Genomic DNA, 72,089 nt, shown 5'->3' on the forward strand with positions numbered 1-72,089 from the left:
TTCGCGCTCCTGGCCTCCATGAGTCTTCTGTCCCGTTTCCAGCGCAGGCAGTGTGACATACACTGACTGCGCCAGGGAAGCTTAGCCGAGCTTCTCATCGGCCAAGCTCGGAGACACTCGGCTGCCGGGAGAGCTTTTGGAGAATGACAGAGGCTCCGGAAGTACCCAAAGCCTCTGTCACTCTTCCGAAGCTCTCCCAGCAGCCGAGCATCTGTGAGCTTCGCCGATGAGACGCTCGGCTGCTCAGGAGAGCTTCGGGGATCCCCAGCGCAGTCAGTGTACGTCACACTGCCTGCTACGGGAACCGGACAGAAGATGCGCTGAGGCTGGGAACGGGCCCCAGGTGAGTTAACTGGGGGGATGCGGCCATTTTTGGACACCCCCCCACCCCCACCGACCATACCCAGCGTATAAGACGATTCTTCTAAGAAGAATTTTCGGGGTCAAAAAGTAGTCTCATACGCCAGAAAATACGGTATGTTTTTTTTTTGGTTTTTTTTTTACATAAGGGATTGCCTACTTGGGGGGAAGGGAGGCCTCATTGAGTTTTATACTATGGGGCCCCATGAATCCTTGCTACGCCCCTGTGTAATACCATTGTTTTTTTGCAGTCGTATTACCACCAAATGTCCTAGCCTGACCATGAGTCTCATAACCTGAACTGACATCCACATCCCTTACCATCAGACCCTCAGTCAGGCCAGAATTGCATCAGCATTAAAGACACAAAAACAGGTATAATACGGATGGTGGAGGTCACAGATCATTATGGCAATATAAAGAATAAAAAAGACAACACGAAACACTTTGTATAAATAAGATTTAATGACCAATCTCACATTTGTTTCTCCAAAAGAAAGATTACACAGAATATTTATTAACTTTAAATATAGAATTCCGTATATAAAAAAGATGTCATTGTAAATGATACAGGTCACATAGGTATAAGCATCAGCTTTATCTGCAACACAACTTGTGCAAATTAGATTTAGTTTTTTTTAATGAGTTTGGAATTCTTTAAAAAATCATATAAAAAAGACTCAAAGATCATCTTACCTTGTATGATCTGTAACCCTTGTAAGGACTCATGCACATGACAGTATTGATCGAACCATGGGGCTCTCTGTTTAGATGCACAAACTGCTCCACTGAAGTTTTATTATATTTTTGACTGTACGGTTCCATATAGTGTCCATATGATCTTATATGGTGTCCAATACTAATAAGTTTGTATAACTTCCAATATTATCCTTGTCAATGGTCTAGAGCAGTGCTTCTCAATTCCAGTCCTCATGGCCACCAACAGGTTATTGTTTGAGGATATGCCATACAAAGAACACCTGTGATAATTATACTAGAGTATAATAACATCACCTGTGAAATACAAAGGAAATCCTCAAAACATGACCTGTTGGTGACCATGAGGACTAGAATGGAGAAGCATTGGTCTGGAAGAAAAAGCATACCCATACAGGGAATTTTATGAATATTACTGTATAGCCACAGTATATTACTGCATATATTACTGCGTACGCCACAAAAAGAGTCAGATTCGCCCCCCCTTCCATGGCGATTGCCTGCCATATCTCCCGTTCACCTGGTGTGCGGGCGACATGGCGGGGAGGAGGCACAGCCTTCCCCCCGCTCCTGATTAATGAAGGTTTACGCCTGGAAACAGGCATAAACCAGGCATAAATCTACACTGTCTTTGAAGCAATGTCTGTGCCGGGCACAGGGCCAGCCGGCTGTACTAAGAGACGTACCCCTCTCAGTAAATCAAGCTTGGGACAGGAAAGGGGGCGGAGCTTTACTTAAGACTGGCGTACTGGTACACCAGTCTTGATAAATTTCCCCTAATTTGTTTAGATTCTGATACAATGAGCATGTGCAAAAACATCCCCATCCAAACCCGCAACTTGGCTCCATACATATCAAAATGAGCACAAAGCTGTAATAGAGTCAAGTGCATGATCCCTTAATCTATAGAACCAACCCAAACAGTGAATGCATTAAAACAATACTTTCTTATAAAATATAAATATATATTTAAGCATTTACAGAAATAGACATGAAAGGTGGAACCATTTTGTGCCAGCAAAACAGGCCTGATTCCCCATAACATACTTCCTCTTACAAAAGTTTCTCAAGTCCTTTAGTCATTTCTTATGTATTTGACTTACTATTTTAATCATATAGTCATTTATTGCCTACTTCTACCACCTACTTAGAATTTCCAAAACAAAAACATTATAAAAGTCATTTTATTACGAAATATCCATTGTATTGCTATGTTTTGTTGAAAATATTCCCAAGATGTACTGTTTAAAGGCAATGCTCCTGTATATAGGGTGATCTGGTGATAGAGTTATTGACTAGAGATGAGCGCAACTTGACCATGCCCGAGTCCGATTATTCAACATTTGAGTCCCGGTGGCTGGAGACGTTGGAGGCAGCCATGGGAGTCCTGGAAAACCTGGATATAGCCATAGACCATGGAAAACCTATATAAAGCCATAGACCATGTTTTCCTGGCATCCCTAGGGCTGCATCAAACTTCTCAAATGCTGAACGATCAAACTCGAGCATGCTGCGCTCATCTCTATTATCGACCAAAAAACATTTGACGAACATCTATTGAATTTAGATGGGCACCTTGAAAGTGGCCTTAAGGCTAAATAGGCAGATATCGTTCTGTCTAATAGGAAAGAAAGAGGAAGTAGACAATGGTTTGTTCGATCAGCAATGGGGGTACAAACTGTGGAAATAAAATCTGACCAAACATGGTCAGGTCTACTAAAGTATAGCTACTCTATGATGAAACCCATAAGATTGACAAGTTAGTCCCTTTGTCATGAGCAATCTGGTTGATTCTACCCCGAACACAGTCCAGCGAAACCAATATCATTGTGCCACTTTTAACATGAAACGAAGATCGTAGAGCCACACTAGTCCATTGACTTCCTTCGGGCATCTGCCCACCGATTTGCTGGGAGACCACAGTTGGTTGCGCTTGGTCATTTATCCGGGTACTTATTGTTACTTTAACAACATTGCACGAATGGATCAATTTCAGGTTGAAAGAGACACTGACGCCGCCATTTTCTGCAATCTTGAAATATTTGTGGGCAAACTGGCCGGATGAAAGGAGCTGAATTATTTTATCACCGGGCAAATCCAGGTTGAAACTCAAAGGTTTATTTCTTACAGCTCCTGTGGGTAATCCAGAGCCGGATACCGAGGCTGTGATAGCGGTGGAGATTGCCGTCGGAATCCAGAGAAGACTCAACATGCTGATTCCAGAATTCTCTCCAAAATATCTCACGTTGCACTGAGCCGGCGAAAGAACCTCGAAACTTATTATGTCTCCAGAGTTAACTTTGGCCGCTCCGGATCCCGAGATGGATGTGTCTCTGTAGTTTACCCCAGACTTGAATACTTGCATTAATTCGGAATTTGTGCCATTTCGGTTTATGTAAAAAACTAGGTTAAAACCTTCACGCACACAGGTTGGACCCATCGAGTACAAGGCTTGTTGAAAGACAAATTTGACTACCCCAGACTCAGTTAATTTAATGCTTCTTCCATCGTGAGACAGACTGACCATGTAAGGATCAGACACAGAAATGATCTTAAAGGTGGGCCGATAGTTGGTTTGGTAATGCATTGCCGTGGACATCTGGGCACTCATGGCCACCGCTCCTGTGTCATGAGATAGCCAAAACAAGCTCAGTGGCGTGTTCAGATCATACACGTGTAAGTCTTTACTCTGGTTACAGAACTGGTTGGGGCTTTTTAGGACCACAGATATGGTTTGGCTCGGCTCAACCTCTACGGCACAACTTACGCTGGTGCTCTGGAAGTATTTTCCTTCTGGTTGTTCTATTCGGGAACCACTTATCTCATAACCTTCTTCGCTGTTGTTAAGTTTTAAGGAGAGCTGAAGAAAATTCCTGCAGTTATGTTTTACAGCAAAATTCAGGTCCGCCCATAACAAGCCGTGCTGTTTGAAGACCACGTGATTTTCTTCAGGAGACAAGATTTCGCAATGATCTTTCTCTTTGATCTTTAAGCTGAGGCCGAGGTAGATCTGGGAGTTAGGGATTTTAGATGGAGGCAGAGAAAGGCTGGCTGACCAGGATTCCGATAATTTGCTTTCACCGGTTGGGTCTGTTGTGCAGACGGTATCACTGTCGGCAGTACATGAAAAGGCTACAACCCCTTCTTCACATTCGGAGCAGGCTTGGCACTCCTGAAGTTCCTTATTAAAGAAGTATTGATCACCACAAATCCCTAAAGCTGCATCTTTTTCAGCAACCCCAAGACACCGGAAACCACCTAATAAAATAATAACATGTTTAGTAGTAAGCAAAGACCTCGCATGCAATAACTTTAGTTATTTAAGTTTCCCCTTAAGCTATTTTAAAAGAGAACTCCAGCCATACCCTTTTTTTTTTTTTTTTTTTTTTTTAATGGCCAGGAGGGGGGTGAAAAAAAATTTATATCCACTTACCTCCCCGGCTCCACACTGCCTCCTGCATACCGCCACCCCGGTCTCCAGTGCCCAGCAGTTTTTGTTTTGTTTTTAAAGTGTCTTCCATTTTATATCATTTTAAATGCATACTTCAGTAGAGTACATAAAGACATGAAAAAATAGAAACATCCATGAATACAAAAATTGAGCGGCACTCACCAAGTCCTATAATGTCCCGTTATTGTGGAAAAACTCATGGAACAGGTGCAGAAGACAACAGGGCAGCCATGTTGTCTTCTGCACCTGTACTATGTGTTTTTCACAATAAACTGAACATTTTCAGGCTTGGTGAGTGTCTCTCTATTTTTAGATTTATGGATGTCTCCATATAGACTGATCTTTTCAGAGTACCATCAAGTCCTGAAGACGTTTGCTTAATGACATGTGTTAGGGACTGTCGGGTTGCCTGTGAATAGTGTATTCTATACTATTCTATACTATTTGGAGGTAAATATGAAAACACATGAAAAAAAAAATGGAATGGGGCAGAAGCAACTGCAGTAGCTCTGCTAATGTGGGTGTGAGGCTGGCATGCCTGAATGAGAGTTCTTCCATGTGCTTTGGCTCAAAGCACACAATGCAGCTATGACATCAGGGAGTGTCCATATACTCAGCAAGCACAAGATCAATGAAATTTAAATGGTTACTGTCATAAAAAAAACATCTTTTGACAAAGTTTTGAGCGATCAGTGTCTCACCCCATGAGACCCCCACCAATTAGGAGAATGAGCCAGGAGATGCATGCACTACTGCATTTCACTCCCCCGCTTGCAGCAATCTCCAGCTCCATTATAAGTCTATGCGGCTGCCGTATGACCCTACCCCCCCCCCCCCACATCAAAACTTTTCAGATGCCCCAGTGACATGTCAAAAGTTTTTTGTTTGTTTTATATAAGAGGGGTATACTTTAAAGAAGGTGTGTCAGGTGTGTTTAAAAAAAAAAATCCATATGCAACCATGTAAAATTAGATTAGATTAGTGGTACCGTTGGGCTCCATTGAAGTTTATTGTATACAACTAAAAAGCCATAATACGTTGGTGTGCACAACGCCTAAAACTGATATCTCACAAATTCTAAAAGTTATTCACAATACCCATCCATACTTATGGGATTAAGCCATACCTGGGGTGTTTAAGCACTTAATTCTCTCGCCACAGATACTTGGTGAATCCATGCACTCATCTCTGTCCTAAAATAGACAATGAAATAAAATTATTATTAATATTGGATATATTTTGCTCTTTTTCAGTTTTTTTTTTGGCATTGGAGGAATAAGGTAAGTGCAGTTGTTATTACGCCATTAACCAAAGATCAGTATTTTAGACCAGGATCAGTTGGGATGTCAAACTCGCTGCCCCCCCCCCCCCCCCCCAGCTGTGGCAAAACTACAATTCCCATCATGCCTGGACAGACAAAGCTAAAGCTTTGTCTGTCCAGGCATGATGGGAATTGTAGTTTTGCCACAGCTGGAGGGCCACAAGCTTAACACCTGTGTGATAGAGTTAATGTCCATAATGAGTTTTACAAAGTCTTAACGCTATTCCAGTGGAAGAAACCCATATGGCGGCTTAAGAACAAATGGCGACTATTAGCTAACAGAGTTACCCAATAGCAGGCAGATTTGTCTAGGCTGAGTGTCTGTGCTATTTTAATAGGGGGATAACAATAAGCATGTGGCAGACACCTGGGGAAAAATTCCAACCTGTCTGACCTTCAGTCCTCCAACAGTAGACTGTGCCATATACTGTAGATTGCTGGGCAGGTTCATGGCAGATTACCAGCTCTACCAAGCAGCTGTCTATATCTCACCTTCCTGCAGGGGTCATGGGATGTCATGAGATGAGACAAGATGGTTGTACCCATGCACAGTACTGTCTGTAGATAAATACCCATGAACACCAGTTCTATATTGCGATTACTTCAACGTCATCTCTCTTTATTAGAGATTTGTTGTTCTTACAATATAACATGGTAGATACAGCACACTGTAGAATACTGCTACATATCTGAATTTTAAAGGGGTATTCCGGCAAATGTACATTTTTTTACAATATTTTGTAAAATATTTGTGAGCAACATCCCTTTTTGCAAGCCACACCCATTTGGCCGAAGTGATATTTTGTACCTGTTCTCTGATACACCACGCTGGGGGGAGCGCTCTGACAGCCGTGCGGGGCTGGGGGAAGAGGGCTCTGACATACCAGGTGGGGGGCACTCTTAGGGGGGCGCACTGTGCCAGGACAGGGGGCACTCTGACATGCCAGGCAGGGAATAAGGGGGTGGCGGGGGCACTCTGACACGCTGTGCCGGGGGGGGGGATATCCCAGGATCCCTGCGTCCCTGCACTTAGGACTCCTCTTCCAACCTGTGTAGCGCTCACTGCTCTGATGTGGAGATAAAAGAAATACCGCAAATACCATCCTGGTAAAGTTAAGGCTGGTTAACCAGTGCCAGAGATGGTATTGGTATTTTCACAGTACATCGCCCAGCCCTAATATATATATATATATATATATATATATATATATATATATAATATATTCTTTTAACATGCGTAAGTAGCACTAAGAGGTAATGCAACCACTGGCTGTGTTGGGAACTGCAGGGCTGCTCAAGCCCTGGTCTTGGCACAATTACATTCTCTAGTGCTGTTGCATGCAGATACTGAGCCTTCCCAATGTATATACTAATGAATTCGAATAGACATTACTCATGGTGAAGCAGCATGTTGGCATAGATGTCAATCCCCACTTGCTCTGCTACACTGTGCCGTGGCTGAATCATTAGGGACACATAGCTTTCCATAGTATATGCCAACATGCATTAGAGGAGACTTTAGGGGAGGCTCGGTATCTGTATAACTGTGTATGTAACTGCAGTTCCCAACTCAGCCACTGGTGGTAGCAGAGGGACCATGTCACCCCTCCTTTTTGCTGCCAGTGTAATAAAAAATGTATTCGCCAGAATACCAATTTAAGGTTTTGAAATGACTTGATATTAAGTTAGACTGAAACATCCTCAGAAGACCACTTCTTTATACTGACCAAATACCCTGAATCAAATCTGCTGTTCTTCCATATATCATGCAGACTGGCTATGTTCTTTGAGAAGACCAACTTCCCAGAAGACCACTCTTTATTCCATTTTGAGTAGTCATCTCACTGTAACTCTCTAACTCGATATACATATATTTTTTTACTTACTTGACAAATCCGATCCACATTTTCTGAACAATCGGACAGCTGGAAGAATCCTGCAGGACACAATGTACATTTTGCACAGACGGGAGGTGCCTTCTGAAAGTCACAAAACTCTTCGCTTTCGCAGCTGCCGCATTCGGGTAGAGAATCCTCAACGTCAATCACTTTGGCGTCCACGTCCACCTTATGGACAGAGTACGTCTTCTGGAGATGGTTCCGAACCTGGTTCTGCATCCCTTGGAGATGAGCCTCGAAATACTGCTGTATGTCCTCCTGTAGACTCTGGAAGGACATCTGCTTCACGGTGTCGAATAGGATGCTGTACTGGACTTTGACCATGTCCATCTGCTCATACATTCTCCTCTGCTGCTCTATGATCTCTCGTTGCTGGTTGACCAGTAGGTTCTGCTGCTCGGAGAGTTTTTGCTGTAAATCTGTGATGGTCTTTTGTTGGATTTTCAATGACTCTACAAACTTCTCCTGGCCTTTGGCGAGCTGCAACTGAAGAATCAAAGCGTCTTCCGATGGAACTTCATTCTCTCCTAAAAGATATGGGATTCAGTGAACATTTCATGGAATTGGTGACCATTCTGTAGGTTCTAACTAAGGCTGTCATGTGACATTGTCTGCACAATATTGTTACCAAGAAGAAATGATGAGTAGAAGGAGACAATACGTTGAAGAGTTTATAGTTTGTGTTGACGCAGACCCATAGATCGGCATGGAAGCTGGGTACACAAAACGGTAGGACATTTTTATTTTCCCGCTCCCTCAATTGTGCTGGTAATAGAGGTGGATGGGGTTATATTGTGACTACAAGTGGTTGCACCCATTACTAAGATGGATTTTTTGGCCGTGGTTGCAGCCACTTGCAGGTCGTAACATGACCCCATTCAGTTACATTAGCCACATTGTAGCATGACTCAGGGAGCGCGACACATTGATCTTTGGCTGCGTAACCTGTGTCATCGTGTAACCTTACCCTTCGCCTACGAGGCCCCCTTCAATCTTCATCCTTCTTACATTCTTTGCTTTTACTTCAGACTTTCTCGACTTACAAATTACTTATAGCCTGTAGACTAAATAACATCTCTCAATGCCAATAAGCTGCGTGTAAGGCTTCTTTCACATTGCATTAAATCTCTTCATTTAAATGCATTCCTGGGAAACCCTTCCTACGTAGGGATTTCATAGATTCCTTTGACATCTACCATACAGCGGCATCTATACCATAGGCACGCGTTAGAAAAATAAAGTGATCTTTTCCCTGCCTTGTTTTATTCCATAGTGTATATTACAAGCCAGGAAGTATATATATTCTTCATCGACAAATAGCAATGCCTTTAAAAGAAAAAAAAATGCAAACTTTTTTTACAATTTTGGCTTGGAGTAGTGTTGAGCGGACTTGCGGAAACTGTCCAGGTTCGGTGAGTTCTATGAAACGGAAGGCTTGGCAGTGAAATCCCGATGACAGGAGAAGTTGGATGCCGCCCTATGGCAGTATCCATGTTTTCCTGGCATCCAATTTTTTCCAGATGCCAGTAATCAAAGGCCAAGCTTTCCAGTTTGGAGAAGTTGCCGGACCCGGACTGTTTCCTCGAGTCCACTCGAATCTATAAATTTTTCCAATTTTTTGTTTAAACAAGCAAGATAACAATTGAGTAGCCTACGGGTCCTATTCCACAAAGCAATTTTTCAACAATTAAAGATAAAAGATGTCAAAAGATCTCTATGGCGAATTGTTCACCCAATTAAGCGGAACGATGAACGTTAATTTTGATCGTTCTTGCGGTCGTCCTGTCGCCGCTACTGCCTTTGTCTCTACTGCGAATGACTGAACGACGTCTTGTTGCACCAAACGCTGCGTTAACAATTTGCAGAGCAGGAGAGGTTTTCTATGGGGAGTTGCTGCTGCTCTGGACAGTTCCTGACATGGACAGAGGTGGCAGCAGAGAGCACTGTGTCAAACTGGAAAGAATACACCACTTCCTGCAGGACATACAGCAGCTGATAGGTACTGGAAGGGTTGAAGTTTTTTTTTGTTTTTTTTAAAGAGAAGTAATTTACAAATCTATATAACTTTCTGACATCAGTTTATTAAGAAAAAAATCCCTGGAGTATCTCTTTAAGCAATAGTACTGTTTCCAATTGACAATCTCTACCAGACAGCTCGTCTCATTACTACTACTCTTGAAGAAAGGGGACACAGGACTGATTGGATCCCCATCTATTATGAATTATAAGCCTATTCCCTTCTGAAATAACAGGTCCAACCAGTGGAACCCCAACCATACTCAAGAAGAAAAGGAAATTGCCCAGCAATGTTTCAGTGCCCATAGAGAAAGAATGGAGTGTTCCCCTCATACATATATACTGGACTCCAATCTGAGGTGCAATTTCCCTTCATTTTAAGGATCAGTGGGGGTCCCAGTGGTCAAACCTCCACCGTTAGGGTATCCCCTTGAGAATAACTTGAGAAGATACAAAAATGAGGAAAGGGGGGAGGGTATAGCCCTCAGCCAGTTGTGCAAACAGCCACCATTTACGCTCAAGTGGGGAGAATTATCCAACATGGTGTAAAGTGAAACTGGCTCAGTTGCCCCTAGCAACCAATCAGATTCCACCTTTCATTCCTCACAGACTCTTTGGAAAATGAAAGGTGGAATCTGATTGGTTGCTAGGGGCAACTGAGCCAGTTTCACTTTACACCATGTTGGATAAATCTCCCCCAAGTTGTGTAAAGTGAACGCACTAATTCATATTCCGCTCTCCGTACAGTGTAATCTCCAGCTCCCTAAAATGTAATCCTAGCAGTAAGTGACCATCTAATTGAAAGTTAAATAGATGGGAAACATCTGTGTGCACATGTACGCCCTGCGGCTATTAGGAACATATGCTCCTAAGAAACCGCTGCTTATAGCGAACAGACCGGCCTCCCATCATATCAGTGACCGGTCAGGCTCATGAACGGATCTATGATACCCGGGATCGCAGACAAATGCCCCCAAACACTTTAATCACTGCCAAAACAAGTATGGCTGGACTATATGAATGGCACGCCATGTCATGGGGAACAGTTCTCAGACTTTTTTTATTCAATTTGAAAAATTTTAGTGCAAATTTTTACACAACAAATCTATGAATTGGGGCCATTTCAATTTTGCCCAACAAGACTTCCATGATGTCTGTAGTTGCACAGGACCAATATTGGGGATAATGGATGGACCATGAATCAGATATTACTAGGAATATTGTGCCCCGATCTTTCGTTCTTCTTGACTCAGGTTTGCAGGAGAGTAATTTGTGTTATAGGAATAGAGGGATTTTTGTCCTTTGAAGTTTCTTGGTAATTTCTCAGACTGATGAAAATCTTATCTACACTCCCGACACGCCCACCCCCCAACGCCAAACCCCACCCCCACCCCCAAAATCAGCTGCGAAAGAAGATGTTGGCTCCTATATTAAAAGTATTTTCTCTGCTGTTGTGTTTCCGTGGGGGAAGGAAGCCGATAGGAGGGCATCATTTGTCAGAACTGTCCCAGAGACTATTATTTCTTTTGCCCATAGGAACAAGGATATAACTGCTGGGGGTGCACAGGCTGCAGTCATTGTACCGTTATTATATGTAGTATTCCTTTACTGTAACATTATCACTGTTATATGATGTCACTACATGTACGTGCATTTCTCCTATACTGTGACATCACTGTCCTGTACTGTGACATCACTGTGTGTATTAACCCTGTACTGTGACATCACTGTGTATTATCCCAGTACTGTGACATCACTGTGTATTATCCCTGTACTGTGACATCACTGTGTGTATTATCCCTGTACTGTGACATCACTGTGTGTATTATACCTGTACTGTGACATCACTGTGTGTATTATCCCTGTACTGTGACATCGCTGTGTGTATTATCCCTGTGCTGTGACATCACTGTGTATTATCCCTGTACTGTGACATCACTATGTGTATTATCCCTGTACTGTGACATCACTGTGTGTATTATCCCTGTACTGTGACATCACTGTGTGTATTATCCCTACACTGTGACATCACTGTGTGTATTATCTCTGTACTGTGACATAACTGTGTGTATTATTCCTGTACTGTGACATCACTGTGTGTATTATCCCTGTACTGTGACATCGCTGTGTGTATTATCCCTGTGCTGTGACATCACTGTGTATTATCCCTGTACTGTGACATCTCTGTGTGTATTATCCCTGTACTGTGACATTACTGTGTATTATCCCTGTACTGTGATATCACTGTGTGTATTATCTCTGTACTGTGACATCACTGTGTGTATTATCCCTGTACTGTGACATCACTGTGTGTATTATACCTGTACTGTGACATCACTGTGTATTATCCCTGTACTGTGACATCACTGTGTGTATTATCCCTGTCCTGTGACATCACTGTGTATTATCCCGGTACTGTGACATCACTATGTGTATTATCCCTGTACTGTGACATCACTGTGTGTATTATCCCTGTACTGTGACATCACTGTGTGTATTATCTCTGTACTGTGACATCACTGTGTGTATTACCCCTGTACTGTGACATCACTATGTATTATCCCTGTACTGTGACATCGCTGTGTGTATTATCCCTGTACTGTGACATCACTGTGTGTATTATCCCTGTACTGTGTTATCACTGTGTGTATAACCCTTGTTCTGTGACATCACTGTGTGTATTATCCCTGTACTGTGACATCACTGTGTGTATTATCCCTGTACTGTGACATCGCTGTGTGTATTATCCCTGTGCTGTGACATCACTGTGTATTATCCCTGTACTGTGACATCACTATGTGTATTATCCCTGTACTGTGACATCACTGTGTGTATTATCCCTGTACTGTGACATCACTGTGTGTATTATCCCTGTACTGTGACATCACTGTGTGTATTATACCTGTACTGTGACATCACTGTGTGTATTATCCCTGTACTGTGACATCGCTGTGTGTATTATCCCTGTGCTGTGACATCACTGTGTATTATCCCTGTACTGTGACATCACTATGTGTATTATCCCTGTACTGTGACATCACTGTGTGTATTATCCCTACACTGTGACATCACTGTGTGTATTATCTCTGTACTGTGACATCACTGTGTGTATTATCCCTGTCCTGTGACATAACTGTGTGTATTATTCCTGTACTGTGACATCACTGTGTGTATTATCCCTGTACTGTGACATCGCTGTGTGTATTATCCCTGTGCTGTGACATCACTGTGTATTATCCCTGTACTGTGACATCTCTGTGTGTATTATCCCTGTACTGTGACATTACTGTGTATTATCCCTGTACTGTGATATCACTGTGTGTATTATCTCTGTACTGTGACATCACTGTGTGTATTATCCCTGTACTGTGACATCACTGTGTGTATTATACCTGTACTGTGACATCACTGTGTATTATCCCTGTACTGTGACATCACTGTGTGTATTATCCCTGTCCTGTGACATCACTGTGTATTATCCCGGTACTGTGACATCACTATGTGTATTATCCCTGTACTGTGACATCACTGTGTGTATTATCCCTGTACTGTGACATCACTGTGTGTATTATCTCTGTACTGTGACATCACTGTGTGTATTACCCCTGTACTGTGACATCACTATGTATTATCCCTGTACTGTGACATCGCTGTGTGTATTATCCCTGTACTGTGACATCACTGTGTGTATTATCCCTGTACTGTGTTATCACTGTGTGTATAACCCTTGTTCTGTGACATCACTGTGTGTATTATCCCTGTACTGTGACATCACTGTGTGTATTATCCCTGTACTGTGACATCACTGTGTGTATTATCCCTGTACTGTGACATCACTGTGTATTATCCCTGTACTGTGACATCACTGTGTGTATTATCCCTGTACTGTGACATCACTGTGTGTATTATCCCTGCACTGTGGCATTGCTGTGTGTATTATCTCTGTACTGTGACATCACTGTGTATTATCCCTGTACTGTGACATCACTGTGTGTATTATCCCTGTACTGTGACATCGCTGTGTGTATTATCCCTGTACTGTGATATTTAGGGATGTATGTAAATAAGTGTAATGTAACAGAAGCTCAATGGTTCTTCTGCCACCTCTAGTACTATAAACTGAATATAAAATGGGGGGCTCTGTCACAAATGCTGCACCAGCCCTAATAATAAAAAGAAAAAAATTCTAATTGGCCATCCCCCCAGTCCTTTCTGCTCGTATCTGTGTATATCAGCATATAGTAAAGGGAAAGAAAAAAAAAATAAAAAAAAAATATATATATATATACAGTACACACATAAGTCATGCTTCTATATACAGAGATATTTGTACCTAATCCTATTTAGTGTCAGCCACTCAATGTAACAGCGCATAATTAAACAATCACTCAGCACATCAAATGGAAAGGCCCCCGGGGAAAGAAACCCGATGCTCAGCAGCATAAAGCCGCCTTTCAGCAAATTTTACTTCCAGTTGTATAGAGTCCTGAAGACATAATTCAAGATAATGCAGAACAGAGCGAGATGCATAGAAACCCATAGTAAGGAAGTGACAGAAGGAAGGGGCTGTAAGGAAGCAGACAAAATAAACAGGAGGAAAATCCTTCACTGGGAAGTGTTATCTCTATGAATGGAAGGAGACGCTGAGACTGTGTATAAGGGGGCATAGAAATAAAGACATGGACCGCTATGGTTATATGAGGTCAGGTAGACTAATAGGGGGAGATTTATCAAACATGGTGTAAAGTGAAACTGGCTCAGTTGTCCCTAGCAACCAATCAGATCCCACCTTTCATTTTCTAAAGAGTCTGTGAGGAATGAAAGGTGGAATCTGATTGGTTGCTAGGGGCAACTGAGCCAGTTTCACTTTACACCATGTTTGATAAATCTCTCCCTCATAGACTATATGATCTACATAGAAGTTTATTCATGGACAGCTAAGATTATACAAAGCCTCTGGGATGAGACCATTGACATCACTGTACCCTGTGTAGTGACATCATACGTTATAGGATGTTTAGCCAATCATTAAAAGGGGTTATCCACCTAAGAGCTAAAAAAAATTAAATGTTAGCTGGTCTCTCCCTGAGTATTTTGAGCCGTCTCTTGTCTTACTAGCTGCTGCCATTTCTGAGTTACATGTTTTTCTAAAAGCCAATCTATATCCAAGATGGCGCCGGGCAGGAAACTGCATTTCCCATCAGGCATCTCCCTGATTGGGCCATTTGCATACTCAACCCCTTAGCTTTCTTTCCTGCCCACTGCTGTCATTACTATTGCACAGTAAACACAGGACTGTTTTTTTTCACAAATTTTGCATTACATTACCCAAGTACGTATTCCATACTAGCTGATAATGTAGCAGAGCTGATGCCGCATGGTGTAGCTATGTGCTGTATAACAGGCATCTGTTTACCAGGGGGTTGGGGGTGTAGTGTAGGTTTAGATCTCTGCTTGCCGATTGTAAATGAAAACATTCTAGTTCCATCCAGACACTAAGAACATCCATAACACTTAGGCTATGTTCACACTACGTATGAGACCGGCCGTTCCATGACCCCGGCCGGGTCACGGAACGGCTGGTCTCTGGCCGGATCATCTCTGGCCGGATGATCTTTCCGGCAGCAGAACTCTGATGCGGGCGCATCAGCGCGCGCCCGCATCAGAGCTTACCATAGCACACAGTGAAGCGAGCAGCCGGAGCCGCTCGCTTCACTGTGTGAACTGACAGGTCTTTCTGCGGCCGGAATTCACTGACCTGTCAGTTATTTGCAGGGCCGCACAGATCCCGGCCGGAGCGTATACGATGTGTGTACGTTCCGGCCGGGATCCCATTGCACATAAGGCTTTGTTACACACCGCAAAAATACGGCCGTAGTTCTGTGGCAAGAACTACGGCTGTAGTTTTACGTAGTGTGAACATAGCCTTACACTATACAGAGCTGTGACACAAAGACAGGTACATATGCCTGCATTTACTGACAGCAAGCAGAGATAGAACTATAGCTTTTCATATTACAGAAACGTAGGCTCAGGGACACATGTAAGTCTATGGAAGCACAGGTGCATGGAGATGATGCAGATGACGTCTTCAAGTCAACAGATAGCTAACCCAGCCCCCAGAGAGGAGACATGTCCTGTGACTACAAAGGGAGGGGGGGGGGACATGGAGCAGCCTGTTGTCAGAGTGGACACGGAGAAGATGAATTTAGATGTCCAGAGCAGGTAAATATGAGCAAATAAAAAAAGGTGCAAGAGGGTGGTATTTAGAAGGGGGATCATTTAGAATATTGTTTTTGTTACCTGGATAACCCCTTTAATCTAAACAATTCACTTTACTAAAGGCCATATCCATAGGCTGTCTCCATGTTTTCCTGGACTCCCTTGGGCTGCATCCACTTCTTCAGCCACCGGTATTCAAATGCAGCCTTTGTGCACAGATCGATGCTTGGGAGGAGCTATGACAAAGGGTTGGCGTATAGCCCAATTCCAAAATATATACAATCCAGTACAATACTACATAGTCCAATACAATAATATATACAGTACAATCCAGTACAATGCTATATAGTCCAATACAATAATATATACAATCAAGTACAATACTACATAGTCCAATACAATAATATATACAGTACAATCCAGTACAATGCTATATAGTCCAATACAATAATATATACAATCAAGTACAATACTATATAGTCCAATACAATAATATATACAATCCAGTACAATACTATATAGTCTAATACAATAATATATACAATCCAGTACAATACTATATAGTCCAATACAATTATATATACAATCCAGTACAATACTATATAGTCTAATACAATAATATATACAATCCAGAACAATTCTATATAATCCAATACAATAATATATACAATCCAGTACAATACTATATAGTCCAATACAATAATATATACAATCCAGTACAATACTATATAGTCCAAAACAATAATATATACAATCCAGTACAATACTATATAGTCCAATACAATAATATATACAATCCAGTACAATTCTATATAGTCCAATACAATAATATATACAATCTAGTACAATACTACATAGTCCAGTTTTACAGTTTGACTGCTGAAGAAGTTGCTATAGTTCTATATTGCCTGAGGAGTCGTCTACCCATAAGTACCAGCTCTATGTAAGAGTCCGGCCAGTCCCCCCCTAGACTCCATTAATCCTCCTTTCTACCTTTTTGAACATATTATTGCAGCTAAGACGTTTAATCCCGTCCTCCCCGGGGACCTGTCATCCATTTCCTTTTATGAAATCAACATCAATAATCAGAAGAAAGACTGACAGCTCTGCCGAGGACGATGCCCTGAGAACGTGAAGACCCTTCACATAAACCTGCAGGCTCACACTTGTCTAAGAAGGTGCCAGATGATCCACCAGTTGGCCCCAGGCATGTGAACCCTGTCAGGAGTGTAATGATAGCCGAACATGGGACCTACAGGGAGTCACAACTGTTCTCCAGACAACTAGGTGACTACTTTGTAATTACATGGAAAACTGTCTGCTAGATGTTATATGAACTCTTTCCCTTTGACTTAAAGTGGGTGAGTTATGCTGACTTTTTTTTTTAGAGATTTAGATGATTTGTAGAATTCTTTGCAGTATAAATCAAATTTTCCATTTATACTACAGGTTTTTATGTTAAGACCAATATATATATATATATAAATATATATATATATATATATATATATATATATATATATATATATACACACACGTGAACAACTTTGCTCTGCATGTGTGTTTTTAACAGAAAATTTAAAATTCAATTATTATTTTTCGATTTTTTTTCCAAAACTTTAATCATTTTATGTTTTTTTCGGGGTCCCGCCATGGGGTTTGACTACGTCCTCTAATTTCTTTGGCAATGCACCGCAGTGTACTCCTGTATTGCAGTGTATTATTGCCTGATTTGCTGACAAATAACCTATTAGGTCTTGTCTAATAGGCAAATGCACATGGTAGACAAAGGGGCCCTTGCTGAGCACCCTGTTATTGTGTTCGAGAAGGGGGGGGGCAAAGGGGTAATGGCGGGTGCTCCCTCTGTTAAACTCCTTAGCATAGTATTATATGGGCAGACTAATAGTTTAGCAAATTTGTTTTCTTCAGGAGGTAATCTCACTCTCTAGTGCCACCTATTGGAAATTTACCACTCTGTAAGTCACTTCTTAAAGGGTAACTATAATGTTTCGCGGGCAGCAGACTACACAGTGAAAAAAAGCCCAGTGCAGCTGTTTTTTTCATAGCTTAACCTAATGCCCGCGAAACATTATAGTTTCCCGTTAACTCTTGAAGGAGACCTAATGTACAAACTATATTCCAAGGGAGCATTGCCTGGCCTATAAGACTCCCTACATCAGTACCATCCCAGACCCTATGTAATGGTATGCCCAGACAGAGGAGAATCTGCCAATGTCTATATATCCTGCTCATTCGGAGGCGTCCCTTTGTTGCCATTGGGAATATTGTCAGCTAAAAAAAAACAGCATAAAAGAAGTGATACATACACTAGGGGGCGCTATAAGAAGGTTAATTAAGGTTGAATAAGTATTGTTAAGTACTTTGTTCTCATATTGCTTTCATGCACTCTTTGCTCTTACCTGGTTTGATGTCACAGGTGAGTTGAACTCCCAGCGGAGCGCCTCCTAGCTCAGCATTTGAGAACTGAAAATCCGGTACTTCCCCAATAAAGTGAGCTGCCCGGTCTGACAACCGCACGAAACCCTGTTGCCCCTCCACAGGCGGGCATCCTTCCCCAGTACAAGGAACTCTGCCTCGAGATTTCAGCCGGATCCTCAGGGGCAGTTTACATTCAATTCCTTTACAATCCTTGGTGACATTGCTGGGTCCCCCCCATACATCGGGACTACCAGAAAAGTCAGATCTTGCAGAAGCAGATGCCGGCTGGTTAGCTCTTACAGGCTGGTAGAGAGTTTCACCGCTCGCCGTCTGCTGGTAGGAGTGCGAGGTTCTGCTCGCTTTAACCGGGCACCTGGCCCCCACACATGGCCTCGGCTGGTCACTATCTATAGGAGCACTGCTGGCACAGGACTGACCCCCTGGGCATCTCTCAGCTGGAATTCCATAACATACGGACAGGAATAGCAGGCAGCTTATCCATACGCAGGACCGACAACTCAGCATGGTTATCTGCAGAGACAAAAAAACACAAAAACAACCATCACAACAAAAACTTATACTCAACTTTACGAATAGTCCAAAATGGCAAGCAGCATCTAAAGGGGTTACGTTCCACCACATAGAACATGCATTCCTCTAAGCTAACAAAGTAAAAAAAAAACTCTTTAAAGTCCATACATAAAAGCTCATTCAAGCATGTGTTTCCAATTGTCTCAGCTGTAGACTATTTTCTTTAGCCCGGGATGAATCTCGAAAGAGACCAGTATGGCCGGAATACCTTAAAGAGTCCGGTCTTCTGAGCTGCTACCTCCAATTAACGACTTATCATCAGTTCAGAGAACTCCGTCTATCCAAACTAGTGACCTCTGAAAAAGAAAAAAAAACTACTTACAAGCCGGGGAATGTAATGTGCAACATTCCTCGGATTTCATTAGCTTCAAATTTCTTAGAGACCACCCATTAACCCTACGCTCACTAGCCTCGAAGGTTCATCAACGTACCTTAAAATTAAAAATTCTGCTTCTTCTCGTACATCCAGAAATAGGTTTTTCAATGGTGGGTTATGAATCCATGATCCTGCAGAGTCCTTCTTCGACTAATGAAATACGTTCACGCTATACCCCATGCTGTCACCTTGAGGAGGAGGTAAAGAACTCGGTTAAGTGATTGCGACTGGAGTAAATGTAAATCCTAGTTTTAGCCTAATGATGGTAGCCAAGGGCAGGAATGCTTTTCATTGTGTCGTTCAGTCAATCTCCTCTTTCAGACTGAAGCTGCTAAAACTTTTTTTTTTTTTTCCCCCCAACCCTCCGAGGTTCGGCTATAGTCAAGATGTTTAGGAGCTATTGGATTTCAAGACCACTTCCTGCATTTTTGCAGGGATAGATAAATGACTTACCAAAACAAAAACAGAAGCCAAGAATGGGACCATCTGAGACCCCGTTTGCTTACTGTAAATGAAAACATGAAGAGGAACTTTTTTTAAAAAAAAAACATCTTGGTTTGCCTCTAGCTGACTAGGGGAATTTTTTTGGCTGGGTCGTAAAAGTCTTTGGAGGTTTCCAAAATAAATAGAAATTACAGTACTAATGTCATTGGACGGAGATCAGATGGGGTCTGTGATTTGGCCAATGTTTATGGGGTTGGACATGGACCTACAGAGATGTCAACTATAGGTGGCACTAAAGAGGTAGTTTTCTGCTTTCTGGAGCAGGCTATGCCGCATACATTTTCCCAGGAGGCCCTGCCCTATTAGTTTCCCAAGAAGCAATTACATCTTAAGTGTCCTCTATGTGGCTGTCCAGGTGGTGGAACCCTTAGGGCCCTATTACAAAGCCCGATAATAAACAGTAAGCAAGCTATTACACTGGCCGATTATCAGGCAGCAAGGGCGGCACGGACATTGTTAGCTATGTCCGTGCAGCCCTTACATTTAGTGTAAAATAATAAATGTTAACTCACCTTACCGCGTTCCCGGGCGTCCTCTTCTCCGGTCTTTGGTGGCCGAGACAGGTTGTGGACAGTGAATGGCTGAGCGGCCGGTGGCCTGTCATTGCAACGACTGGAGCAGAGGCAGAGCTGCAGGCACGCGGAAGGCCCTTCGAGGACGCCCGGGAACGCATTAAGGTGAGTAAATATTTATTATTTTACACTATAATCATCGGCCGTTGGATGCACATTGCGATGATTTTAGGTCTGAACCTAAACAGTTGATCAGCCAATGATCGTTTCATCGGCTGATCATTCTCTTTATTACACCGAGCGATAATTGGCCGAATCGGCCTGATTTGGCGATTATTGTTCCATGAAATAGGGCACTAAAGTGTCAGAATCAGAAAGATCAGCTGACCTTGTCTTTTGGTATTGACCTAAAGTCCTCGGCCAACCGCGCATTGCTACGTGTAATAGTGATGTGCGGCCGATGGCTGACAATTGTGTTAAAAAAAATAACGATATATTAAAGATGAGCGAACCAGGCCAAGGTTGGGGTTTATATGAACCCGAACCACCGGCATTTGAATCCCTCTGTCTCCCCGTTCGCTGCGGAAGGTAGAGTTTAAGCTGTCTCCCCCTTCCCCAAGGAACGGGAAGACAGTGGGATTCAAATGCCAATGGTTTGGGGCCAGTTAGCTCATCTCTACTGTATATATTACCTCTCTGTGCTCCCAGTGTTCTTCTGCCTTCTGCCCCCTTCCCGGAATCTCCGCTGTAGCTTTAGAGCTCTGGCCTAATAGGCCGCTCAGCAAATGGTCAGTGGTTAGCTGAGCGACCTGTCAGTTCAGCGACCCTCCCTGAAGCTACAGCGGTGGCTCCGGGAAGCGAGCGAAGAGCAGAAGAACACTAGGAGTGTGGAGAGGTAATGTATGCCAGTTTGGGGCATGGGCTGCATGGACACCGCTAACGATATATATGTATAAATATATAACCCTTGCTAAACGATTATCGAGTTGTGTAATAGGCTCAGTAAATGACCGCTGATCTAGCAGATCTGTGATGGTTTACATTATTGACTGGACTATCAGAGGGCCGTCTAATAGGACACTTAATACACGGGCCGATGGGGGCCTGATAATACCTGTAAACGAGCGGCGATTTGCTAGATCGGCGCTCGTTTACTGGGACTATTACACGGCCCGATAATCGTTTAACAAGGGCTGCAGGGACATCGTTACCGATGTCCTTGCAGCCCTTGTTTGAACTATATACTTTACCTATCCACGCTCCAGGGCTGCTGCTGCGGTCCGCTGCTGCGGTCCGCTTCTTTTCCGAGTCCTGCGCGCTCTAGCTTTAGAGTGGCCTGTCAGCTGACAGGCCGCTCAGCCAATCACAGGCCGGGCCCGCCGCAGCTGACAGGCCACTCTGAAGCTAGAGCACGTGGGACTCGGAGAAGAAGACCGCAGGAGCAGCTCTGGAGCATGGATAGGTAAAATATATAATCAGTCGCCGCCTGTGCACCACTATTACACGTAGCGGTGCGCGGTCGGCGCCCGACAAATATAGGTTCTAACCTATATCAACGATCAATGGATGACAACGTACACGGAGCCATAATCGGCCGCATTGGAAGTAGTCCTCTCCATTCTGTGCATGAGCTCAGTAGTCCTGGATATTCATAAACACCAAAATGCTCCACGCACCAGCTGCTGATTGGCAGTTATCTATCCATGCTGTGTATAGGCAGTCAACTGTCATCCAGCAGCTGGATGGTGGGGGGAGGGGTACGGCAAGAATCCTATTCTCCTGCATATTAGGAGAACGGCTGAACAGAATGATGTAAGTAATACACAATATGCTGCCCTCATTTAGGGCACTGTATAACTAGTGACAGATTCTCTTTAAAGACTTGGTACCTTTTGAAAGGCATTGAAACACCTGTATTGTTTCCAGTCTGAAGAGCAGGAGAGGTTTTCTATAGGGATTTGCTACTGCTCTGGACAGTTAGTGACATGGACAGAGGTGGCAGCAGAGAGCACTGTGTCAGACTGGAGAGAATACACCACTTCCTGCAGGACATACAGCTGATAAGTACTGGAAGACTTGAGATTTTTTAATAAAAGTAAAACACAAATCTATATAACTTTCTGAAAGCAGCTGATTTTAAAAAATAAATAAATACACAATTACCCCTTTAAGATGCTCTTCCATCTTTATTAAGCTTGACTTTAGCTCCTTCATAAACTTATTAAATCTGCAGACAAAACTAAGTAAAGTCTTATAGCTATAGGCCAAAAACAATCAGAAGCCAGATCGTGTGGATGATAATTCTACTATATTTGGACACATGCCACCTACAAATTGGTGTTATAGTACGCGGCAGGGATGGCGGGGCGGCTGCCATTCACTATAAGCTCATCCTCACATCTGCTATGGTATAAGGTCTGTGTCAGGTAAAAGGAATGTTTCATGTTTTGACTCTTTGAAGACATCTAGCCTCAAGTATCAAAAGCGACTCACAGCAAATAACCAGCCTGTAATTGTTACTGTTGGAAACATGGTTAGTTGCAATGCAAAGTGTCATTTATAATCCTGGTGTTTTCTCATGTGGCAGAGAGACCTCTAAGCCCTTTAAGTCTCCACAGACCCACCAGCGCACCACCTGCAGCTACACTGCAATCATCCCATCAATCATCTACTACTGACAAGGGAAGTTACATTCATACATTTCCCTACAGTGGCCACTGCTGGTGAAAAGTAGTACTACATCCTACTGATCATGTGATCTGTGAAGAGACTTTGGGGGAGATTTATCAAACATGGTGTAAAGTGAAACTGGCTTAGTTGCCCCTAGCAACCAATCAGATTCCATCTTTCATTTTCCAAAGAGTCTGTGAGGAATGAAAGGTAGAATCTGATTGGTTGCTAGGGGCAACCGAGCCAGTTTCACGTTACATTGCTAGTAATTGCCCCTAGCAACCAATCAGATTCCACCTTTCATTTTCCAAAGAGTCTGTGAGGAATGAAAGGTGGAATCTGATTGGTTGCTAGGGGCAACTGAGCCAGTTTCACTTTACACCATGTTTGATAAATCTCCCCCTTTACTCCTACTTTTTGCAGTTTTACACCTTACGGAATTGCTGAATATATGGGTGTCTTTATGAAACAACCCCTTTTGTACTATATAGCGATAATAATACAAGAAAATCTTTATATATTCCTTTATTAGTCTATCCAGTCATGGGACGCTGTAAAATAGAAAGTAAATAATAGAAATAACAAAGATATATTAAAAGGGTTGTTCTTTCAAATCAACTGATGCTAGAAAGTTCAGGAATTAGTAATTTACTTCTATTAAAAATTCTCCAGTCTTCCAGTACTTATCAGCCGCTGTATGTCCTACAGGAAGTAGTATTATTTTCAGTCTGGAGAGCAGGAGAGGTTTTCTATGAGGATTTGCCACTGCTCTGGACAGTTCCTGACATGGACAGAGGGGGCAGCAGAGAGCATTGGAAAGAATATCACTTCCTGCAGGGCATACAGCAGCTGGTAAGAACTGGAAAACGTTTAATAGAAGTAAATTACAAATCTCTGGCGTTTTCTGGTACCGGTTGATCTGAAAGAAAACCTTTTTTGTGAACTACACCTTTAACAAAAAACAGCAGAAAGCATTCTAACAAGGATGGAAGGACACAATTTCATGGACCAGCTACTTCTCTATACAATACATGAAGCTGAATGAACTATCTACAAATATAAAGGATGCAATGAGTACAACAAGATGGGGAAGAGGCGTCGTGTCTGTGACCGGGTCACTCTGTATGGGGGTCACGAGCTGCAATCACGGTCATAATAAAGCTGTGTGTCCGGATTGGGCCGTCAGGGTTCACTAAGCACTGTGGGTGTTAGAAGCGACAATGGCCGAGGCAAAGGCACGGACGCAGCACAGAAGGTGAGAGTGAGAGAGTGTAATGATAGGGGATGATAGTTGTAGGCCATTAGCCGTGAATAGCGGAAATGGAAAGGGCTCCAGAACACACAGCTTGTTTTGGCTTCTAAAAATGTGTGAAAAACACAGATTATAATGACCAGTATTCACAATGTATCATTTGTTATTAAAAGGGGTACTCCGGTACTCTTTCAGAAAGTTATATAGATTTGTAATTTACTTCTGTTTAAAAATCTTCAGTCTTCCAGTACTTATTAGCTGCTGTATGTCCTGCAGGAAGAGGTGTGTTCTTTCCAGTCTGACACAGTGCTCTCTGCTGCCACCTCTGTCCATGTCAGGAACTGTCCAGAGCAGGAGAGGTTTTCTATGGGGATTTGCTGCTGCTCTGGACAGTTCCTGACATGGACTGAGGTGGCAGCAGAGAGCACTGTGTCAGACTGGAAAGAACACATTACTTCCTGCAAGACATACAGCAGCTGATAAGTACTGGAAGACTTGATATTTTTAGATAGATAATAGAATTAAATTACAAATCTATATAACTTTCTGAAACCAGTTGATCTGAAAAAAAAATATTGTCGCCGGAGTACCCCTTTTAGCGTCATTTTGTATCTATCAATGGCCAAGCAAATGTGATACAGAGAGAAGGCTGCACACAAAAAAACATTGATTAGAAGAAAAAAAAACACAAACTAAAATATTTTATATGTAGTGCTTTTTATTTATATTTTATAATTTGTCAGCTGTATATCAGGCTCAGAGCTGATAGGAGATAATATAAATGATACCTGTCTCTTAGCTGATGGCTGTTTGCAAAGTTATATGTTTAGGTGTCATGGAGGTGGTAGTTACCTTCAGCATGCACACCTCCTCTCTCCCCCACCCCTCCCTGTTTGGCTTCCAGCACTGAGCCCTGTTTATCCATCATGCAGAACATGGAGGGGTGGAGGAGGAAGGAGGCATGCATGCTGCAGCTCAGTATCACCTCTATGGCACCCCAACATTGAAGGAAAAATGTGATTATACACTGGGTTTACACATATGGGGAGATTTATCAAACATGGTTTAAAGTGAAACTGGCTCAGTTGCCCCTAGCAACCAGATTCCACCTTTCATTTTCCAAAGAGTCTGTGAGGAATGAAAGGTGGAATCTGATTGGTTGCTAGGGGCAACTGAGCCAGTTTCACTTTACACCATGTTTGATAAATCTTCCCCATACTGTATATTGTGTTTTTTTACCATTTTAAAGGGAACCTGTCACCCCCCGTGCCGGGGTGAAGGCCGCCCGACCCCCTGCTAGAGCCCCGTATACTCACCCCATCTTGCCAAGTCCCACTCCTGGAGCCGGTCCAGGGACATAGATATCCTTGTCGGAAGCCCGGCGCGCACGCTGCATAGATGAGTCCGACGCCCATATAGAATGAATGGAGCATTATTCTCTATGGGCATCGGACTCATCTCTGCAGCGCGCGCGCTGGGCTTCCGACAAGGATATCTATGTCCAGGGACCGGCTCCAGGAGTGGGACTTGGCGAGATGGGGTGAGTATCCGGGGCTCTAACGGGGGGTCGGGCGGCCTTCACCCCGGCACGGGGGGTGACAGGTTCCCTTTAAGCCTGAGATTGATAACTTATTATAACCTAGGAGCCTGTGTCTATATGCAGTGTCCCAGAACAGAGTAGTTGTTTGTCACTTTGTCTCTGCACCTTTATTATGACCAGTTCTGTTCTGGAAAGCTATGGTCCACTGCAAACTGTGTGTATTGTGTCACCCCTCTCAGTGTTCAGGTCTGCTATTCCATTCATTTCTTGTATGCTTATTCAGTTATCAGTGCCTAAGGGTATTATGTCGCCCCCCAGTGTTCAAGTATGGTACTTCTCATGTATATTTAGTCCTATATGCCTAATGGTGTGATGATGCAATGGCTGGATGTCACGTGACTGTCTCTGCTTCCATGGTAACTCCAATGGCCATCGAGCTTTGGCTGGGGAATACCATGTGACTTCCTCTCTGCCTGGGGTCCTGTCTCCCACCTTCAGGGGGATAGGTTGTGTGTTGCTGCTGCTCCTGTGTCACAAGGCCGCAACCCTGCGGTATCTGCTGCAGCATTACCAGAAGTGTTCCTGGCTGTGTTCTATTCTCAAGTCCTCAAGATTCTCATCTGTTTTCAAGATCTGGGTGCCGTTCTTCAGTCATTCCTCTCATCATCTTCTCTAATCATCAACAGCAAGTATTCATCTCATTCTCATTCCGCCCCAGCATCCTATCATCAGTATCACTACTACTCCCATCATTCAGTACGCTATCATCACAGCCTATTGCAGCATCACCCATTACTCTGCCTTATCCAAGCCTGCCTTATTCCCGGCTGCATCCGGAGAGACTGTTGCTACAAGTTACCACCGTTACAATAAATATACAACTACCGTTGTTTCTGAACCTTGGCATTGGTGTGATAACTGGTGCCCTGACTAAGGACAACGAAGAATCGCATGCCTAGTCTCCCCTCGGTCAGGAGCCCGGTTTCCAGCTGTGAACCCTCGTGCCTAAACCGTGACAACGCTATACCCTGCAGCTGCCCCGGGTCCTGCCCGCAACAACACCTCTCAGCGGAGTGGCCCCTAGGGGCCCGGGCATCACATATATATACAGATGCCATAAAGCTGTAGATCATGTCCGCAGTATGTTGCTTTAAATAAATCCAAGTTCACATTTATGACAATTTCACCTTCCCAGAGGTCTAAGAGCTTAAGAGATGTGAACATGTTTATAGCAGACAGATGTGATGTGTAAAGCGGGATGTTCGGCTGTAAGGAAACATTACTTTCCTTGCTTCATTGATTCTCTTCCTTAATCTCCTTTCAGTTTATTTCTTGTAGAGATCTTCATAAAGCCCGGCATGAGGAGTCTGGGGGGGGGTTCAGAACAAATGTAGATGAAGCTGGAAACAAGCCCTCTGGGGGGGTCTCCAGGGTCTCCAATACAGAGGAATTTTGACAGTATATACAGTCATATCCTGGTCTATGTTCACATCTGAATATAAAGTACATTTATGGTTTATGTTGGCAGAACAGTATGCCGCTGTATAGTGATGTATACCCACATTGGATGTGAATGAACTGAACCCCTTCAGGAACGGGCCAAAAATGGCCTTAAAGGGGTATTCTAAGTTAAAATAACTTGTCCCCTATCCTGTCCTACCTTGGGGCCTTCACTAGCTGATCTGCACTGCATTGTTTGGTATCTGTCTTATGCCCCTATTCCACCGGTCATTAAGAGGAGCAAACGAGCGCTCTCAGCGCTCGTTTGCTCCTCGTTCCCGTTTGCTGCCACCGCTACTCAACGCGGCGGCAGCGAGCTGGTGAGTGCGGGAGGGGCAGCGGGGAGCTGCGGGGGGGGCTGCTCGGAGGATCGCTGATCGTCCGGGCAGCCCATAGGATACAGCAGCGTCTGCTGCCGATGCTCCTATTCAACAGAGCGACGGCAGCAGATCGTTGCTGTATCAGTCGCTTGTTTTTCAACATGTTGAAAAACAAGTGACTGCAACGATGAACGATGTCGGCTGATCGTTGCACTTTATACCACTTCGTAGTGTCCGATATTGTCCGAATACGAACGACATTCGTTCCGTGGAATAGGGCCTTTAGGGCCCTATTCCACAGTAACGATAATCGGCCGGATCGGCCTCATTTGGCCCGATTCGGCCGATTATCGCTCGGTGAAATAGAAAGAACGATCAGCCGATGATCATGTCATCGGCTGATCGTTCATTTAGGGCCAGACCTAAAATCATCGTTCCCCCACCGGGCATCGCTACGGTTGAATAGCGGTGCGCAGCGGGCGACCGACGATTTGAGAAGAAACAGCAGCAGCATCATACATTACCTGGCTGCAGGGCTTCTTCTCTGCGCTGTCTTCATCCCCGGGTCCCGCGCTCTATCTTCTGAATGGCCGGTCAGCTGACGGAGCGCTCAGCCAATCACAGGCCGAGACCGCCGCAGCCTGTGATTGGCTGAGTGTGGCCTGTCAGCTGACCGGCCATTCAGAAGATAGAGGACGGGGGACCCGGGGAGGAGACGGAGCGGAGGACAAGCCCTGCAGCCAGGTAATGTATGATGCTGAACAATCATCGGGCCGTGGAATAGGCCCAGTAAACGAGCGGCGATCTAGCAGATCGCCGCTCGTTTACATCGTTGATCGGGCCCTCCTCGGCCCGTGGAATAGGACCCTTAGGCATAGCTGATCAGACTCTGCCTTAGGGCTAAGCTTAATCAGCTTCCTTAGCTATGACACTGGAGGCCTCCGGTTGTCATAGCTACCATCAGGGCTGTTCAATTGCTTCGCACAGCCCCGATGGTGAACAGAGGGAGAATTCTCCCTCTGTTCTGCCCTATAGATGCTACGATCGCACCGATCTATAGAGTTAACTGCCGGGACCTGACCACTTCTGTATGTTCCTAAATGGCTTGTAGCTCTATTTATTCTCTATGGAGCAGCCGCAATAAGCTGAGTGCTGTACCCGCAGCTGTATTCAAACCAAAGGAGCCAAGGGCCAATCTTGAGATCGCCAGGGGGTATTTGGGTTGGACCCCCCACAATCTCTTGCTTGACCCCCTATTCTGTGGATAGGGGAAAAGTTAGTTTTATGTTGGAAAACCTTTATGGATATTTTGCAACTTCAGGCTATGTTCACAAAATGTAAGTGCAGCAGTAATCACGGCCATTGTTACAACGGCCGTGATTTCTGTGGTACGTTGTGCTGCAGGCTAAGGGAATCCGGCCGGAGTGTATACACATGGTATACACTCCGGCCGGGATCCCTAGCGGCCGGGATCCCTATTCGATGAATACCGGCTGCAGAAAACCCTGTCAGTACTGAAGAAGTTGGATGCAGCCCTAGGGAGTCCTGGAAAACATGCATATGGTCTATGGCCTATGGCTATATCCATGGTTTCCAGAACTCCCTAGGGCTGCATCCAACTTCTTCAGCCACCGGTAATCAAATGCAGAGCGGCTGACGCTACTTCAGTAGGTTTGGCTGAAATAATCCACCCAAAGCAAAGTTTACAGTGAACCCGGGTTTTACAGTTTTATTGGTTCGCTCTTCTCTAGTTATCATTAGAATTGAGCGAACCTGGAGCATGCTCGAGTCCACCTGAACCCAAACAATCGGCATTTGATTAGCGGTGGCTGCTGAACTTGGATAAAGCCCTAAGGCTATGTGGAAATCATGGATATAGTCATTGGCTGTATCCATGTTTTCCAGACAACCTTAGAGCTTTGTCCAAGTTCAGCAGCCCCAGCTAATCAAATACCCAACGTTCGGGTTCGGATGGACTCAAACCCAAACCTGGTTCGCTCATGTCTTGTTATCATGCCTGGGCAAAATGGATTCCAATTGTTTCCAAGATGATAAAATTAGGGGGTTATATCTTGTAGGACTAGTGGATGGGCACTCTGTATCTTACCACTGGTGGTCCAGTCTTGGCTTCTCTTCTCCTGTGGTTCTGCTGTGGTCCATGATGCAGGCGCCACTGGCGTCCTTGCTTCTTCTGGCTTGTGCTTAGAGCTTCTGGCTTTGGCTGCAGTTCTACATCTATCCACTAGAGCACATGAGACCCCACTCTTGAATTTAAAGGGCCAGTGGTTTCGCCCATTCCATTGCTATCTGAAGAAAAGCGCACTTAATCTCCAACCCTCATTTATTTCTTAAAGAGGAAACTTTTCAGCACGTTTAAAGTGTCACTGTCGTGAATTTTTTTTTTGCAGAAATCAATAGTCCAGGCGATTTTAAGAAACTTTGTAATTGGGATTATTATCAGAAAAATGCATTTTTATCATGAAAAAGCAGTTTGAAGCTCTCCCCCCTGTCTTCATTGTTCTCCTATGGAGAGAGCTAAACAAAAGACCAAAACAGGACAACAAAGAGTTAATCTACAAATATCTCACCCGTTATCTTCTTGGACAGTCACCAGTGACCTGTCTGAGCTCGGATTACAGCTGTCACCCAGCTCCGTGCCTGTAATCCTCTGTTATCTGCTTTCTGCTGCCGGCTAACTCCCTCCTTCCTCCTCCCCCCTCCCCTCTCCCTAGAACAGACAGGGGACGTCTCCTGCAACAAGTCACAATTTTCAGATTTTTTGGAGTGGATGAAAAAGAGGAAGGAGGGGGGGACCTGGGAAAAGGCTTTTTACATGCAGATAATGGCAGATTTGGCTAATAAACCCAATTACAAAGTTTCTTAAAATCGCCTGGACTATTGATTTCTGCAAAAAAAAAAAATACGACAGTGACTCTTTAAGGAATCTAACCTGCTGATATGTCCCTATAGCGAGCAGTGTGCTGAGGATGAAGGTAAATTTCACCATTTCCATGACATTAGCATTTTATTCCATATGTTAATTATGCATTTTGGTGCACTGGGGGCCGGTCTACCACCCTGTAGTGCACCGATCCGGCCTTCCAATTCTAATGATTGGCAGGGAAGGCCAGCCGGGGGATGGTAGTGTCGCCCCCAGTGCACCAAGATGCTAATTAGCATATAAAATAACCTAAAAGTATCCCCAAAGAACGGTGCTGAGGATCAAGGGAAAAAAATGATTTTTCTAAGCTGCTTTAAATTATTATTGGCAGGGGGACCGTTTTTCTCTTAATAATTTACCTTCAATTTTCTGCTTATTATTTTGATGCAGAACGTTATTTTATGCTTATTTGCTTTCGAAAAATAAACCGCTATTCACGACAAATTGGAAGAGTCTCTAAGGAATATGACATAACATAACGGAGAGTCTCCTGCAGCAGCTGCTGAACACATGGGGCTCTGGTATCTGTGACTGTCAGAGATTAGCTGGGAGATTACCTAGCTTAGGAGGAATCAGGATCCTACAACCCTGCCATCATCCTGTATATTCAGCCCCTTATTATGGATGTTTTTGTATCTTCCATGCCCTGTATATAAGCTGCAGACATCTGCTATGATGTGTAATGATCTGCTTCTTCGTTGACCCTCATGGTTCATTCCCAGGATAATATTTCACAGGAAGGGGATCAGACCGAGTGATAGAAGCTGGGGGTACAGTAGCTATGGGCAAGGTCAAAAGAAAGGTAAAAAATGTATAAAAAGGTATTGTGGAGAAATCAAATGATATCTTAAAGGTAGACTCTATGAAAACTTAAAAAACAGGGATGGTAGGGGATGGTGGGACCATACCAATCAAGTTATACTTACCTGTCCCAGCACCTCCACAATTGCAGTATCACCACTCACGGCCCTTCCCTGGTCTAATGTATCTCTAATGTTCTTACAGGAACTACCCTCTGAGCCAGTGATGCAGAGGTAAGTAAGCATTTCTGACTGGGATTGTGATGTCACAGAACCAGGAGATTTAGGGGGCCAGCAGGTGCCCGTGAGTGGTGGCACCTGGACAGGTAAGTATAACTTGATTGTTATGTTCCCATCACCCCCCTGCCCTCCCTGTTTTGTTAAAATTTGCCTGCAGTACCCCTATAAAAAAAAAAAAAAAACTATGCCAAAATTCTTTGGGTTGCTCAACAAAGGAATGGCTATTAAAATGTACCTGTCATGGCAGCCACTGTCGATGAATTCCATGATGGAGGCAGAAGTTCGGGTCTCCATGACGACGAATACACATTTTCATTAATAATTAGACAGCTTTTGTTTATCTCCTCCACAGTCTCCCTTGCTGCCTTTCTTGCAGGTCACACTCTTCCACTAACTTGGGTCAAAGGCCATCAACCTTCGTTACTTGTTATCGCTGCAGAGTTCATAGTTTCCACCATCTCTTAAAGGGGTATTCTAGAGGAGGAAAAAAGGTAATTAGTTAGTGTCAGAAAATGACTTCTAGTTAAGAAACTTAAAGGGGTATTCCCCCCCCAAATTATTTTTGCATTAATACGTTGCCCACCCGTAGCTTTCCATCTTTCCAATATAAAGTTATTACGGATTCTGCACAGTTTTGCTGTTATCTAGCTGCATTCACCTCCACGGATTGCAGAGAATCATCAGACCTCAGTCCAACCCGACACGCTCCCTGCTCCTGGCCCCCACCCTCGAGTCGGCATCATGTGTCCTCAGTCCCAGCACAGTGAAGTGACTGAGAACACTGATGGGGTGGCTGCTGTTACAGAGGGAGACAGTGATCAGCGCAGCTGTGACTGCATCCCTCTCTAACAGCAGCCACCCGGCCACCCCCAGCCCAGAGCTCACCCTGTGTCCAGAGCCTCCCGGCAGCACTCACCCGCAGCACACAGCCGCCCGCCCCACAACCAACCGCCCCCCCATCATCCCTCACTCACCCGAGGCATAACCGCTGCACTCACCCGCGGCACACCCCCCCCCCCCCCCGCGGCAAGCTCTGCCCCCCCGCGATCGCCCGTGGCAAGCTCCGCCCCCATCGCCCGCAGCAAGCTCCGCCCCCCCAATAGTCCACGGCTCTGCTACACTGTCCCACCCAACTCAGCTCTGCTACACTGTCCCACCCAACTCAGCTCTGCTACGCCGTCCCACCCAACTCAGCTCTGCTACACCGTCACCGCCAACTCAGCTCTGCTACGCCGTCCTCCCCAGCTCAGCTCTGCTACGCCGTCCCACCCAACTCAGCTCTTCTACACCGTCACCGCCAACTCAGCTCTGCCGTCACCGCCAACTCAGCTCTGCTACGCCGTCACCACCACCTCAGCTCTGCTACACCATCCCTCCCCAACTCAGCTCTACTACGCCGTCACCACCAACTCAGCTCTGCTACGCCGTCCCCCCAACTCAGCTCTGCTACCCTATCCCACCAAACTCAGCTCTGCTACGCCGTCCCACCCAACTCAGCTCTGCTACGCCGCCCCCCCAACTCAGCTCTGCTACGCCGCCCCCCCAACTCAGCTCTGCTACGCCGTCACTGCCAACTCAGCTCTGCTACGCCATCACCACCAACTCAGCTTTGCTACGCCGTCACCGCCAACTCAGCTCTACTACGCCGTCACCACCAACTCAGCTCTGCTACGCCGTCACCCCCAACTCAGCTCTGCTACGCCGTCAACCCCAACTCAGCTCTGCTACGCCGTCATCCCCAACTCAGCTCTGCTACAATGTCACCCCCAACTCAGCTCTGTTACACCGTCCCCCCAACTCAGCTCTGCTACGCCGTCATCCCCAACTCAGCTCTGCTACGCTGTCATCCCCAACTCAACTCTGCTACAATGTCACCCCCAACTCAGCTCTGCTACACCGTCCCCCCAACTCAGTTCTGCTACACCGTCCCCACAACTCAGCTCTGCTACACTGTCATCCCCAACTCAGCTCTGCTACACCGTCACCGCCAACTCAGCTCTGCTACGCCGTCACCGCCAACTCAACTCTGCTACAATGTCACCCCCAACTCAGCTCTGCTACACCGTCCCCCCAACTCGGCTCTGCTACACCGTCCCCCCAACTCGGCTCTGCTACACTGTCATCCCCAACTCAGCTCTGCTACACCGTCCCCCCAACTCAGCTCTGCTACACTGTCATCCCCAACTCAGCTTTGCTACAACGTCTCTTCCAACTCAGCTTTGCTACACCGTCATCATCTCCTTCATTGTCTCAGCTCTGCTACTTCACCATCATCAGGCATAAGCATTGCATGATGGGAAATGTAGTTTCCTATCTTGGATATAGATTGGCTTTTAGAAAAACTTGTAACTCAGGAACGGCAGCAGCTAGAAAGATGGGAGATGGCTCAAAATACTCAGGGGGACTTGGTGAGTAAGGCCAGTGAGGTTTGGGAGCATTTAATTTTTTAGCTCTTGGGGGGAGTACCCCTTTAAGCCTTCCAGTACTTAAAGGGGTACTCCAGTGGGGGGGCACTTTTTTGCTGGGACCGGGGAGGAGGTGGCCGAGGGAAAAGAGGTCCACTCACCTCCCTGGTTCCAGCGGCGGGTCCCACATCACGGTGCTCCGGTGGCCGGTTCCCGGCTGCTTCCGGGTGTCTGACACAGGCCCTCAGTGACAGAGGCGGGATCTGAGCGGACTTGAAACGGATCCCGCCTCCTTCATTGAGTGGCTGAGCGGACCTGACACCCGGAAGCGGCGGGGAACCTGCCGTTTGGACTGGGGAGGTAAGTGGATATCTTTTCCCTCGGACACCTCCTCCCTGGTCCCAGCAAAAAAGTGCCCCCCCCCGCTGGAGTACCCCTTTAACATCTGCTGTATGTCCTGAAGGACTTTTCCTTCTAGTTTGACACAGTGCTGACATCTCAGGAACTGTCCAGAGCAGTAGAAAATCCCCCTAGAAACCTCTCCTGCTCTGGACAGTTCCTGACACAGACAGAGGTGGCAGCAGAGAGCACTGTGTCAGACAAGAGAAAATACACCACTTCCTGTAGGACATACAGCAGCCGATAAGTACTAGAAGGTTTGAGTACTAAAAGAAATGTACAAGTCTGTATAATTTTTTTAACTAGCTGGTTGAAAACTATTCTTTTCTGGAGTACCCCTTTAACATATGGGCAGCCAAAGCTTAGTGACAACTCCCACCTTAAGATACAGACAGGACCCTTTCTGTGGTTGCCATCCACCAGGAAGCTCCTCACAGTTACTAACAACCTGATGTCTTGAAAACGGCAATGCTTGCAGGGAGTTTACCTGTGTTTTATAGGCTCATCGGCTCCTCTTCTAATTGGTGTTGCTATCTTAGCCCTTAAAGGGGTATTCCAGCGACAAAAGTTTTTATTTCAAATCAACTAGTGTCAGAAAGTTACATAGATCTGTAATTTACTTCTATTTAAAAATCTCAATCCTTTCAGTACTTATCAGCTGCTGTATGTCCTGCAGTAAGTGTTGTACTCTTTCAAGTCTGACATAGTGCTCTCTGCTGCCACCTCTGTCCAAGTCAGGAACTGTCTGATGCAGACAAGGTTTTCTATGGGGATACTGCTGCTCTGGACAGAGGTGGCAGCAGAGAGCACTGTGTCAGACTAGAAAGAATACACCACTTCCTGCAGGACATACAGCAGCTGATAAGTACTGGAAGACTTCAGATGTTTAAACAGAAGTAAGTTGCAAATGTGTATATCTTTATGACACTAGTTGATTTGAAAGAAAAACAAATACACTAAGTATGTGGATTTCAAAGAAAAACCGTCGAAAAACCGGCAAAGAGAAGTCCGGCGAAAATTTTTATTAAAGTATTGTATTGCCCCCGAACCCCCCCCCCCCCCCAAAAAAAAAAAAGTTATACAAATCTCCAATATACACTTATTATGGGAAATGCTTATAAAGTGCTTTTTTCCCTGCACTTACTACTGCACCAAGGCTTCACTTACTGGATAACATGGTGATGTCACTTCCTGGATAACATGGTGATGTCACTTCCTGGATAACATGGTGATGTCACTTCCTGGATAACATGGTGATGTCACTTCCTGGATAACATGGTGAAGTCACTTCCTGGATAAAATGGTGATGTCACTTCCTGGATAAAATGGTGATGTCACGACTCCCAGAGCTGTGCGGGCTGTGGCTGCTGGAGAGGATTATGGCAGGGGGACACTGAGGGACACAGGGCACTGGAGGGACACTGAGCATTCCTCTGCCATCATCCTCTCCTGAAACCACAGCCCGCACAGCTCTGGCATCGGGTCGTGACATCATCATGTTATCCAGGAAGTGACATCACCATGTTATCCAGGAAGTGACATCACCATGTTATCCAGGAAGTGAAGCCTTGATGCAGTAGTAAGTTCAGGGAAAAAAGCACTTTATAAGCATTTCCTGTAATAAGTGTATATTGGTGATTTGTATAACTTTTCGGGAACAATACAATAGTTCAATAAAAATTTTCACCAGACTTCTCCTTTAAGTTACTACCAAGCAGCATCAGGACAGGAATTCCCCAACACCATGTTACTAACCACATGCAAAACAAGACTATTGTCAGTATAGAGTCAAGCTCTGTCCCCATCTTCTTACAAAACAGCACAACCTAAGCACATAAATGCACAATATATAGCGCATCAGTCAGTTCCCCGGGCACACCTTACACCTTCATCATATCACTCAGTACGCTTCATGGACGCATCCCTCCAGCAGGTGGTTCCCTTCTTCATTAACAGGTCACCTGTATTCCCATTCACAATACCTGGGATGAATACTAGAAGGGCTGGTGTAGTGATGAAAGGCAGAATAATTGCTGGAGCAATACAAAGAGAAGGAGACGAGGAAATGAGAGACTTAGGGTATGTGCACACTGAGCAATTCTCGAGGAATTGAAGCAGAAAGTTTTGAGGCAGAATTGAAGCAGAATTTAAGCCCCCCATTGACCTCTATAGGATTCCTCTAGCAGATCTACAGCAGAAAATTCTGCTCGGAAATTCTGCAGTGTGAACAACAGAGCAGAAAACCCATTGAACACAATGGGACTTTGCTCTGTACATATTTTATGTGAGGAATTTCAAGCTGAAATTCCTCTTCAATTCCTCATTCCTGGGAGTAGTAGCTGGGTTATGGCTATCACTTGCCTGGTGCCGGGCGCAGGGGGGAGCCGCTCATCACACAGGAGTGCCTATCCCAGGGCTGACTCCCCGCCTGGCCGCCGCTCTCCCCCCACACATACCGGCTCCCGATGCATCCTGGTGTCCACACTGACCCTCCTCTCCAACACGTGCTGGCCAGGAAGCATCAGGAGACGGTATGTGTGGGGGGAGAGCGGCGGCCAGGCGGGGAGTCAGCCCTGGGATAGGGGGGAGGTTCCCGGATCCCGGAAGGAGGAGGAAGGGGGAGTGCTCCTGTGTGAGGAGCGGCTCCCCCCTGCTCCCGGCGGCAGGCAACTGATAGCCATAACCCAGCTACTACTCCCATCACCTGCTCATACTATGAGCAGATGATGGGAGCAGTAGTTCAGTGTATATAGTCCGGATCGGCGGGAGTGTGGCAGATCAGCGGGCGGCGGGAGTGCGGCAGATCGGCGGGCTTACTGTGATAAACATAATGTACTGATTGAATACATTTATCCAATACTTTGGGGAGCAAGGACACTTGCTTCCCAAAGTATTCCATAGATGTATTCATTCAATAAAGCATACTGTACACTACATTACATTACTTTACATAAAAATCCATAGAAACAATAAAGTCCCATAGACTTCTACATATAGAGCGTCCCCTGCTGGACACTCCATAGGAATTACACCTTTCGTCGTGAGGTCACTGTATCTGAGAGAATTCTAACATTTCCTGATCTTCTAAATTAAGGGAAATAGCCCTATATGTGCATTTCCCATAATTAATGTACATAAGAAATTTGTATAACTTTCCATAAGTAATAACATATCAAAAATTAATTTTGGCCAGACTTCTCCTTTAACAGAACAAATCAGCATGGAGTAATTCTGACACCCAAAGGGGTTTTTGCCGCATAAACAGCCAAACCTTTAATTAAAATCCACTTTGAAGTGAGTGGCGGTTCTATTTTTCCAGGTCACAGAGTTGTGAGTATTGTGTCATGTTATTTTCCTACCGCTACGTTGTCCAGGCACGTCTTACAGGCCACTTTATAGAAGCCATAGAGCCTTTCTGGCTGCGATCTGATGCTTAGCAGGAACTCCGTAATTACAGTACAATGTATTCATTAAAAGCAGCGGCTTCTTTTTCCTAGTTTTCCACGGCTTTCTCTGTTCTACATCCTTCAAAGACAACTGGAAAAATCACAGTTCTGGTCTAAGCCCAGGAATAAACAGTCCGATTGCCAATTTATTCCCCTCAGTTTTAGACAATGAGAATAATACAAAGGTGAAATAATAATGGACTATGTAATGTAATAGTAATAACTGGATGTATAGCCATGTAGCTATGTACGAGCTGTGTCTGTGCAGCTGTCAGTGGGGACATTTATGAATGTTCCAGCAGGGGCGTCCGCCAGGGAGAAGAAGCAGATTCACACCTTCTTCCTGGTGTACACCTGGCGTATGGGGGGGGGGGGGGGGGGGGGGGGCAGAATAGAGTGCAGGATAGAGTGTAGATGTACAGGATAGGGGTAGATGTACAGGATAGGGGTAGATGTACAGGATAGAGTGTAGATGTACAGGATAGGGGTAGATGTACAGGATAGAGTGTAGATGTACAGGATGGAGTGTAGATGTAAAATATAGAGTGTAGATGTACAGGATATAGTATAAATGTACAGGATAGAGTGTAGATGTACAGGATATAGTATAGATGTACAGGATAGAGTGTAGATGTACAGGATATAGTATAGATGTACAGGATAGAGTATAGATGTACAGGATAGAGTGTAGATGTACAGGATAGGGGTAGATGTACAGGATAGAGTGTAGATGTACAGGATGGAGTGTAGATGTAAAATATAGAGTGTAGATGTACAGGATATAGTATAAATGTACAGGATAGAGTGTAGATGTACAGGATAGAGTGTAGATGTACAGGATATAGTATAGATGTACAGGATATAGTATAGATGTACAGGATAGAGTGTAGATGTACAGGATATAGTATAGATGTACAGGATAGAGTATAGATGTACAGGATAGAGTGTAGATGTACAGGATATAGTATAGATGTACAGGATAAAGTAGATGCACAGGATATAGTATAGATGTACAGGATAGAGTGAAGATTTACAGGATATAGTATAGATGTACAGGAAAGAGCATATATGTACAGGATGGAGTTTAGATGTACAGAATAAGGGTAGATGTACAGTATAGGGTATAGATGTGCGATGCCCTGGCCCCTGGGGGCCACTTCCGCAGTGCTGGTGTTATGAGCGGGCAATGACCGGGGCAGCTGCAGGGGTTATACTTGTCACGGTATAGGCCTGAGGGCAGCACAGCTGTAGGGCCGGTCTGTGGAATCTGCGGGTGATGATGGGCATGCGATTCTTCGCTGCACTTAGTCAGGGCACCAGTTAGTGGACACCAATGCCAGGGTTCAGTAACAGCGGTTTTATTATAGATGAGGTAACTAGTAGCAACAGTTCTGTCCGGATGCAACCGGGTATATAGCAGGCTTTGACAAATAAAGCAGGAGTGGTGCTGCATAGGCTGTGAGAATACGTGCCGGATGATGGGAGTAGGAGTATGAGAGAAATAGCGTTGCTGGGTGGATTAGCTTGAGAATAATACTTGCTGTGAATCCTTGCAGCGATGAGGAGAGATAACGGAATGACACCCAGATGAGAGAGAAAACTCCGGACACTTGAGCAGGCAGATACAGCCGAAGACTTGAATACAGCAGAGCACCTGATCCACACTTCTAGTGGTGAAGTGGGAGCTGCAGAGAAGAAGCCCAACTCCTCTGAGGTAGGAGAGAGACGACACACGTCCTCCTTGCTTGGAAGCAGGGGGAAGACTGACTTGTCAGGAGGAAGTGGGAGGTCACATGGTTGCTCCTGGCCAGAGCTAGTCGGCCATTGGAGGAACCATGGTTACAGGGCACTGGCACGGTCACGTGATCAACAGCCTTGCATACCACTGTACAATGTAATACTACACAGGAATACATGAGAATGCACATGAGAATGCACATTACCAGAGAATACTAGGGGAAAACCAGCAGCAGTTGCAGTGCAAACACTTACCAGAACAGGCATTGACACAGCAAGAGAAATGGGCATAATAGGAGTAGTAGTCTGCATGTTCTGGGACACTGCAGATGTACAGTATAGAGTGTAGATGTACAAGATAGTGTGTAGAAGTACCAGAAGAGGTGTAGATGTACTGGATAGAGTGTTTCCTAACCTTTTTCACCACTTTAGATTGGACTTCATGTTGGGTCGATGCACAATACTGTAAGTCTGTAAAAGTGGCATAATTCAGGGACCTGGGAGTCTTTAATCTATCCACATGCTGTCCCTCCTGTCCCAGATCCATTTCTGTGGTGTTTTTATGTGCACCAGACACCCTCCCCTCTGACAAATAGGAAACCCCTGAAAAAAAGGCATTGACTTTAATGGGGTTCGTTACTCGAGTCGCGCATTCAAGCATTTTAGTACTTGCTCATCTCTAAGGGCCGTATTAGACGGCCTAATATTTCAGAGCAAGCGAGCACCCACCTGTCAGGTCAGCACCCGCTTGCTCCTCGTTCCCCGCTCGCTGTTGGTGCTATTATACGCACTGACGTGGAGCGGAGAGGAGTGAGGGGAGCAGTGGGAGGAGCTTTAGATTGTCTAGGTAGGCCATAGGAGATAGCAGCGGTCTGCTGCTGCTGCTCCTGTAGCATGGAATTTCAGCAGATGTAGAAGTCTATGACTAATCCTGTACCTTTGTATGCCTCTGATTTTATAAGGAGCTTCTGGATGGTCCATATTGCCAGGGTATTAACCCCTAGAAGTAATGCTTATAATGGGGGCTTCCTTCATCAAATGATGCAATACAGAGGCGCCATATGGTTGCCAACTAGGGCTCCATGGTCTATAGTCATACATCTTTATCCCCATGGTAATTTCCAAAAGCAACAGCTAAAAGATTCAAAAATTTGAAGACAAAGGTTGGCGCTGGCGTAGATCAGTCAATATGATGGACAGCCCAAGGTCAGGGCAGGCAGAGCTCCACCATTAAGTAGGATGGTTAGGAAGTTACCAGATCAGATGTAGCTAGGAAACAAGATGGATCAGGAAGTGAATAATAATTAGAATAAGTCCATGCCATGTCTCTTGGCCTTAAACAGGGACGCAACTACCACCGTAGCAGCCATAGCCACTGCTACAGGGCCCACCACATCAGGGGGTCCATCCCTGCAATACACTGGGCTTGTTGAGCTGTCATCATATTACCAAGGGAGATACCAACCACGGGCGGCACTATGTACTGGGGGATGGGAGTAGGATAGTAGGGAAGATTTGGGGGGACAGTGTGTATCTATGGGGGGATACAGTGGAGTTGCCTACCATGGGGGACACTAGGCTGGATGTCTACTCTTGGGCGGGTGGGCTCTATCTACGGGGGGGAATACCAGGAGCTTAACATATGCTATCTACTGAGCAGAGGGCTAACAAACAGGGGGCTTACGTACAGTAAAATGGGGGGAGGGGGCTCAATCTAAAGTTTGCTATGGGGCCCAGACCCTTTCTAGTTACCCTCCCTGGCCATAACTTCCTCCAGTCCTCTGCCTCTGCTACAGAATAGCTGGTATCCTGATGTCCTGGCCTTCTTATCCACTACACAGGCCATTAGCACTTTTCCCTTGACACTCCCCAGTTGGCAAAAACAGTGTAAACATTTTTTCAGGTGTGATGTTGCTTCCTAAAGCACACCTTTATCGAGACCACACCCCTTTGCTAAAGCCACGCCCTGTTGCCAGATACAGCTTAAAAAAATAAAAAAAAAACATCTAAAACATATAGTAAATGTTGCACAAATCATCGGAGCCTTTTTTTTAAAAAAAAAAAAAAAAAAAAGAAAAAAAGAAAAGAATTTTACTGGTGTTATTTCCTGAAATGTCTGTTTATTGGACAACTTGTTCTCTTCCGAAAAGACAAGTAATAGCCGGTAATTTCTGTCCCGATAGATACAGGAATCATTCCCCTGGAGAAATATAATACACGCTAACCTACAATTACTCTACCTTGTAGTTTCCGCAGGTCTTGATGCAGGTCATAGACTTTTTGTTGGTTTTCAAGAAAGAAGGAAATCTCTAAATAGAAATAAATTAAGAAAATCCTTTGTGATAACAATCACCTGACCACATCACGTACGTGTGTGTGTGTGTGTGTGTGTGTGTGTAGTGTGTATATGTGTGGATGTATGAGCCATGTGAGTTTCAATTGTTGTACTAAATCATACTATATTCTTCATAGAGGACATACATATACATGATTATTGGATACAAATCGGACCCGAATCAACGAGCTAAGGGAGAATGATACCAAACTGCATACAAAAAAAAACTATTTTAGATGCTAAACAGATTTAACTTTATTTAACCCCTTAAAGGGGTTGGCCACTTTATAGTAAAATTGCTCAATGTCCAGTATTAGTAAGTGTACTCACTGTATATACTGACAGCAGCTCCCTGTGTACCCCATAGAGCTAAAATCAGCCTCCCCTCCTCCAGGTTGTGCTGCCCTGCTCTGTGGTGTTTCTGTCCATAAGATGGCCGACATGGAGGAGCATGTGACCATGCCCCGCCGCCCTGTGTCCACCACTGAGCCTGTATATGTCTATGGTTGACTCTGGGGGCGGAGCATGGTCACATGCTCCTCCATGTCAGCCATCTTATGGACAGACTCGCCACAAAGCAGGACAACCCAACCTAGAGGAAGAGAGTCTGTTATTAGCTCTATGAGGTACACAGGGAGCTGCTGTCAGTATATACAGTGAGTACACAGGGAGCTGCTGTCAGTATATACAGTGAGTACACTTACTAATACTGTATACTGAGAAATTTTACTGTAAAGTGGTCAACCCCTTTAAGGACCAGGCTAATTTATGTTTTTGCATCTCTGTTTTGTCCTCCTCGTGTGTAACAGATAGTGTTTGCACCTTTTCACCTACAGTCCTTTTTTCTTGCGACACCAATTGTACTTTGCAAAGACAGACTTTTTCACAAAATACGCAGCGCAACTGGAAAAAAAAATTGCCCTGTGAAATTGAAAAAAAAAAATTCATTTCAGGGAGTTTTCTTCTCAACGCTGTCCTGTGGAAAAACAGATGTTATCTACGTTCCTCACATCAGTACGATTACAGTGGTAGGTAACTTATATAACTATTAATGTAGTTAGTTGTCTGCTTTTAAAAAAATTAAACAAATAAAAAAAAAAAAAAAAGGATTTAAAATTTTTAATCTGAAGGGTCATTTTTTGTGACACGATCTGTACTTTCTATTGGTATCTCGCTTGCGTATGTGTGATTTTTTTAAATCACTTTTTCATTCAAATTTTTCTAAATGTGATGTGCTCAAAAATCTGTGCTTTGTTGGGTTTTTGTGCTTCTACTATTGTCTGTGCGAGATCAGGAATGGCATAATTCAATAGTTCGGCTCATTCCACAAGGGGTGACAGCAAATGTGTGTTTTTTTATTTATTTTTTATTTATAAAATGGAATGGGATAAAAAAAACTTTTTTTTTTTTACAGTAACTTTTAGTGCAGCATGCACACCTCCTTCCCCACTTCTCATTGGCTTACATGACTGATGTACAGGAATCGGATTTCAGCACCGAGGCTTGTATAGCAATTGTGCAGAATAGTGATGAACGAATACTGTTCGATCGAATAGTGAGATATTAGAATATTCGATAATCATACGAATATCCCGCGAATATTCGATAAATATTTGATAAGCGCTCAAATCCCCCCAGCTTCCGGTTTTACCCTCCAAATGGTCAAATAGATGTTTTACACAGATAGAATACTTGTTCCCATAGACTTTAATGGGATTGAATATTCGATCGAATATTCGAATATTCGCGGGATATTCGTACGAATATTGAATATTCGAATATCTCACTATTCACTCTTCACTAGTGCAGAACAGGAAAGGGTGGGGGAGGGAGGAGGTGTGCATGCTGCAGTTCAGCCCACCCTCTATGACTCTTGAGCTTGGAGGGTAGATTTGACTTTATGACTATGAACATATATCATTTGTTGTTTTTTCCTATCGGCTATCATCCCATGTATGCAGCTCTCAGCATGATTACAGATTCCCTTAAAGCAGGAGAGGTTTTCTATGGGGATTTGCTACAGCTCTGGACAGTTCCTGACATGGACAGAGATGGCAGCAGAGAGCGCTGTGTCAGACTGGAAAGAATACACCACTTCCTGTGGGACATACAGTAGCTGATAAGTACTGGAAGACTTGAGATTTTTAAATAGAAGTAAATTACAAATCTATATAACTTTCTGAAACCAGTTGATATAAAGGATAAAAGATTTTCGCCGGAGTATTCCTTTAAAGGTAGGCATAAATAAAAATGGAAAGCCACTAAAGGTCCTTTTTTTTTTTTTTTTTTTTTTTTTTTTTTTTACAATAAAGATTTCTATGACCGCCTTTGAATTTGGATCATTTTGATCATTCAGCATCAAGTCCTATTAATCTCAGATTATTGCACAATCCGCTATTTCTTGCTCCCTAAAGCTAACATTGACACTACCCCTAGCATTGGCAGAGACGTAGCGCCATCTCACGGATAACACTGATGCAGTATCGATTCTAATTCCTCATTGTCCTCGGAGACACAAGGATCTCAGGCAATATGTAAAGGCTGTTATCATTCTGCTCCAGAGCAAACCTTATCTCTGCTCCCTATTCAGGCCCGTCCCATAGGCCGCTGCCTTCCCTTTCCTCCAGGCCTTTATCTCACCCATAGACCAATCATGTAAATTAGAAGGAGAAGCCATGGAGGATAGAAATAGGCTGCAGAATGCTTTGGATTCCGCACCTGATCTCACACAGCCTTGTATTACGCTCAGTCTTCCTGGGCAAAGCCTGTGCTGTCTCTTTGCATTAGCGTGTCCCTTGTACGTCATGGCGGTCGTGATAGGCCAACGTCACGTGTGACTTTTGTCTCCTCTAACACACAGTATATGCGTCGCAGCCTTAAGACACGACAAGCGGATTAAGCGGAACTGACATGGAAAATCTAATATAGAGTTACAGTGTATGAATATATAGAGAGCAGCGTTCGTAGGAGGTCACAGAAACGGCAATGATATAGACAGCAGAGATAGCTTAACCCCTTAAGGACCGGGCCAATTGTGACTTTTGCGTTTTCGTTTTTTCCTCCTCGCCTTCTAAGACCCATAACTCTTTTATTTTTCCACCTACAGGGCCATGTGTTTTTTTCAGGAGCAGGTGTACTTTGTAATGGCATCTTTCAATCTGCCAATAAATGAACGACGGAACCCCCAAAATAGCATTTATGGAGTGAATTTGGGTCAAAAAATGCGATTCTGCAAATTTTGGAGGGGTTCCATGTTTACGTAGTGCACTTTACGGTAAAACTGGCATCTTTTCTTTATTCTATAGGTCGGTCTGAACACGGCAATGTGCAGGTTTACTAGGTTTTCTAATGTTTTATTATTTTTATTAGCAGTAAAACTTTTTTTTTTTTGCAAATAGGTATATTTAAAATGCCCCTATTGTAACTCTTTATTTTTTCACCTTCGGGGTCGTATGGGGCATCTTTTTTTTGCGCCATGATCTCTGGTTTTTAGTCACATATTTTTCTAGATCACACAGATTGATCACTTTTTATAAAAAAAATTAATACATAAAATTAATTTAAAAAAAAATCATCTGTTTTTTTTATTACAGCTTTTTGTTCACATCGTTCACCGTGCGGGAACAATATTCTTTTATTTTAATAGACCGGACGATTACACACGCTACGGTATATTATATGTTAATTAACTTTATAATTTTTTTGTGTTTTATGTATAAAATGGGAAGGGGGGTGATTTTTACTTTTATTGGGGGAGGGGCTTTGGGGCATTTTTTTAAAACTTTTATAAATTTCTTTTTTACACTGTTTATGTGCCCTTAGGGGACTTTTACATACATACATTAGATTTCTCACACTGATCTCTGCTATGCCATAGCATAGCAGGGATCAGTGTAATCTGCGATCTCCTGACAGAGCCTGCCTGTGGCCATAGCATAGCAGGGATCAGTGTAATCTGCGATCTTCTGATAGAGCCTGCCTGTGGCCATAGCATAGCAGGGATCAGTGTAATCTGCGATCTTCTGATAGACCCAGCCTGTGGCCATAGCATAGCAGGGATCAATGTAATCTGCGATCTTCTGATAGAGCCTGCCTGTGGCCATAGCATAGCAGGGATCAGTGTAATCTGCAATCTTCTGATAGAGCCTGCCTGTGGCCATAGCATAGCAGGGATCAGTGTAATCTGCGATCTCCTGACAGAGCCTGCCTGTGGCCATAGCATAGCACGGATCAGTGTAATCTGCAATCTCCTGACAGAGCCTGCCTGTGGCCATAGCATAGCAGGGATCAGTGTAATCTGCGATCTCCTGACAGAGCCTGCCTGTGGCCATAGCATAGCAGGGATCAGTGTAATCTGCAATCTTCTGATAGAGCCTGCCTGTGGCCATAGCTTAGCAGGGATCACTGTAATCTGCGATCTTCTGATAGAGCCTGCCTGTGGCCATACCATAGCAGGGATCAATGTAATCTGCGATCTTCTGATAGAGACTGCCTGTGGCCATAGCATAGCAGGGATCAGTGTAATCTGCAATCTTCTGATAGAGCCTGCCTGTGGCCATAGCATAGCAGGGATCAGTGTAATCTGCAATCTTCTGATAGAGCCTGCCTGTGGCCATAGCATAGCAGGGATCAGTGTAATCTGCGATCTTCTGATAGACCCAGCCTGTGGCCATAGCATAGCAGGGATCAGTGTAATCTGCAATCTTCTGATAGAGCCTGCCTGTGGCCATAGCATAGCAGGGATCAGTGTAATCTGCGATCTTCTGATAGAGCCTGCCTGTGGCCTGTGGCAGACTCTATCAGAACACCAGACTGTACAGAGGAGTATACTCTGGCAGTCATGCCATACAATCGGGACCCCCGTAGACATACTGCGGGGGTCCTGATCGGTTAGTGGCAGGAGATGCTCCTGTCACTTACACTTAAACACCGCACCGCAGCATTTAAGGAGTTAATGGCGGGCAGCAATGCGAGCGCTGCAACCCGTCATTAACGGTGGGGGCCCGGGTGCTGATTGCAGCCGATCCCCACCTGCTAGGAAAAGAGCTCTGCTCCTGAGCTTGCTTCATAGCGCTGCCCCCCTGGCGGGACTTACATTTACGCCCCTTTGCATTAAGGCCCAGCCTGCAGGGGCATAAGTGTACACCCCTGGTCGATAAGGGGTTAAAGGGGTAATTCCAAGATTAATATAAGGCATAGAAGGTAACTATGGGATCACTGAGTGTCCAAACACTGGGATGAGAGATGTAGCAAGGCCTGGCCACAGCCTCTGGCTCATTGGTACAAAGTGGGGTGAAAATAATGGTAACGATTCTTCCCGGAAGAGAGACACAATACTAGTACATCAGACAAACCCAACTAATGCTGCGTTTACACGTAACGATTATCGTGCAAATTTGCGCAATAACAATTGAATTCGAACAATAATTGTACGTGTAAACGCAGCGAACGATCAAACAATGAACGAGAAATCGTTCATTTTGATCTTACATGTTCTCAAATCGTCGTTCGCAAAAAAATCGCAGATCGTTCCGTGTAAACAGTTGTTCACCGATTTAACCTATGTGTGAGTTCGCAAAACAGTCACAAAACGAATTTTCCGTACGATATATCGTACCGTCTAAACGCTGATCGTTATGAAAAAAAAACGTTACTCCGACATTGTTAATCGTACGATCGGGCCAATTATCGTTTCATGTAAACGCAGCATTAGAGATGAGCAAATCTGCCGAAGCGGCCATTGGCTGTGCCCATGTTTTCTAGGCACTCCTTGTGCCTCCGGAATACTGGTGCTGAACTGGCCGGTGGACTCTGGTGTTTTAGGGCGACTTGTCATGGTGGTCAGGAGTGGTAACACCCAGGGGCGTAGCTAGGATTCATGGGGCCCCATAGCAAGAAACTGTATGGGGGCCCCCCTCCCATATATATATATATATATATATATATATATATATATATATATACTCGGTGATGTGGCAAAAAAAAAAAAAATCTCTTGTGGCCAGAGGCAGAATCCTGCGTGCAGCCACAACAGTGACTGACAGAGGAGAAAGCCAATGTCTGCTTGTTCTTTCCATCCACTGTATGTAACTATAACAGCCTATTAGGAGCCTCATGGTTATATACATAGGTGCAGGAGCAGACTACCTTTTGCTTAACCCTTTATTTACTGCAGTGTGTAAGTGACCCTGGTTCTCTTACATGCTGCAACACAAACAAAGGGTTAATGCAGGAGACAATTAGCTATCTCCTTTGCTACTCCTGCACTGATAACCCCTGACCCCTGCAGGAGCTCAGAAGTCAGAGGTTATCAGAGAGCTAATTGTCTTGAGCTTATATTAACCCTTTTTTTGTGTTGCAGCATGTAAGAGAACACTGGGTCACTTACATACTGCAGTACATAAGGGGTTAAGCAAAAGGACACAGGAGGCTCTTATCTTCCCTGGGCCCCCTCCCTCCACAGGCCCCATAGCAACCGCCTTCCCTGCCTCTATGGTAGCTACGCTACTGGTAACACCCACCCATGGACACAGGGGCACCGGACGTTTGGTAGAACTTATGAGAGTGCAGGTGCAGCGACAGTGATTTGGTACTTGAGGGGGGCTACTCCTATAACTCCGATTACCCCAGGGTAAGGCTTTGCAGTGCACGGCTGCTGTAGTCTCTCACACTGTATAACAGGTCTTGTCTTCTCTCTAGCTGGAAGTTGGAACACATTGTGTGTGTAGCAGGCTAAACCTTAGGCTGCATTCCCACGTTCCGTGATCCTAACGGATCACGGACGTGGAATGCATGTACCGGAGTCCCCCTGCGCCCGGACAGCATCTGTAATTAGATGCTGGGAGCGGGGGAGACTGTATTCATAAGCACAGCGCTGTAATGAATCAGCCGGGCGGTGCTGTAACTACAGCGCGGCGCTTATGAATACAGTCTCCCCCGCTCCCAGCATCTAATTAAAGATGCTGTCCGGGCGCAGGGGGACTCCGGTACTGGCATTCCACGTCCGTGATCCGTCAGGATCAAGGAAGGTGGGAATGCAGCCTAACTCCTTCAACTGCAGCTGTGCACAGGGGGAGTGAGACACCTAGTGGCTGAAGTATCACAGAGCAGCTAACTGCACTAACTTTGACATCTAACAGAACTACTTTTACCTGGGTGTGTAAAGATAGAAGAACCCGTAGTGGGACACTACTTTCAGGCTGCATCCAACTTCTCAAGCAAGTTGTGGAGCTTTACTATTTGGCAAGAAAACCGCCTCTTAAAGTGAATTGAACCTAATAATACACATACCACAAAACCTTACCATCAAATGGTATAGCAATGCAAACATTACTATGGCTACCCTGACACATTAACGGGGGAACTTTAATGTGGGTTCAGAAACTTAAACAAAATTTGTAATTTACTTCTATTTAAAAAGCACAGGTCTTCCAGTACTTATCAGCTTCCGTATGTGGTGTATTTTTTTTCAGTCTGACACAGTGCTCTCTGCAGCCACCTCTGTCCATGTCAGGAACTGTCCAGAGTAGGGATGGTCTGAACCTGCCAAGGACTGCCTGGAAAACTGGGATACAGCCTATGGCTATGGCTGTATCCCAGTTTTCCAGGCGGTCCTCCGGCTGTATCCACCCTCTCCACGGAGGTGGAAGACAGCGGGAATCATTGCCGAGAGTTCAGGTTCGTACGAACCCAAACCTCGGCAGGTTCGGACCATCCCTAGTCCAGAGCAAGAGAGGTTTTCTATGGGCATTTGCTCCTGCTCTGGACAGTCCCTGACACTGACAGAGGGGGCAGCAGACAGTACTGCGTCAGATTGGAAGGAATACACAACTTCCTGCAGGACATACAGCAGCTGATAAGTACTGGAAGACTTGAGATTTTTTTTTAATAGAAGTAAATTACAAATCAGCCCAGTTGATTTGAAAGAATAAAAATGTCCAGAGTACCCTTTTAAAAGAGTGTGATTCAAGTAGTACTTCATAGCATGGGCCCTCCAAAGGCCCCCCCAACCAATTGCACATATGTGATAAGGCACATGGTATTGTCATATCATATAAACATATGGTGGTTGCCAGACAAAGCAATGTTGTTGCCCAATCAATGTTCCCCATCTCCGCTCGACACCACGCCTGACCTGACAAAGGCCCCCGGACTATCCGGAGCTGCCAGCTTAAAGGAGAAGTCTGGCAAAAATTTTTATTAAAGTATTGTATTGCCCCTCAAAAGTTACACAAATCCCCAATATACACTTACTATGGGAAATGCTTATAAAGTGCTTTTTCCCTGCACTTACTACTGCATCAAGGCTTCACTTCCTGGATATCATGGTGATGTCACTTCCTGGATAACATGGTGATGTCACTTCCTGTATAACATGGTAATGTCACTTCCTGGATAAAATGGTGATGTCACGACCAAACTCCCAGAGCTGTGCGGGCTGTGGCTGCTGGAGAGAATGATGGCAGAGGGATGCTCAGTGTCCCTCCAGTGCCCTGTGTTCCTCAGTGTCCCCCTGCCATCATCCTCTCCAGCAGCCACAGCCTATACAGCTCTGGGAGTCGGGTCGTGACATCACCATTTTATCCAGGAAGGGACATCACCATGTTATCCAGGAAGTGACATCACCATGTTATCCTGAAAGTGACATCACCATGCTATCCAGGAAGTGACATCACCATGTTATCCAGGAAGTGACATCACCATGTTATCCAGGAAGTGACATCACCATGTTATCCAGGAAGTGACATCACCATGTTATCCAGGAAGCGACATCACCATGTTATCCAGGAAGTGACATCACCATGTTATCCAGGAAGTGACATCACCATGTCATCCAGGAAGTAAAGCCTTGATACAGTAGTAAGTGCCGGGAAAAAAGCACTTTATAAGCATTTCCTGTAATAAGTGTATATTGGTGATTTGTATAACTTTTGGGGGGCAATAGAATACTTAAATAAACATTTTCGCCAGACTTTTCCTTTAAGTGTTTCTGTTGTGCACTATGCACTCACTAAGTTACAGTGATGGTGTGTACCTAGAGTCCAGCTGCACATAACACACTCAGCTCTGCTACATCTATATTTAGATTAGTTTATTACACATGGGCCTGAACGTAAAAAAAAAAAACCTAAATTTCTCTATTGTTCTCTCAGAAAGGAGAAGGAAACATTGCAAACCTTCCTGTTCTCATCATCATGTAAAACTCTTCACCCAAACTCAAAAGGTCATGTAACCAACATAAAAAATAGAATCCAGACACCAATGTAACATCAGATGCGGACGACGTTATCCACCTGTATACTTACACTGATCGGTCATAACATTTATACCGGCCGTCTAATGTGGTGTAGAGCTCCTGAGCCGTGCTCTGTCCGGGTCTAGACACCACAAGACCCCTGATATGCCCAGTGGTATCTGCACCATGATAGATAGATAGATAGATAGATAGATAGATAGATAGATAGATAGATAGATAGATAGATAGACAGACAGACAGACAGACAGACAGACAGACAGATAGATAGATAGATAGGAGATAGATAGATAGATAGATAGATAGGAGATAGATAGATAGATAGATAGATAGATAGATAGATAGATAGATAGGAGATAGATAGATAGGAGATAGATAGATAGATAGATAGATAGATAGATAGGAGATAGATAGATAGATAGATAGATAGATAGATAGATAGGAGATAGATAGATAGATAGATAGATAGATAGATAGATAGATAGATAGATAGGAGATAGATAGATAGGAGATAGATAGGAGATAGATAGATAGATAGATAGATAGATAGATAGGAGATAGATAGATAGATAGATAGATAGATAGATAGATAGATAGATAGATAGATAGATAGGAGATAGATAGATAGATAGGAGATAGATAGATAGATAGATAGATAGATAGATAGATAGGAGATAGATAGATAGATAGATAGATAGATAGATAGATAGATAGATAGATAGGAGATAGATAGATAGATAGATAGATAGATAGATAGGAGATAGATGAGAGATAGTTGAACCTGTAACAATTATTTTCTCCACAAGATGGAGACAGTGAGGAGGGATGCTTTGCACATGTCTCGGTGTATCTTGTACTGTGTATTTTATATTCTCTCTGCTATTTCATCGGTTTTCTCCTGTGTCCGGCCCGTCCCGGATCCACGTAACACATAATGTCATTCTGTGCTGTGCGGCCGCCCTGTTATCGCTGGCAGAAGATCGTGTAGCTTACACTAAGGCCGTACATGGCAGGAATATCAATGTGATGGTAATAGCTGTAGGTGACTGAGCTGACACGACTGGTGCGGCTCTGCTGGATACCTGCCAGCATGGCTGAGCTCCGCCGCTTCTATACAGCCACTCATAGGACATTAAAAGATAAATGCAAAAAAAAAAAAAATAATAATAATAATAATAATAATAACATTACTGATGCACTAAAAATGGGGAAAAAATCCTAGACTGTATCAGTTTTCACCAGTATCATATCCCCAGCTACTATCGAACTACAACACCCATCCTGCTTACAGCCATGCCCTTCTCCTTAGGCTACAGGACAGGATTGCATGTGAAGAGGACTAAGCTGCAATACCAGACACCGCCAAAGAACAAGAGTGGCGCTGTTTCTGGAAAAAAAAACAGTTTTTGTTAGACGTATAAGTAGATTGTGAAAGATAGGGCCCCATAGAGGATCCACCATCCTCCCTCTTTGTTAATTAGATACACCACTTCCTCTGGGTGGGGGAGGGGAGGGGTAGCACATCTAACCTAAAGGAGAAGTTTCACAATGACACATAAATACTGACTTCTAAAAAGTAACGCTCATTTGTTGTAAGCTTTGCCTCATCTGCAGAAGAGAAAGGTTGCAACATATAGACAAGGTAAGGGCTGAAAACGATAGATAGCTTCCATCCTGGTCTATTATCGAAAGAAACTTATATAAGTCACTTTAAGTATCACCTATGTCAATAGATCATCAAACAGGAGGGATGGGATGATATGACGTTGGGGGCCATACTGCAGCTGATCTCTATTCATTTGTATGATATCTTCTTGGAAGGATTCTTTACAGTAAAAGTAATATTCTCATAGAGCGGAACGATTCGATGATAATGTTATGTTTGTTTGTTAGAGTGGAATAAAGAATCTTTAGTTATAATTTGCAATAATATAATGTTGACATGGAGCTTGTCTTGGTTCTGTAGATTATATCATTGTTTTGTACTGAAAGGATTCTTTACATTAAAAGTAATATTCTCATAGAGTGTAATGGTTCAGTGATAAGGTTATGTTTGTTAGAATGGAATAAAGAATCTTTAGATATAGTTTGCAATAATGTTATGTTGACATGGAGCTTGTCTTTGTTCTGTATATTGTATCATTATTATGTTCTGAAAGGATTCTTTACAGTAAAAGTAATATTTTTATAGAGCGGAATGGTTCAGTGATAATGTTATGTTTTTAGAATAGAATAAAAAATCTTTAGATATAGTTTGCAGTAAAATTATGTTGACATGGAGCTTGTCTTTATTCTGTAGATTATATCATTATTTTGTACTGAAAGGATTCTTTGCAGTAAAAGCTGTAAAGCTCTAAAGCTGTCCTTACATTACGGATTTGGGATGGTCATTGGCTGTAGATCTTGCCGTTTACAGTCAGTGTGTGAAGGATGTCGGATATTGGGTGATAAAACTATGAGGTTAAAGGGGTTATGCAGCGCTACAAAAACATGACCACTTTTCCCCCTCTCTTGTCTCCAGATTGGGTGGGGTTTGAAACTCAGTTCCATTGAAGTAAATGGAGCCTAATTGTAAACCCCACCTGAACTGGAGACAAGAGAGGGGGAAAAGTGGCCATGTTTTTGTAGCGCTGGATAACCCCTTTAAGGGTACGTTCACACTTACTGGATCCACAGCTGATTTTCTGCTGCGGATCCGCAGCAGATCCGCAGCAGATTTCATTAAAATAACTGAATACAGCATCAAATCTGCACCATCAAATCTGCTGCGGATCTGCTGCAGATCTGCTGCGGATCCTGTAGGTGTGAACGCACCCTAAGCTCTGGCTGTGATCTGTACCTGCTCTGGTCTGTCATTGATTCAATAGAGATCTATTATTTGGGGATAATTATTGTATACAACTAGCAAAAAAATTTCAACAGAACAGTTTACCTTTTCCATAGCTATCCCCTTTCGCCTGGCATCCGTCCTGCTCATTCATGTCGCGAAAAGTCACCGGCGTTTGGCTAAAAATCTGCAAATCGGCGCTTTTGTCCATTAAAAAATTTCTAATGTACTGTGACTTTAAGGCTATAGACATAAAAGTTTTTTGTTTTTTTTTACTTTAGCAATTTTTTTTTTTATACTTTTCCATGACCATACTATGCCATCCAATCGGCTAACTGCAATTTGGGTAAATGTAAGAAATTGAATGAACATTTAAGAGGTTTGCTCATTGAAATTTACTTGTCCCCTATTCACAAGTAGGAGATTGCTGGGTTGTCTGATCTCCGTGCCCCCCAGGGATTTCTTTATCAGCTCCTTTGTTATGAATCAAGGCACAGGTGGGCACGTGACCCGCAACTCCATTCATTCTCTATGGAGCTGCCAGAAAAAGAAGAGTACAGAGATCAACTCTTTCCGGTGGCTCCAGAGGGAATGAATGGAGCTGCGGGGTCACGTGCCCACTCGTGCCTTGATTTAGAACAAAGGAGCAGGGTCGCCGATCTAGAGATCCCTAAGGGGCACGGAGGTTGGACACCCCCCACCCCCATTTCATACTTGTTCTCTATACTGTGAATAGGGAACAAGTAAATAGAAATCAGCAAATCCCTTTAATAATATTTCAAACTTTATAAGAAATGTTTAAACTTTAAATGACTGCAACTATCAAGCAAATAATAGAACATTTTAGTGACATATAATGTTACCGCTATGCCTCCTGGGAATCGGGGCTGTAAAGAGTTAAATCTATCACGAACCATTCTAAACCTGAATATAACTCATTTTGTTGCATTTTACGCTGTTCTGAGATTGATGAAGAGATAATTATAACCGGCTCATCATATCCTTAATATAATTAACCCTTCACCTGCGTAAAGCAGGAACTGAATGACTATGAAATACGAATACAAATGGAGGAGGAGTGAGGATACGGCTGGCTGTAGAGTGAGGATACGGCTGGCTGCTGACTACATTCACCATTAGATCTGCCAGAAGCTGCGGGGGCTGGAGCCATGGTGCACACTGTTCTGATGAGGGGGGGGGGGGGATGTATTCATCTCGGTTTGGGCCTTCAGGCTGTGATATGTGATGTATATGATCCATATGCATATATATATAAATATATATATATATATATATATATATTAATTAATGATGCTCTACTATATATATATATATATATATATATATATATATATATTTATTATGAAGAGATTTATCAAACATGGTGTAAAGTGAAACTGTCTCAGTTGCCCCTAGCAACCAATGAGATTCTACCTTTCATTTCCAAAAGAATCTGTGAGGAATGAAAGGTGGAATCTGATTGGTTGCTAGGGGCAAGTGGGCCAATTCTACTTTACACCAGTTTGATAACTCTCCCCCTATATGTAGAGTTACTACAGGCAGCTCGTTTTTCATACCATATGACCATATGTGACTGGTACTGTTAACTGATGACCACTCACTTTATATTACATATGTTTCTTACATAAGCGTGCCTATATAGTATATGCATGGACAAGGCACACAGCATATTATTTTACGCTTCATTTTGAAATGTATATCTATATTTAGGCCATGTACACACATCATAAGTTGTGTATTAATCACGGCCGTTGTCGATTTGCAACTATGGCTGTGATTAATACAAAAAGTATACACTCCGGTGGGGATCCCTAGCAGACGCACGAATAACTGACATGTCAGTTTTGTGCGGCCGCTATTCATTGAATAGCGGCCGCACAAGCCTGACAGGTCACACAATGGAGAGTGCGGCTCTGGCTGCACTCTCCGTTGTCGGCTATGGTGAATTGGGATGCGGGTGCAGTACCGGCCGGGATGATCTTCACTGATACCGGCCATTCCGTGAGCCATGGTAAAAATAGAAGTAAACTACAAATCTATATATGTTTCTGAAACCAATTGATTTGAAGGAAAAAGATTTCTTTTTAAAAATCCCTTTAAACAAAAACAAATCTATATATTAGCGGTGATTTTAGATCAAAATGAATGGTCTGATGCTGGTGAAGACCATAAAATAAATATATGAATATTCTTACTGGCAGGCGAAATGTCATACTGACCTTTATGTATTTCCACTTAGTCACCATTAAGATTCAGTACTTACCACACACACAGGGGTTGTCCCCTCTGAAGCACCCCCCACACACACACACTGGTGGTTAGTTGATCAACAAAAATATTACCTGCAGTGACCACTATAGGAGAAACTGTGAATTACATGGCCATGATTTAAAGGAATTATAGGACAATGGTTGTCCTAATGCAATGGACTCCAAGCGATGGTTCTCCAGATGTTGCATTACTACAACTCCCAGCATGCCCAGGCTGCTCTAGGGGCATAATAATAAGATAAGAACATAATAATAAGAACATACGCACAACATGCCAGTTATGTCTACAGGAAAAACAATTGAGGAAATGGGCCCATGTTGCTGTGACTTCACTGCCATCCTAGGTAGAACGTGAACACAGGAAGTGTGCAGTATGATGACAGATAACAGGGGCGATGCATTGTGGTTACACACTACTACAACAACAGCAACAGATGGGCTATGCTGGATCTAACTTGCTAACAAGGCAGCCACATTAAACCCGGTTATGGGAACTCCTCTTTTCAGTTTACAATATTCCACAATTAAAGAGGTACTCCAAAAGTATGTCTATATGCATAAAGTTTTTTATGGTGTTTTTTCCTCAAAAAATTCTATAGAAATCCACAATCTGTTATCATTTTTAGATTGTATTTTTTTTTTTTTTACTTTTTAGTACCTTATTATCAGCGTTATTGCCTAAACTCTTTACCTCTGCTTTGAAAACAACATTCAGTGATGTCCTGTATTGCATATGCATGAACACTGGAGAGGAGTGCAGCACCAGCATGCTCAAGTCTGATCGTTCAGCATTTGATTACCGGTGGCTGAAGAAGTTAGATGCATCCCTAGCCAGTCCTGCCGAACAATCAGACTAGAGGACGCTTCAGTTGCACTCGTCTCTATTGGTGGACCATGCCTGAAGAGGGTAATATTGGTCTGGTACTTCCTCCATTTGTTTACAGTTTTAGGCTATGTTCACACTACATAAAAGTACGGTCGTTGTTACTTTGTACACCTGTGAACAGTGCCTATTGATCTATGGGATCCCCGCCAGAGCGTATACACATCATATACGCTGCGGCCGGGATACCATGCGGCGCCGCAAATAACTGACATGTCAGTTTTCTGCGGCCGCAATTCAATGAATTGCAGCCGTAGGAAACCTTGACAGTTCACACAATGAATCGAGCGGCACATCAGAACCCTGCGGCCAGAAAGATCTGGGCAGAGACCGGCAGGGACCGGCATGATCTGGGCAGAGACCGGCCATTCCGTGACCCGGCAGGGGTCACAGAACGGCCGGTCGTTCACGTAATGTGAACATAGCCTAAGGGTGGGTTCACACTATGGAACCAGAGCAGAGGATTTCCAACGGATTCCGTAGCTCGTACCCGTTCATGACTGCGTGCCTTTCCGCCCGTGCCATAGACACCATTCTAATTGGCACAACAAATCTTTCGGCAGAATGCAGAATCCGCCAGCCAATAGAATGGTGTCTATGGAGCCGGTAGAGAGGCGCGCGGCCTTGAACGGGTACGAGCTACGGAATCCGTTGGAAAATCTCTGGTCGGGTTCAGTAGTGTGAGCCCACCCTCACTGAGAAATGGAGGAATTAAAACTCTTTAGGGTCTGTTCACACCGAGGTATAGGTGAGGAATTTGAAATTCTTCCCGTAAAATATTAACAGAGCAATGTCCCATTGTGTTCAATGGGATTTCCGCTGTGTTGTACACATGGCGGAATTTACGCGGGTAATATTCCACTGCAGATCCGCTTTCTGTCCAAAGAATTGAGTAGTGGATGCAAATGGGATGGAAAATATAAAGGAAGGACTTAGGGTCCTATTACACGGCCTATTAGTAAACGAGCTCTGATCTGCTAGATGGGCGCTCATTTAATGGACCTATTAGACCTATGTCCATGCAGACCCTTGTTCAAACACCTGATACCTTAACTCTCCCCGCTCCCGATCTTCTCTCCTGTGCTCCACAGCTTCCTGGTTCTGGCAGCAGAAGCGTTTGAGCGGCCTGTCGGCGCCCAGCGATTTTAGGTCCAAACCTAAACCAACGATCAGCTGATGATCGTTTCATCGTCAGATCGTTGTCTCCATTACACTGAGTGATAATCGGCCAATTCGGGCCCTTAAAGCGACTCTGTACCCACAATGTGCCCCCCCCAAACCACTTGCGCCTTCGGATAGCTGCTTTTAATCCAAGATCTGTCCTGGGGTCCGTTCGGCAGGGGATGCAGTTAGTGTCCTAAAAACAACTTTTAATCCTGCAGAGCTGTGTCTAATGGCCGGGGCTTACATTTGTATATGCATTAGGCTAGCACCACCTCTCCGTCCTTCCTCCCTCCCCACCCTCCTCATCATTAGGAATGATCCAGGAACATTTACTGCTGTTTGAGCTTTGCACAGGTGTATTAACGACTCAGCCCATGTTCATTATACACACAGGTGGGAAATAGGAAGCAATCTGCCTGGAGCATTCCTAATGATGAGGAGGGTGGGGAGGAGGGACAGAGAGGGTGTGCCAGCCTAATGCATATACAAATGTAAGCCCCGGCAGTAAGACACAGCGCTGCCGGATTAAAAGTTGTTTTTTAGGACAATAACTGCATCCCCTGCCGAACGGACCCCAGGACAGATCTTGGATTAAAAGCAGCTATCTGACGGTACAAGTGGTTTGGGGGGTCAGATTGTGGGTACAGAGTCGCTTTAAACTGTGTGAAACCAGCATAAAAGCAGATGGTGATAGAAAAAAAATGCATGAAATAACCAAAAATCAGCAAAGAATAATAAAGCATTCTTAAAGTAAAAGGTACTGGATGGCGGACTGTCCAAGACACCCAGTACAGAAGACAGGGGCAGACCTGTTCCAGCATTAGATCCCTGTACAATTAGTTATGTGACCAGTCCTGCACCTTCATATTGTATTCATACATCAGTGACTTGCATGAAACCACAGAAAAACCACACGCTAAGTGCACTCAGCATTACCATGGTTTTGTCATGTTTTAAGTTTTAATTCAAGCTTCAATGGAAAACCGCAGCTAATAGTTAGTTTTTACACATATATTTTTACACTGCAGTTTTACCCCAGTGAACATATTAGAAAAAAAAGGAACCTATCTACAAAGCAATGATCAGGTAGTTGTCTAAAAGGAACACTAACCACATTACAGAGAGATAAAAATAATTTCATGCACTAAGGGGGACATTAATGTAGTCAAGCGTAGTCGTACGCCGCTCTTAAATGAGGCCCCACCCCCAACTGCCCCACGGTATTCACTAAGAGGCACAGGCCTCTTAGTGAACCCAGCCTGACCTGCGTCTGCCGTATTGGGGGCGGGGGGCGGCTAAATCATTTTCTTCTATTTTAGGTTGGTATTTGGCTAAAGGGGTGGAATAAAGTCAAGAGGTGGAACATAATAAGCTCCATAATCTTTAATTATGGAAAGACCAGTGGGGGGAGGCTCCTGCTGCAGCCAGTTGTTTCCCAGCTAGGTACAGGGTTGTCACATGGAAGGTGGGGAGAGATAACTGATATCCGCATTGGCATAGTGGCTTACTGGTTAGTATTGGTGCCTTGTTTGGTCCTAGCTTCAAGGCTTATTACGGCAACATGTGCAAGGGTTTTTTTTTTTTTTTCTTAAACTTTATTAAACAATTTCTGACTGGTGATAACCAGAGATGAGCGAATCTTGAGCTTGCTCCCTCCGAGATTGTGGCATTTCACTGCTGGTGGCTGCAAAAGTTGGATGCAGCCCTAAGACTGCCTGGAAAACTACAGCCTATGGCCATAGGATGTATCCATGTTTTCCAGGACTCCCTAGGGCTGCTTCCAACTTCTTCAGCCACTAGTAATCAAATGCTGCACGCTCAAGTTCGGACAGACTAGACTGATATCCAACATGGCCACCATTATAATGCTATTTTAGTAGGAAAACAACTTCAACAAGCAGTAAAGTGCCGGCAAAGTGGCAGTAAAGGGGCAGCCTCTTCTGTTGGACAGGTTCTTTATTATAGAGGAATGTTTATTTATTTTATTTTTTTTTTAAAAAGCTCCCTAAAATAAATGCCGTTTTCATGCAGTGAACACCACCTATTGCTGCATGTAAAAACTGAAATCAATGGGGTGTACAGACAGGTTGAGTCCTCCAGAGAGAGACCCGCTTTGTTCTGTCTTACAGATAAGCATCCTGGACAAAGGATTTTCCCGAGTCGATATCTCATAATTTCCTATTTGGATATAAGATGATGGGAAAACTAAACCAGACAAGCGGCAATCATTGCCAGATGTCCTTCAATAACTTATACTCTACTGCAAAATCTTTATGAATTAGGAATAATGAGAATAAAACCCACTTTATATCCTCATACGTCTGAGGACCTTTCCCATGATCTGAGGTATCCAGAGATAAGAGGCCAGGAAATTACTATCTTTTCATCCTCCATTTGTATGAAAGTGGTATCATCTCATCACATCGGTATTGCGGTCTACATATCATTGGAAAACAGTATATGTATGAACAATGGGGGAGATTTATCAAACATGGTGTAACGTAAAACTGGCTCAGTTGCCCCTAGCAACCAATCAGATTCCACCTTTCATTCCTCACAGACTCTTTGGAAAATGGAAGGTGGAATCTGATTGGTTGCTAGGGGCAACTGAGCCAGTTTCACTTTACACCATCTTTGATAAATCTCCCCCTATATGTAAAGGTAAAAGATGCATATTTCTCTATGATCATGGTGGTAACAGCTCTACAGAAGAGTATACGGGCCCTATTACAGGGGACAATTACTGTGCGGAAAATCGTTATATTGTTCGAATTTAAACAATAATCGTCCAGTGTAATTGCAGGCAACGATTGTAAAAACGGTCGTGTGTAGTTGATCGTTCATTTAGATCTGACCCTAAAATCATTGTTAATCGTTCACTGTAGTTCCGCATTCTTTCACTAATCGTTCAGTTTAATTCCAAATCGTTCATTCTTTTCCTGGGATCAGATGGAGAAAACCATCGTAATAACAACTATCATTCTTGTTTGTGATCTTTTATCGATAATCACTAATCGTTAAAGATCGCTTAGTCTAATACCCTAAGGGTACTATTACACTGAAGGATAATCTGCCGAATCTGCCCTATCTGGCCGATTATCGTTCAGTGTAATAAACTCAACGATCAGCTGATCATTGATACAGGCTTGGACCTATAATTGTCGGGCACCGACCGCGCATCGCTATGTGTAATAGCGGTACGCGGCCGGCGGCTGACGATTTGCAAAGTAAATACATTACCTATCCATGCTCCAGGGCTCCTCCTGCGCTCTGCTTCTTCCCCGGTCCTACATGCTCCAGCTTCTGAGCGGCCTGTCTTAGCTGACAGGCCGCTCAGCCAATCACTGGCCGGCACAACCGCGGCCAGTGATTGGCTGAGCGGCCTGTCAGCTAAGACAGGCCGCTCTGAAGCTGCAGCGCGCAGGACCCAGGGAGAAGCGGACCACAAGGGGAGCCCTGGACCATGGATAGGTAATGTATACAGTTTAAAGCAAGGGCTGCAAGGACAGCGGTAACAATGTCCATGCTGCCCTTGTTAAACCATTATCGAGCCGTGTAATAGGCCCAGTAAATGAGCGCTGATCTAGCAGATCGGTGCTCCTTTACAGTTATCGGGCCATGTTATAGTCCCCTAACAGTACAGTCTAAGCAGTTCAATGTATATACTGTATCTACTCTTTAGAATTTTGAGTCCAATGTAGTTGTAGCGTGAATTGTTTGTTCACCTATGACACGATAACCTTGAGCTCTAAAGCTCTATGGAGAGAAGCCCCCATAGACAATTTCAGAACAGGAAAGGTGACAACCATATTCTTGAAATATTTGCCACTCCTCTTTACCTTTACAGCTTTGAGTACGTATTCCTAGAGATTCTAAAAAAAAAAATGGCCATTTTTTTACAGTACGCTAAATGTGCTTTCTGTTTAAACAATAAGCAAGACCAAGATAGTTATGAGTATGCATCTATAGGTAGTCATTGGTCAATGGTGAAGTGGTGGCAGCAGGAGGGGATGCATTCTTTTTATGAATACAGAGCATCCTAAGAGACAATAAACAGCATTTATGACCTATTCTTTGCCACTGACAGGACTCCACTAATCATGAGTCAAGAGTCCTCTGTTGGAAAGATGCTTTGGTCACATGCACACACCATCACTCCATTCACTGGCTATAGTACTTGGTGTTCTTTTATTCTGTGTCCTCATACCCCTTTAGCTATACATACACTGTATCACAGGATAGGGAAGCCAATGAGAAGCCAATGCTCTATTCACTATCCATGTTCACAATTCATCTAGTTCAGGGGTAGGAAACCTTGGCTTTTTAGCTGTTGCAAAACTACAACTCCCATCATGCCTGGACAGTCAAAGCTTTATCTGAGCCAAGGTTCCCTACCCCTGATCTAGAGAATAAATGGAAATCGTCTGTCAAGCAAGTGCACTGCCGCTCCATTCACTTGGGAGTCAGTTGACCTCCATTCTTGTGATTGGGTCCCAGCAGTCAGACCTACACCGATTATCCCTTATCCTTTCAATAAAGAATAACTTTCAAATTTCAGATAACCCTTTTAAATAGATTATAGTTTTACTTCCGAAGAGGTGATTGTGTTTTTGCAAATGAATTTCATTCTTTAGATGACAAACAAAAAAAAACATTATAAAATTGCTGAAAAATTAGCCGACATCATGAAGGGGTTTATGGGAGTTGAAGATCGGTACAGCCCAACCTTTTGAACACTTTCACAAAAACAACATATATCTCCTTGCACCATCACTCGCCCTGAACTCTCACACTTCCCCTCATTTCCTCATTGCTTAATAGGGCCGATTCTGCCTTTAACCCTTTTGTGGCCTACCATTGCTGTGCACAAGTAAAGGAAAATCCCCGTTTTAGGCCTGGGGCATACTGTGACTATAATTGATTTTAAAGTGTCACTGTCCTTTAAATTTTTTTCCAGAAATCAATAGTACAGGTGATTTTAAGAAACTTTGTAATTGGGTTTATTAGCCGTAAAATACATTTTTATCATGAAAAAGCAGTTTGAAGCTCCCCCCCTGTCTTCATGGTTTTCTATGGAGAGGGGAGGGGTGGAGGGAGATGAGGCACCAAAACAGGACAACAAGAGTTAATTTACAGCTAGATCACCAGGCTATCTCCTTTGAAGTCAGCACTGACCTCTTTGACCTCTGAATACCGGCTTTCACACAGCTCCCACTGTGTAAACCTTTGTTCTCTGCTCTCTGCTGGCGACTAATCTCCCTCCTCCCCTCTCCCCTCTCCATAGGTTAGACAGGGCTCGTCTGATGTAAAACAGTGGAGATTTCCTGATAATGAGCAGTGAATGAGAGAAGGGGGGGGGGGGACCTGGGGAAAGGCATTTTGAATGCAGATAATGGCATATTTGCCTAATAAACCCAATTACTAAGTTTCTTAAAATCGACTTTAGAGGGTAAAAATAAAATGTTTATTCACTGGACTATCCCTTTAAGTTATAATCCTTCTGGCCATGTGAAACTTTATAAGAATATGAGAACCAAAACTGAGCACTTGGGAATATTGAAGGCTCTATAGAATTTTACATATTTTAAAATAAGATATCACACTGATTTATTTTAACCACCCCCACCCCCTCTTGCTTGCTTACATTGCAAATTTTGCAGATAGGGTCATCCTGCACAAATATTTGCCACTTTGTAACAATATGGATGGGACCTACCAGCACTGAGTCCCATGTGAGGGATTCTCCTATGGTAGATTGGACCCTGCGAAAGGGAAGGAACACACAGTTGTAACCCTCTGACCCTTCATCAGTAAAGGTCTCAGCACCCTGAAAGATTACAATTTCTGACATGTCAGTATGATTAGTTAGTGCCCCAGTCATTGGGGGAAAAAACCTTTGACCATCCTTTAGAAATACTGAATCCATCTATAAAACTGAGCTTAAAGGGGTACACTGGAGAAAAAAATTAAAATCAGCTGGTACTAGAAAGTTATACAGATTTGTAAATTATTTCTATTTAAAAAAAAAAACTAAAGTCAAGTCTTCCAATACTTATCAGCTGCTGTACGTCCTGCAGGAAGTGGTGTATTCTTTCCAGTCTGACACAGTGCTCTCTTCTGCCACCTCTGTCAATGTCAGGAACTGTCCAGAGCAGTAACAATCCCCATAGAAAACCTCTCCTGCTCTGGACAGTTCCTGACATGGACAGAGGTGGCAGCAGAGAGCGCAGTGTCAGACTGGGAAGAGTACACCACTTCCTGCAGGACATACAGCAGCTTATAAGTACTGGAAGGCTTGAGATTTTTTTAATAGAAGTAATCCACAAATATGTATAACTTTCTAGCTCAAGGGGGGACATTTATGAAGTGTCCGCCCAAGGCGTACGCCAGGGAGAAGGTGCAGATTCGCCCCTTCTCCCTGGCGTCAGATTCCACCTTTCATTCCTCACAGACTCTTTGAAAAATGAAAGGTGGAATCTGATTGGTTGCTATGGTCAACTAAGCCAGTTTCACTTTACACCATGTTTGATAAATCTCCCTCATAGTAAACGCTCCAGCCGGGATTCCAAGCGGCAGCAGCAAAAACTGACAAGTCATTGACAGTTCACACAATGTAAAGTGCAGCTCTGGACAGACTTTACATTATCTACAATGGGTAATTTGGATGCGGGCACACCCAAATACGCCCGTTTCCCTATTCTAAAAGAAATGGAGTTCATCTGGCCAGTACTGCAGTAGCGGCCGGGATGAACTTCACTCACTCCGGCCGGGTCATGGAACGGCTGGTGTCTTACGTAGTGTGATTATAAATGTGGAATATATTAATATGAATCACAAGTAAACAAAATATATCAAATATCTAAGACTTTCCTTCTACACAGGGCGTGTTCCTTCTATAATCTGTATTGATGTATCAAGAATCTTGATTATGAAAGCAGAACTGCCCGACCACAGACTCTGATCTGATACAACGTTGCATCAAGATGGTTTACATTGGAAATTTTTATATACTGAGTAAACTGATCTACAGACTAAAGCCCCTATTACACGGCCCGATCTTCACAGTGAGCAAGAGGCGACCTGTCAGGTCAGTGCTCGCTTGCTCCTCGTTCCCTGCTTGCTGCCGGCGCTATTACACATGTCGACAGCAAGCGGGTAAGAGCGGGCAAGGGGCGCGGGGGAGCTGCTCGGATGATCTAACGATCGCCCGGGCAGCCCATAGAATATAACTGCGCTCTGCTGCTCCTATTACATGGGGTGATCAGCAGACACAAACAAGCGCCGAGCTGTCAAGTCAGTGCTCGCTTGCTCTCCGCTCACTGCCAGCACTATTACATGTGCCGGCAGCGAGTAAGTAAGGGAGGGGGGCTGCCCGGACAATCTAATAATCGCCCGGGAAGCCCATAGAAGATAGCAGCGGTCTGCTGCTGCCGCTCCTATTACATGGAGTGACGGCAGCCGATCGTTGCTATTGTGGTCGTTTGTCGTTCAGCATGTTGAAAGACAACAATCAGCTGACATGGGGCATGTCGGCTGATCGTTGCCTTTTATTACGCAAAGCAATTATTGGCTATAATGGCCAATAGTCATCATAGACGGTCATGTCTTAGGACCCTAAAAAATTTCTTTTGATCCAGACAATGCAATCACCCTGTGACTTAAAAAGTACCTGTCACTTAAACAATAAACTTTTAAATACATTGTAGACACATATAAAAAGTTTTCATCAGTCAGGGTCTGAGTGTTCAGATCTGAACCAATTGCTACAATGAGGTAGGAGAGAGAAGAGATTGTCCGAGTGCTTCTCTCTCGCTTCTCTTTGCGCACGAATAAGATGGTCTCATGGACTTACTTTGGGAATCAGTCTCAGTGATGTGGCACAGACCTGAGAGTGAACATGCTTCTCCTGTCACGTTCTAGCTCTAGGAGACTGATTCCAACTAACCAAAAGTGACATTGCCCAGATAAAGTGCTACTCTCAAAAAATCTTTTTCTTTTTAAATCATCTGGTTTCAGAAAGTTATATAGATTTTTTATTTACTTCTGTATAAAAATCTCCACTACTTATCAGCTGCTGTATGCCCTGCAGGAAATGGTGTATTCTTTCCAGTCTGACACACTGCTCTCTGCTGCCACCTCTGTGCATGTCAGGAACTGTCCAGAGCAGGAGAGGTTTTTTATGAGAATTTGCTACTGCTCTGGACAGTTCCTGACATGGACAGAGGTGGCAGCAGAGAGCACTGTGTCAGACTGGAAAGAATACACCACTTCCTGCAGGACATACAGCAGCTGATAATTACTGGAAGACTTGAGATTTTTTAATAGAAAAAAAATTACAAATCTATATAACTTTCTGACACTAGTTTATTTAAAAGAAAAAGATTTTCACCGGAGTACCCCTTTAAGAGGTGCGTCATATAATAAGAGTTATTGGTTGAGCCCTAATGATAGCATAAACGATATTTTCAAAAAAAACTTAAATTGTAAGTTGGATGATGGCTGGAAGGTTTACACAGGGCAACGATCGGAACAGACGTCCATATAAACACTCATTCACCTGATCATCGGCCTATGTAAATGCCCTCATAACTGTAACCAGACTCTTCTAACATTCTTTGTTATATCATAACACACCGAAAGCTTATTCCCAGATCCATAAGGGCCGACTGCAGGATCCTCGACCCTATCACTGACCTTCTAAGTCTGTAAAGTGACAACATTCATTGTCAATGTAAAGCCCCCCATCCCGCCATGTATACCCTGTCTCCATCTATTTACACTCACAGTGACGTGACCCCTAAAGTACAAACCATTCAAGGAATAAATAACTTCACCATTGATGGATGATTTCCATGGCAAGCCTCCATACACTCCTGACAGGACACTTTGATGAATGACTAAGATGGTGTTTGTCCTTTACTCAATGGAGGTTTATGTACTTAACAATGTCCATCATTTAAAAAATCTGGTTAGAGTCAAATCACCAGGACTCTTCTCATAGGGGGAGATTTATCAACCATGGTGTAAAGTGAGACAGGCTCAGTTGCCCCTAGCAACCAATCAGATTCCACCTTTCATTTTCCAAACAGTCTGTGAGGAATGAAAGGTGGAATCTGATTGGTTGCTAGGGGCAACTGAGCCAGTTTCACTTTACCCCATGTTTAATAAATCTCCCCCTATAGAGTTCTGATCCTTAGGGGCCTATTCCACATATCGACAATTGGACGAATCTGCCCGATTTGGCCGTTTATCGCTCTGTGGAATAAAGACAACGATCAGCCGATGATCGTGTCATTGGCTGATCGTTTATTTAAGTTCAAACCTAAAATCAACGGCACCGACTACGCATTGCTGCGTTGAATAGCGATGCGCGGCAAGCATCGGTAACAATGTCCCTGCAGCCCTCGCTAACTGATTATCGGGCCGTGGAATAGGCCCAGTAAACAAGTGCTGATCTAGCAGATCGGCGCTCGTTTACATTTTTTATTGGGCCCCCATCGGCCTGTGGAATAGGACCCTAAGTCTTATACATTACTCTATGTATATGATTGATACCTGTTTGAGGGTGTTTTAGGCAATGAAATGATCGTTGTGCGAAAGATTGATCATCCAATCCATCGTTCCCCTAAACTAATCGTGTTATATATGGGCACCTATGGGAGGAAGGAATGTTGATCGCTTGATTTCTTTGACTGCTCTATATAATTTGTGGACAGGAGTAGCTGGGATGACAGGAAATTAGTTAAAGTTTAAGTCTTGTTTATGTGACATGCAGACACCATACTTGCATATAACTATCTATAAAATAACACCCAATAGTGGAAAATGTATTAGTTTTCTGGTGTAAAAGTATCCATTTAATTATTTCCAGTCTTCCAGTACTTATCTGCTGCTGCATGTCCTGCAGGAAGTGGTGTATTCTTTCCAGTCTGACACAGTGCTCTCTGCTGCCACCACTGTCCATGTCAGGAACTGTCCAGAGCAGTAGCAAATCCTCATAGAAAACATCTCCTGCTCTGGACAGTTTCTGACATGGACAGAGGTGGCAGCAGAGAGCACAGTGTCAGACTGGAAAGAATGTTCCACTTCCTGCAGGACATAAAGCAGCTGATATATACTGGAAGACTGAAGATTTTTAAATAGAAGTAATTTACAAATCTGTATAACTTTCTGAAAACAGTTGATGCCCTATTCTCACCTAAATTTGTCTTATTAGGAGTTGATTTACTGGTTCAATATATAAAAATTGTTATGTATTTTGTAATGTTGTAATGGACTTTTATGTCTAATAAAAGTAAAGGGAAAGGAAAAAAAACAACTTTCTAAAAACAGTTGATTTGAAAGATTTTTTTTTTTGCCAAAGTACCCCTTTAAGGCACAGTTATCATGATATGTTAGCATCCTGGAGAATCCCTTTTAATCTAACTTTATCCTTCCTCAACCCATAAAATATAAACTAGTAGTCATTGAACGACATTTATAAAAACAATAGGATTCCATAAAGAATATTTAAAATAATGTTTATATTGGAATATGTATATTAATATTTAATAATTTCATATTAGAATATTTATATTTAACTTTCTAAAAAGAATATTTATATTTTCAGACCTAAAAATAAAAAGTTCAAAATAGCTTTAATAAACTTCTGTTTTCTTTCTATACTTGTAGCTCATATGGTTTACTCAGAGGGTGCGGCCCTGTGGGCAAAGAAAATGTGGTTGTTTAACTGTACAAAAAGACGTGTGGTTCCATTAGCTGTTGTTGTTCCCATACTGTGTCACCTTCTATTTACAGACAAAACTGAGCTTGAAAATCATATGTAAGAACATAAGGCAACTCTGTATCCACCAACCCACCCCGCCAAACCACTAGTACTATTCGTTTGATGAGAGTAAATGCCTACTGGTTGTGTCTTTATGTGTCCGGTGCCTTGGTTAGAGCAAAAAATATTTTTTAATCTGCAGTGCGGTATCAAACTGGCCTAGAGTGTCTGTGCCCTAGGCCTGTGATGCCTCTTCTTTCTTCCTCCTCATCATAAGGAACACCCCCAGGCAAGACTTCTCCTACTTATCGCTTGTCTAAACAGTGCACAGGTGCCATAGCGACACAGGTGCAGTTCAGACAAGCAATGAACAGAAATTCTGCCAGGGATGTTCCTAATGAGGAGGGTGGAGAGGAAGAAAGGAGAGGCGTCGCAGACCTGGGGCACCAGTATGACACAGCGCTGCAGATTAAAAAATAATTTTTTGCTCTAACCAAGGCACCAGGCTTGGATAACTGATCCTAGTAGTTTGGTGGGGTAGGTTGGTGGATATAGAGTCACTTTAAGCCCCCGGGCACAGCCTATTACATATACCTATACACTGACTTAGGGTTTGATAATAGGGAATCTAGCAGAAACCTTGCCTATACTAATCTGTTACATTCTGGCAGTTTGGCGCCATGATGTTGAGATATATTCTGTGCTCTGTTTGTAAATTGGTGGTTCGCTTCCTGACCAGTAAAAAAAAAAACATTCCTATTTAAAAAAAAAAAAAAAAAAAGACCTAAAAATATTAAATATCACATAAACTTGGAATTATGAGTAAAATATGGCACTAAGGGAACCTAAAGCTTTTGGGCTCCAATCAGAAAGTATCGGGTATCTCAGCAAATCCATGTACATATACCCAACCTAAGATAAACCATATGGACACATTGTCTTATGGGCCACTTTCGGGAAACTCGATTTTACCTAATAGAACCAATAAGAGGTGACATCATCGAGATGACATCACCGGGATTACAAGAGGAAGCAAAACAGGGGCAGCCTCAGTCACTGCCTATTATTCTCATGATGAAGCGTACTTTTGATCTACTATGAAGAAATTATTTTTGGAGGCTCCTAGTGAACGCACAGTAACCATAGACTGTCAGTGACCACCAGGAACCTAAGCAGATGAAACAGACTGCAGAGATGGTGAACACGTGTGTAAATGTTCTGCCAAACAGACAGGCAGTGCTGGGCGGACTACATTACAATGGTCTCTTGTTATTGTTACTACTGCCATTCTCTATCCAAAGTACATAGAAGATTCTAGAGACTTCTATAGATGTAGAGCTATAAGTGTTGCCTTACGTTCTCCCTGATATTTGTAAGATACACAGATCACACGTCTCTAATGCTAACAATCTCCTTCCCGCACCGTGAACGGTACATGATGTGTATATGATGAGGAAACGTGATGGTTTGTACAGATGGGCGTTGTGTCTAGAAGACTGTAGGATTAGAGTCAAATGCTATCTGAAAATAAACAGACCGCCACCCCAGTCTCTGATGGATGCCGTCGTCTGACAGGCGGACACTATTATCAATATGCCAAGATAATCTTACAGATTGCAGCTATTACTGTGCTTCATGTAGATTACATATACCGGTCAATTAGACGTCAGAAAGTTTTCAGATGTTTTTCGAGGCTCGTGAAATTATTGTAATAACACGTCAAACTCGCCCTGTGATCATCTATATACCTGGAGTTTTTGTGTATGAATCATTGTGGATTTTTTCTAAAGACTGAGATTGAGAAAAATGGAATTTTTATTGTAATAATCTATTATTATTTGATATTTGGTTGTCCATGAAACTTATGGGGACACTTACACGCTCCGTAGATAGCGATGATGAAGCTGCACCAGGGCGCAGAGTCTAAGGGTGTTATTACACGGCCCGATGTGGGCCCGATAATAACTGTAAATGAGCACCGATCTGCTAGATCGGAGCTCGTTTACTGGGCCTATTACACGACCCAATAATCGTTTAACAAGGGCTGCATGGACATCGTTACAGATGTCCTTGCAGCTCTTGCTTAAACTGTATACATTACCTATCCATGCTGCAGGGCTCCTCTTGTGGTCCGCTTCTCCCCGGGTCCCGCGCGCTGCAGCTTCAGAGCTGACAGGCCGCTCAGCCAATCACTGGCCGTGGCGGTCCCGGCCAGTGATTGGCTGAGTGGCCTGTCAGCTAAAACAGGCCCCCTGAAGCTGCAGCACGTGGGACCCGGGAGAAGCAGAGCGCAGGAGGAGCCCTGGACCATGGATAGGTAATGTATGCACTTTGCAAATTGTCAGCCGCCGGCACGCACCGCTATTACACGTAGCAAGGCGCGTTTGATGTCCGACAATTATAGGTCCAAATCTGATCGTTGTCATCAGCTGATCGTTGTGTTTAATAAACGGAGCGATAATTGGTCGGATAGGGCCAATTCGGCCAATTATCGTTCCGCGTAATAGGGCCCTATGGGGCCAGTGGTCTTCACCAGCACCCACTGCGAGGTGGGTTGGACTTGTTGCAGCAGGTGACTCCCAGGTCGCAACCCCTGGTTTGGCTTGCTAATGGTGGCGGGCGAGGTGCAGCTGGAGTCATGTAGGGAGGAAAGCAGGGAGGAGCACAGCAGGACTCACGGCTGGAACCAGAACAGCAGTCATGGACTGGAACCACAGGCAGGAATCACAGAAGAGCTGGGGCCACCCATTACAGGAAGTATGCAGAGGCTCCAACAGGGAATGACAGGCCAGATGCACATTTATAGAAGAGGTGATTAGGTGCAAAACCAATAAGGACCATGCTGTCCCTTTTTCTGCAAACAAAAGTATGAGAAGCTAGGCCAAAGATCGTGGAAAGAGTTGGTGGACAAACA

The 72,089-nt window shown here is 43.9% G+C and overlaps 2 protein-coding genes across 3 annotated transcripts in view; one reads left to right on the forward strand and one right to left on the reverse strand.

The window, feature by feature from the left end:
* Positions 1-856: 856 nt before the first annotated feature.
* On the reverse strand, positions 857-32,120 carry LOC138784852 (uncharacterized). Its single transcript, XM_069960545.1, has 7 exons — positions 31,906-32,120; positions 19,447-19,579; positions 19,224-19,311; positions 18,406-18,955; positions 7,736-8,274; positions 5,655-5,721; positions 857-4,335 (listed from the first exon to the last, which is right to left on the reverse strand). Exons 4-7 carry the CDS (start codon positions 18,947-18,949, stop codon positions 2,810-2,812), a joined length of 2,676 nt encoding a protein of 891 aa, XP_069816646.1. The 5' UTR covers positions 18,950-18,955; positions 19,224-19,311; positions 19,447-19,579; positions 31,906-32,120; the 3' UTR covers positions 857-2,809.
* Positions 32,121-39,614: 7,494 nt separating this feature from the next.
* APBB1IP (amyloid beta precursor protein binding family B member 1 interacting protein) overlaps positions 39,615-72,089 on the forward strand; it is a 102,186-nt gene continuing 69,711 nt past the window's right edge. Inside the window, exon 1 of one of the 2 annotated variants that reach the window (XM_069959098.1) lies at positions 39,615-39,634. The gene's annotated coding sequence lies outside the window, so the exon portion shown is untranslated. Of the gene's footprint in view, positions 39,635-52,807; positions 52,888-72,089 lie in introns of those variants that run through there. The other variant, XM_069959097.1, reaches the window with a different exon arrangement.

The sequence above is a fragment of the Dendropsophus ebraccatus genome, chromosome 2 (assembly GCF_027789765.1).
Source record: "Dendropsophus ebraccatus isolate aDenEbr1 chromosome 2, aDenEbr1.pat, whole genome shotgun sequence".
NCBI lineage: Eukaryota > Metazoa > Chordata > Amphibia > Anura > Hylidae > Dendropsophus > Dendropsophus ebraccatus.

Excerpts from the sequence above, each read along its gene's own strand:
- LOC138784852 (XM_069960545.1), bottom strand. The coding sequence starts at position 18,949 with ATGCTGAGTTGTCGGTCCTGCGTATGGATAAGCTGCCTGCTATTCCTG. Across the intron at positions 5,722-7,735 it reads ATGTGGATCGGATTTGTCAA|GACAGAGATGAGTGCATGGA; the intron begins GTAAGTAAAAAA and ends TGTCTATTTTAG. Across the intron at positions 4,336-5,654 it reads TAAGTGCTTAAACACCCCAG|GTGGTTTCCGGTGTCTTGGG; the intron begins GTATGGCTTAAT and ends TTATTTTATTAG.